The sequence below is a fragment of the Tachypleus tridentatus genome, chromosome 13, assembly GCF_004210375.1.
Source record: "Tachypleus tridentatus isolate NWPU-2018 chromosome 13, ASM421037v1, whole genome shotgun sequence".
NCBI classification, from domain to species: domain Eukaryota; kingdom Metazoa; phylum Arthropoda; class Merostomata; order Xiphosura; family Limulidae; genus Tachypleus; species Tachypleus tridentatus.
In genome coordinates this window covers 26,589,576-26,661,664 of record NC_134837.1, presented here as the reverse complement: position 1 = coordinate 26,661,664, position 72,089 = coordinate 26,589,576, and the positions used below count along the sequence as shown (strand labels likewise).

General features: G+C 35.3%; 1 protein-coding gene across 2 annotated transcripts; it reads left to right on the top strand.

The window, feature by feature from the left end:
* The first annotated feature begins 14,595 nt into the window (after positions 1-14,595).
* On the top strand, positions 14,596-65,662 carry LOC143237394 (uncharacterized). 2 transcript variants are annotated; one of them, XM_076476602.1, is made up of 14 exons: positions 14,596-15,116; positions 31,790-31,868; positions 39,456-39,572; positions 40,120-40,290; positions 45,788-45,841; positions 48,691-48,744; positions 48,899-48,955; positions 50,261-50,416; positions 51,870-51,998; positions 53,014-53,301; positions 55,324-55,389; positions 57,375-57,452; positions 63,776-63,862; positions 64,726-65,662. In XM_076476602.1, exons 1-14 carry the CDS (start codon positions 14,610-14,612, stop codon positions 65,517-65,519), a joined length of 2,637 nt encoding a protein of 878 aa, XP_076332717.1. In that variant the 5' UTR covers positions 14,596-14,609; the 3' UTR covers positions 65,520-65,662. The 2 variants fall into 2 exon arrangements, with proteins under 2 accessions (XP_076332717.1, XP_076332716.1); XM_076476601.1 differs by having other exon boundaries at positions 57,375-57,458.
* Positions 65,663-72,089: the final 6,427 nt, after the last annotated feature.

The following is a 72,089-nucleotide window of genomic DNA, read 5'->3' as shown; positions in this document are numbered from 1 at the left end:
AAGAGATAAATACGATATGATGACATATCAACAATAATTTCTACACTAATACTACATTCATCCATAACAGTACAAAATAAGTATGTTTTTTATGACATTTGAACAATATTTTCTACAACAATACTACATTTATCAATAGCATAGGAGATAATTACTTTTTGACGACATATCAACAATACTTTCCACACCAATACTACATTCATCCATAATAGAACAAAATAACTATGTTTTTATGACATTTGAACAATATTTTTACAACAATACTACATTCATCAATAGCAGTAAGAGATAAGCACGTTTCGATGACATCTCAACAATACCTTATACAACAATACTGCATTTGCCAATAGCAGTTGGAGATAAGTATGTTTTAATGACATCTCAACTATACTTTCTAGAACAATACTACATATACCAATAGCAGTACGGGATAAATAAGTTTGACGATATCTAAACAATACTTTACACAACAATACTACATTCATCCATAACAGTACAAAATAAGTACATTTTTACGACATCTCAACTATACTCTCTACAACAATACTACACATACCAATAGCAGATGAAGATATTATATTCTTCTGCGTCATTTTGAAAAAAAAACAACTTATAATTGTATATTCTGCATATAATTGCAGTAAAGAAGTTCATGTTAAATGGAAGCTAAGTAATAATTTATACCGACACACTTTCACATAAAAAAGTGTGTGTTGAAGATGGAAATAATGGAAACGAAAAAAAAAAAATTCTCACAACATGTATAAGTTTTCATGAGTAATGGAATGCAAAGCGTAGTGTATAATTAATTTTCCTTTTTGGTAGAAAAACGATTTTTCTTTCTAGCTGAAAGGACTCTAATATTCTACATGTTGTTATAGTGAAATATTTAACATTCCTACAGCTAACTGGGAAAGAGGGCTGTCTATTTTTATGAAGTTTTATAAAATTGTGTTAGCTTTCAACTAAAGGAATACGAAAAATTAATTTAGATTGATTTCCATAATTCAACTTTTTTCTGAAAACCTTAATATCGCGTGTATCCAAATGTCATACACACATTCATATATATTTTACGTTTAAGGAGGGCCCGGCATGGCCAAGCGTGTTAAGGCGTTCGACTCGTAATCTGAGGGTCGCGGGTTCAGATCCCAGTCTCACCAAACATGTTCGCCCTCCCAGCCGTGGGGGCGTTATAATATGACGATCAATCCCACTATTCGTTGGTAAAAAAGTAGCCCAAGTTTTATATCTATTTCATAATTTTGTCAAAATATAGTCTTGAAAGACAGTGTACCTCCAAAATCTTTGCAAATAAACTTACACTTGTATGAAGTGTGTTCCTTAAAATGCTATTTGTTAATGTTGTTATTGTTTCTTCTAGCACACAACCGTAAATGTGGTCCAGTGACTACGTTTTATGGTCTTGTGTTTGATAATGTAGTTCTTAAGCATTTCGTACTTGGGAATGGATGAAATAATTATACAATCAAACAAAGAACGGAAAAGAAATGTTATTCTTTTACCAACGACTAGTGGGATTAATTGTCACATTATAACGTTCCCACAGCTGAAAGGAGAAGTTTGCTTGGTCACGGGAAATCAAACTCGCGACCATCAAATTGCGAGTAGAGCTCCTTGGCCAGGTGGTTAAGGCACTCGACTCGTAATCAAAGGGTCTCGGCTTCGAATCCCCGTCACACCAAACATGCTTGCCCTTTCAGCTCTGAGGGCATTATAATGTTACGGTCAATCCCACTATTCGTTGATAAAAGCGTAGCCCAAGAGTTAGCGGTGAGTAGTTATGACTAGCTGCCTTCTCTCTAGTCTTACACTGCTAAATTAGGCATGGCTAGCGCAGACAGCTCTCGAGTAGGTTTGTGCGAAATTCAAAACAAACCAAACAAATCCTTGACCACTAGGTCATGCCGTGCCATTCCATTGTTGTACGTTGTTTTGTAAAGAATCGATTTAAAATACTTTCCATTCATACTCCAATTAAATATGATTGAAAATATTTCATTCATAAACGTTACCATGCATATTGAAAAAGTAAACTTACTACTGGTTAAAAAATGTTTGAAATATCTGTACGGTAAATAGTTTTCAAAAGAAATCAACTTGAGTATCAGCTAAAACTAATTTTACGAGTGCATGTCATTGTCGTAGTAATGGAATATTACTTTTATATGTCATAGTTGGTCGTCTATTCATTATTTTCTATGTTTGTTTGTGTATTGGTTATACATTCAATTTTCTACATATTCACACCAGTGAGAATAAAACGTGACTGGATTTTTTTTTTAAATCCTTAACTTTTAATTTACTGTAAGAATTTTCATTTCAAGTTATTTAAAAGTAAACTTTTACTGTTCTTTTTTAAACTAACAACTTAATCAAACTATATTTATAATCTTTAAGTTCTCAGGCACTTAACCAGAAATCTCTTTTTAGTTGCTTGACACAAGAATATTATGCATAATGATTAACGCCCTAACCATTTCTCAATCTGTAGTTTTAATGAAATGTACACCAGGTGGATCACATCGATTCGGTATAATCAATAGCGAGTACACCAGAGTCCAACTCTAATAAATACAGACGACGGCAAAACATAGAACAAGGAGAAAATGGTCAAATCAACACGCAATACTGTAATTTGTTTCAAGTACTAAATCTTTACTCATTCATTAGTAATAAGAATGATATGTTTGTAATAACCTACCAATATCTGATTAAAACCCTAGTTTATTACTGTAAATAAGGCACATTGTATTACGTTAGCTACAACGTCACGACACACTGTTAAATAATATGCATTCGAGAATATTGTGAGGAAAAGTATTTTTCTAAAGTCTTCGTTGAATTAAAAGGTCTTCGTCCGTTTACGTTCTTAAACACGGCCAGGTGGTTAACGCGTTTGACTCGTAATCTGAGTGCCACGAATCTTCGTCTCACCAAATATGCTCGTCCTTTCAACCGTAGGGAGTTATAAGTTACGGTCAATCCCATTATTCATTGGTAAAAGAGTAGCCCAAGAGTTGGCGGTGGGTGGTGATGACTAGCTGTCTTCCTTCTAGTCTTACACAACTAGATTAGGGACGGCTAGCGCAGATAACCCTTGAGTAACTTTGCATGAAATTAAAAAAAAACAAAGAAACGTTCTTAAAAATCGCTTGAATCTATTATTAAAATGCGTTACTGTAGCTTAACATAACAACCCAAAACATTTACTGTATTTGAGAGAGTACTGTATTTAAAAATAAGTTGATTTACATACAGTATATGTGTTGAATAATTCATATCTTATGTTAGTTTTTTTTTTGTTTTTTCAGTGACGTTACATTGTAAACACGTCTTGTTTCAACCCTGAATATGCCTTATTTTAAATCGTAATTAGTGTTAGGTTCTAAACAGTTTCATTGTTTCAACCTTGAATATTACTTTTTTTAATTAGTAACTGGTGTTATGTTCTAAACATCCTTCCTGTTTGGAATATGAACATAAGTTGTTTTAATTTGAAACTGATACCACGTTTTAGTAAAGTAGTGACACAAACCAAGCTAGTAAGTCTGCCATCTATACACAAACAAATGGCATGTATTTGCTTGCACCCTAACACCTCAGACCTCAACCAGAATGTGTATGTGTATAAATAAACACTATGAACTATGGAGAATGTCCTACGGTAGTCAACATTTAACTTACCCTATTTCTATTTTCTAAAGCGTGTTGGTTAATTACACCAAGCCTAATAGGTCCATTTCAAACAGTCTTGACATGATGATGTTTTATACAATGTTGAATAGTCTATAGGGATTCAAGGTCAAAGTATGAAAGTTTCTGGACTCTTTCTCATACAACCATTATCTTCTCGTGGTCGATGAGATTTGGAGTGTTTAGTGATGAGACCACCTCAAAATATTTATTTATTGGTAGGTGAAAAACAAACTACAAATTATATTTATGAAGAAGCTTTGTTATAATTTTACATTTTTGAAATAAGTTTTATGTTTTTATTTGAAATATATGACTGATGTTAAACTCACGCTGTTTTAATTAACTTTAAACCTTCATCGTCAGGGTATTTCAGCTTGTAAGTCTATATATATGGATGAGCTTTGGACTAAATCCAAGTTATTATTACAGCTATTCCAAATTCTTCGTTTTCGAACATATCTAAGTACTTTAAACCATGACAGAAACTTCACATGTACCTGTTATCGTTTATGAGATTGAGAGAAATGAGCAATCCAAAAGTAATGATGTTATTGTTATTATTATTTTAGTAAATAAACAAAAAATATATAACAGACAAAAATAGTCCGACATGAAATAAAGTTCCACTGGTAATAATTTGAACTATGGTTTCACAGTCGTACCATATATGTTAATATTCTCGTAACTAGTTTTTCATAACTGTAAAGAGGAGTTGTATTACACAACCACTGAACTATAACTTAGCTCCCTTTTTCATTGTAACTCAAACAATCATAGATGTAACTTCAAAGACAAAGCCAAAATTTTCTCATCTTTTTCTAAGTCAATTTACCCAAATTTACATTGCATCTTCACAGTGGTGTTTATATACCTTGGCTCTTTTTGTTGTTGTTGTTTCAACATATTTATTCCCCCCAGTGGGGCAGCGGTAAGTAAATGGACTTACAACGATAAAATCCGGGGCTAGATTTGGATTATCATAAAATATTTTTGTTTCATTATACAGCCCCCCCCAGTGACTCGGCGGTATGTCTGCGGATTTACAACGCTAAAAACCGGGTTTCGATACCCGTGATGGGCAGAGCACAGATAGTCAGTCCATTGTGTAGCTTTGTGCTTAATTCAAAACAACACCAATTCATTATACAGAGAAAAATAGGAAGCTAAAAAATGGAAGCTAGTGTAACATGTCATTATTAATTATTTTATTCTACCTTTATATAAAAGTTAAAAATAAGTACCATTAATAGAAAATAGTTTTCTTTCTAAAGTACGAGTCAGATTTTAAGTCCTCATCGGAAAAAAAGACCCAGGAGCAAAAAATGAATTATTCCACGTAACGTGCCTAACTTGGTAGTTAGATAAAAATGAATCCACGAGCCGAATTGTTTCTTGAGCTTTGGTTATTTACACTTGTCCTACCATGTTTCTAGCCACCAGGTGGCTACAGATAACTCTTTCACTTAGACGGAATGTGTATGTCAACTAAAATCAGCAACTTTTGGAAAACTTAACCTCATTATTTTACCACTAGAGACGCTGGCGTCAAAGAAGTCGTAGAGTAAATAATCTTTGTAAAACTTGACTAAGTCAACAAAACATTGAGCTTGATGTGCTAACTCAAAGCAAACGTTGAGTTTTCAACGTCTCACTAAATAAACACACGGAAACGTTATGAAGGTTTGAATAACCTAAGTGCCGACGTTCAGACCTCTAACCTGAAGCTATTTCACTTGTATCAAAGTCTGCATAACGACGAATGAAATAAAGCTTCTTTGTTCAATATTGTTTACACGTAGTCACTAATGTGGATAATATTAAACTAATTTAATAAGAACGAAATTAATGAGAAGCGATATCATTTATAATTACAAAATTCTTCGCAGGATATGAGCTTTTAATATCAAGGTATATGTCTATATATAAATAAGCAAAAAGAAACTTTTCAAAACAGAAAGTAAATATCGACATGGCTGACATTAATCATTCGAAAACAATATAAACAAGATAGTAGAGATGGCATTGTATCATCCTTACGTAATAGCACAGGTACGTAGTGTAGTAGAATGTTAAAAATAAGGAAAATTATACTCATTTGTGGTTGAATAGTTATATGTTGTTATATATTATTTTTAAGGACTAATATTAGCCATCCTTAAAGTTACTTAATATTTTGTCAAATTACTCTTTACTTATTTTTAAATCATTGTTTCAACAGACATAAAAAAGTTGTATTTATAATCAATTTCTAAATACAATCAGGTTCCAACTGTAATATTTATTGTTTATCTATTATTTGCTGGTAATTCATATTTCACACTGTACGTGGGCCCGGCATGGCCAAGCGTGTTAAGGCGTGCAACTCGTAATCTGAGGGTCACGGGTTCGCATCCTGGTCGCACCAAATATGCTCGCCTTTTCAGCCGTGGGGGCGTTATAATTTGACGATCAATCCCACTATTCGTTGGTAAAAGAGTAGTCCAAGAGTTGTCGGTGGGTGGTGATGACTAGCTGCCTTCCTTCTAGTTTTACACTGCTAAATTAGAGACGGCTAGCACAGATAGCCCTTGAGCAGCTTTGTGCGAAATTCAAAAGCAAACAAACTGTACGTAAGCTTTTCTGGGGAACACCAAATGTCTGTGAAAAAGCTACCTTTAAGGAGACATGATAGCATAGTTCACACTATTATTATGATTTTTTAAAACTGCTCCTTAGTAACACGTATAAAAACGGATACTACGTTTGAAACTATGTCACCTCAGTGAAATTGATTGACATCATTGTTTTGGTTTTTAAGTTATCATACAATAAAAGAAGAACAAGTAATGCACACTTTTTACACTTTTTTTTTAGTGATATTTACACACTTTCCAAAAACTTGTGTGTGTGCGCGCGTATATTCTTATAGCACAGCCACATTGGGGTATCTGCTGTGTCCACAGAGGGGAGTCGAACCGCTGATTTTATCCTTGTAAATCCATATACTTACTGCTGTCCCAACTGGGGACTCAATAACATGTCGTTGTATGGTATTGTAAAGTTCTGGTGACCTATTGAAAAGATTCTTAAAATACCATTTTGATGAACAAATCCAAGCTAACCCTACATTGGCAGTGCTACTGCCTCTCTGATATGATACATTTTCCTCTAACTAGCGTAGTGCCCCTAATTAACGCCCCTCTCTAATCGTCGTCTCTCATTTTTTTATAAAGCTTACCTTGTGTGACAGCAATAGCAAACCTCTGCTGTAATCCAGTTTTATTACCGCAATCTTGATTTGAAAAACATGAAGAAAAAAACACATGCACACATTTAAAATCGACAAATTACACGTGATCCGGAAATGCACAAATACTGTAAATAAAGCTCCCCATTTTGCAATTTCCAAAGCCTTTGAGGGCGTTAATTAAGTGCAATATGGTATACGTGTGTAATTGAGATTGAAGGAACTTATTATGCCTGATTGAATGAGAAACATGATGTGAGGTAAGCTGTTCGTGGCCGAGTGGGTAGCGTGTTCGGTCTATGAATCTGAAGTCTCATTATTTGAGGGCCAATCGCTGCAAAAACGCGCGCCACACTTTTAGAACTGTGAATATGTTATACACATATCCTGTTATTCACTCAGACAAGGACAGCTTGAAAATTAACGTTAGATGCAGTTGATAGCTGTCTTCGTTTAAGTCTAATTGTTGAAAATTCTAGACGTCTATGCATAATTATCCTTTGTGTAGTTTCACAAGAAAATATAAACAGTGACAGTAGTATATGTTGACAGTACAAATAATAAATCAAATAATTTGTTTTCTTGTCCAAGAAGTCGCCTAGGATTTATAATTTTATAAAACTGTCTGCAATAATCAATCACAACTAGTCGTTTCAAATAATAAATCATTCACAGAAAAAAAAATTGTTTTTCTAACCTTAACCAATGTCGCTGCTGCTAAATGGTAAGACATTCTTGGCATTCGACAAACAAGTGACATCAAATAAGATATTTCAAACACTTTGTCTAATTAAATCTTCTGGTAGAGAACGAACTTGACACTTGAATGTTAAAATATTTTAGTCTTCTTGAGTTATTAACAACATACAAAAGAAATTGTTTGTTTTTGAATTTCGTGCAAAGCTACACGAGAGATACCTGCGCTAGCCGTGCCTAGTTTAGCAGTGAAAGACTAGAGGGAAGGCAGCTAGTCATCACCACCCACCGCCAACTCTTGGGCTACTCTTTTACCAACGAATAGTGGGATAGACCGTTACATTATAAGGCCCCCGCGGCTGAAAGAGCAAGCATGTTTGGTGTGACTGGGATTCGAACCCGCGACCCTCGGATTACGAGTCGAGTGCCGATAAAGACATCTGAGTATTGAGATGTAATCTCTTTTTACTCAATCAGAGTAGTCAAAGTGTTAGTTTGAATATCTACAACACTTTGTAACGCTTTCTGAACACTTGGGTTTCACTGCAGAAAGTAATAAAATCCTTTATAGATGAATAACTAAATTCATAGCTTACAATGTTTGTAACCCATAATTCTGATTTAGAAGTATATAAATTATTCTAACGCTAGCAGTCGAGACATGTTAGTTAAAGAGTCAACAACAGCATTTTGTGTCCTTCAACTGCCTGGGTGAAGGTAAATAAGAACACATGAAGAATAGAAAATAAAATATTGCATCATCACCATACTTGATGTTCGTCTCAAGGCTTATAGCATATTGCCACGGTCCACTTACTTTCTGTGGTACAAAGGAATGAAATAATCTACTGGCGTTTTCCCCCCACAATTTTTGGTTTAATGGTAATAAAATCATCTCAAGATATTTAAAGTAAAACTACGAAACCTCAATATTCTAAGAGTTAGATAAATGATCAGTGTTTTTTTTTTATTCTCGAGTTATCAACTCGAAAAGTAATGAATTATCTGAAGGATAGAATGCTACAATCTAAACGGGTTATATGTTATTTTAAAGATTTACAGCGTTTAGCGAGTCCACTCGTGTTTTGCAGTCGAATGTTGTTTTTCATGCTCTCAAAAAGACTACCAAAAGTTTTACAAGTCCAACCAGTAGTTCAAATGTTAACTTCATAAGAGCTAAGATTACGTTTTACTTACCTGAATTAATAAAAGGTTACATAATAAAATGAGCTTAAGAGGCCGGCATAGCCAGGTGGTTAAGACACTCGACTCGTAATCTGAGGGTCGCGGGTTCGAATCACCGTCTCACTAAACATGCTCGCCCTTTCAGCCGTGGGGGCGTTATAATGTGATGGTCAATCCAACTATTCGTTGGTAAAAGAGTAGCCCAAGAGTTTGCGATGGGTGGTAATGACTAGCACCCTTCCCTCTACTCTTACATTGCGAAATTAGGGACGGCTAGTGCAGATAGCCCTCGTGTAGTTTTGCGCAAAATTCAAAACAAACAAACCAAATGCTTAAGTATTTAATTTACATTCTAAAATATCTTTGCTAATAGAATTTCCTAATAGAAGCCGATCAGAAAATTTGTTTGTTTGGAATTTCGCACAAAGCTACTCGAGGGCTATCTGTGCTAGCCGTCCCTAATTTAGCAGTGTAAGACTAGAGGGAAGGCAGCTAGTCATCACCACCCACCGCCAACTCTTGGACTACTCTTTTACCAACGAATAGTGGGATTGACCGTCACATTATAACGCCCTCACGGCTGGGAGGGCGAGCATGTTTAGCGCGACGCGGGCGCGAACCCGCGACCCTCAGATTACGAGTCGCGCGCCTTACGCGCTTGGCCATGCCGGGCCAGATCAGAAAATAACCAACTAATTTCCTTCACGCTAAATAGTCAATAAGTTTACCAAAATGCATACGACAAACAAACAAAAAATATGTAAAACATTAAAGTTTTCTGTAATCTATCAGAACGTCTTTCTTGCTTAAGCTATTCGATGTAAAATGATAAAACTGATTGAAAATAACCACGCGTAATCTCCAAATACTTCACCTGAACGGGTATTTCGAAATCAGATTAGAAAAAAAACTCTATTAAGGACTGTGTTTATGCGTTTGTTATAAATTATAGCTTGCTGAAACACGACAAACATCAAAAGTTTTTTAATTAGTAGACCAGCTCACAAGAATAGTGCAAGGAGCTAAACGCTGAAGCCAAACATTAGTTTCCAAGTGTCTGAAAATCTATTCGCCAATAAGACATGTTCACCGGTGTTTTGTTGGAGAGCTCAGTGGTGAAACCAATATACGAATGGCAGTTGTATTAATAAAGAATTGATGACCTGGGCAACTTTAGAATTTTATTTTTGTAGGAAAAAGATTGAAAACTCTGAATCGACTTGTGAAAATACCGTTAGGCGTAAGATGTTAAATAAGTTTGTTTATTTATAGATTTACAAATTTGTGTCAAGAAAAACACACCTGCAATTAATTTTTACAGTAATTTTTAGTTTTAAAAAAGCGAAATTTGGGGAGACAGAAATGGAAGCTCCTGAATCATTACTAGTTTATAGAAATGTGGCCTTTATGTTCAAAAATAGAGCCAGCACTGAAATGTTGTTCTTCCATTAATTGTTTTGTTTGTTTGTTTGTTTGTTTTGAATTTCGCACAAAGCTACTCGAGGGCTATCTGTGCTAGCCGCCCCTAATTTAGCAGTGTAAGACTAGAGGGAAGGCAGCTAGTCATCACCACCCACCGCCAACTCTTGGGCTACTCTTTTACCAACGAATAGTGGGACTGACCGTCACATTATAACGCCCCCACGGCTGAAAGGGCAAGCATGTTTGGCGCGACAGAGATGCGAACCCGCGACCCTCAGATTACGAGTTGCACGTCTTAACACGCTTGGCCATGCCGGGCCATATTTTACGAAAAGCTACACGAGGGATATCTGCGCTAGCCGTCCCTAATTTAGCAGTGTAAGACAAGAGGGAAGGTAACTAGTCATCACCACCCACCGCCAACTCTTAGGCTACTTTTTTACCAACGAATAGTGGGATTGGCCGTCACATTATAACGCAACAACGGCTAGAAGGGCGAGCATATTTGGTGTAACAGGGATTTAAACCTGCTGCCCTCGGATTACGAGTCGAGTGGTTTAACCACCTGGTCATGCTAGGCCTCTCTCCTATTAATCTAATTGTAGTCTTATATAGATTTGGCAATGTTATATGTATCGTTGCTATCTCAGTTAAGAAAGTCTAGAATAGGTAATTTTCAATAGGCTGTATTAGTTCCATTCTTGGGCCTGAACACATTAATTTTCATATCATAATAACTCAATGAGTAATAAAACAGTGGCTTGTATTTTCACCTTGTAATAAATTCAGTACATAAACACTGAACTATTTCAGAAATTTAGTATTAAAACTTTAGATATTTTTGAACTGTACTTTCGTTATGTTATTGCAAACTCTACCCTGTGTTACTTATCATAATTTATTTCCGACGTGTCTCTGATTTATGTTGCATATGTTAACGTTTTATTATTTCAAATAACCAGAAATTTGAATTTGAATTTAAAAATTAATTAAATACGTTAATACGTATCAAATTTGTAATGTTTGCCAACAAGATTGATACATAAATTTTTTTCTCAATACAAATGCATTTTAATATACAAACAACAATACAATTTAAATACCGATTATTGCAAATAATTATTACAAATAATGGTTTATATACAACAGTTTTATAAACTTGTAACCAATATTGGATCTTATATTTGGTCTAAAAATGAATATTTTATCGACAGTCCAGGTCAACGACAAGCAAATTAATTCTGAGTTGAAATTGTTACACTTAAGCTGGCTAGCTTGAATGGCCTCACGCCGATTACGAGCTTGCTTCTTACCGATGAAAATAGTTAATATCCTCGTAGAAGTACTAACGTCCGAAGTTAATTCGCTGAAGTTGAACAGTTTGTAATATTCCAAATCTATAAGCGTCCCTGGTCCAATTCTGTAATTTTGCGAGTAATAGGTGTTAATCACAATTGTAGCTTCCAAGGATTATAGCATGCTGACTGTAGCTAACTAATAATATAGCTGACTAATAATAATAATTGTCTCTTGGCGCGTCAGTTTTCTTATATCAATCACGCGAGATTCTAGAATGTTTAAGAATGTTCTAACACGCTAGCGTTTTCGTAAAACAAATATTGTTGATTCCTACTCTCAAACATTTTCTACAAATTTCGAGAACAGGCGGATCTTCCGCAATACACATCCAACAATATTCGTCACATGCATAAAAACTCTACTGAAGCAAACGTATTACGGTAACTCCATTACACTCCTTTGCTAATGCTCATTTGTTGTCTCATTATATAATTTGTATATCGTTATGTAAAATACATTTTAATACTAGAAATAGATGACGTCATAACACCAGATGTGTTATTTATCTTTAATTTGAGACTCAGCGTTTCGTTGTACAGATTCTTCAGGAAGATTCTACCAAAAAGCAAACCTTAAATGAACAAACCATCCGAGTTACAAATCCTCATTAAAGCCGACAAATACATTAGCAGAAGGGCCCGGCATAGCCAGATGACTATACGTATACATTAGTAATCTGAGAGTTGCGGGTTCGAATCCCCGTCACACAAAACATACTCGCCCTTTCAGCCATAGGAGTTATAATGTGACGGTTAATCCAACTCTTCATTGGTAAAAGAATATCCCAAGAATTGGCAGTGGGTGATGATGACAAGTTGTTTTCCCTCTAGTTTTCTACTACTAAATTAGGGACGGCTAGTGCAAATAGTCCTCATGTAACTTTGAACAAAATTCAAAACAAACAAAGATTGGTAGAGAAATTCGTTTTGTCGAACAGTTACAACTAGATATTGAACAGAAACAACTGACGAAGACAATTATTGTAATTATTTTAATTTTGTCATCTTATCGTTTTTTGTTTTTTTTTTAGTTAAAGCTTTAACTTTGATAGAACTTTCGTTAACTACAGGTAGACGTCACTTATTTCTACAATGCAGTTCGTTAAACAACAACTCCTTCTACTTAATATTGAAATTAAATATTATGTTAAAATATTGTTTGGTTGTACGTAAACTACAAGATTTGATGAAAAGCGCTACCTCAAAACTTCATCTTCTTTATATAAAATATATATGTATAATAATTGACGATTTTTAACTTAGTCTTTAATTTCCATACATTTGTTGCCTATGCAGTAAAATATATATTTATTTTCAGTAAGTAAATTGTCAAACTCACGCCGTAGAAATATACGTTATAGATTCAATTGAAATTTGTTATTTAAATTATTTGAGCGTACTGTCAGTTGCGGTTTGTGTTTCTATGGAACGCTCCTGAAGAAGCTGTAAAGCGAAACGTTGGGCGTCAAATTAAAGCAAAATAACAAATCTGGTATTATGAGGCCCCTTTATTACTGGCATTAAATTATCATTTCCATTCTGTTACAAGTACGGCCCCCTAGTGACCATTATTTATATTTCGCCTCCAAATGTTGAGTGCAATTTTCAATCCAGTATGTTTTGCAGTTAACATAAATAATGCTCTATGACGTTTTTTAAAATTAATTTTGGAAAGAAATGGGAATATCCGTAACTGGATACCGATGTAAACATCAGAAAAAAACTCGCATATCATCTTAGGTGAAGAAATTAATACTACTACGTTTGTGATCATTGAGAAACATTTTTGATTTGCGCATCTATCACATAATAAGCACGTGGTTACAGTAAACTTTCCAGATGTGGAAAGTTTAACCTTCCCAGCAAAGTAAACCAACCAGTTTACCAAAGTTTTACAAATATTATGTCATTTATTACAATTTTTGTTATCATTTAGAATCGTGGAAGTGAAAAAAAAAAATAAAAAAAAATTTGTGTGTGTGTGTGTGTGTGTGTGTTTCTTATAGCAAAGCCACATCAGGCTATCTGTTGAGCCCACCAAGGGGAATCGAACCCCTGATGTTAGTGTTGTAAAAATAAGAATACGTGAATACGTGTGAAATAAAATACGAATATTTAGAAAAGTTCACATATATCGGTAGATAAAAAATTAGATAAATTAGATAAAAAAACTAGATAATTTAACAAGTAAACGAATAAAATGTGAGTATTACATATTTTGGAACTTCTAGTATCGGAAGTAGGTAAAATATATTATGTAAAAGAGACACTTTATTTATGTTGTTTCATGTACAGTAGGCTCGCCATGGCCGGATGGTTAAGGCACTCGACTCGTAATCCGAGGGTCATGAGTTCGAATCCCCGTCACACCAGACATGCTCTCCCTTTCAGCCGTGGGGGCGTTATAATGTGACGGTCAATCCCATTATTCGTTAGCAAAAGAGTAGCCCAAGAGTTGGTGGTGGGTGGTGATGGCTAGCTGCCTTCCCTCTAGTCTTACACTGCTAAATTAGGGATGGCTAGCACAGATAGCCCTCAAGTAACTTTGTGCGAAATTCAAAACAAACAAACAAACAATCAAAAACAAACCAATCATGCACAGAACAAACCTTCCAACTTACTACGGTGAACTGAAAATAACATATTCAGCGAAGAAAAAAATTCTGTGAAGTTAAGCCACGAACTCCTTGGTATTTGGTTAATTATTGTCGTGACTTACGTTAAACCCATTTACTTAGGTGTAGTATAATTATTTATTATAAACACTGCAGTACTCAGTCAAATTTTCGAATAAAGGAAAAAAAAAAACTTATTATCTTTCCTCCACTGGTATTTAGTGTACAAAGTACATCGTCATCAAATTTATGAACGTTAGACTGAAACGTTATTGGATCGTGAAAAGGGAAGGCGATAAACGTGCAATCCTGATTGGCTGTAAGTTGAAGCGGGCTCACGCGGGTAAGAGTTCGACATGTGCTGCTCCAGAACAAGCGGAAGCAGCGATGGAGTCGAATGCATTTTGTTTGGATCTCCGTGTGAAGGTTTTATACGTGTCAGTAGGTTGTCTGTACATTTTTTGTGGAGTTAATTTGTATTACACGTATATCGTGTCTCAGAACAATCAATGTCTTAAAGCAGCCTCGACGGTGTCAGAAGACAGCCGCAGTCTTGCTAGATACACTGGTATCCCAAAGATCCAAAAATCGACAAACTCTGACGTTTCAGTGAACGCTTTAAATGTGAAACAGCAGAAAGCGGAGCTAATGTATACAATTAACTCTACTCTTACCGCCTCAGAAAAACACCTTAACCTCACAGGTGTGTGGGAGATCGACCAAAGCAATCAACCTTTACACCGAATAAAGCGGAGAGGAAAGCGTCACGGGCGGCGATTGCACGCACGGGAGTCGTCTGAATCGGACACACCAAGCGTCGAGTTTTTCCCAGAACCTCAACCAACCCCGAAGACAAAAGATTATATTTGGCTTACTGCTTACTCTCGAATTCCTGTAAGTGTGGGTTTTTGTCAGTATTTTTTGTTTATTGTGTTTAATCAGGTACAGAGGGCCGCAGCATTTTTTTAAACCTTTTATTAGGATTCTCCTGGAGAAAGTTTGAAATTAGATACTTGTAACATTTATTACAAACATTTAAATTAATTATAATAATTCACATCGTAATCAACTTAGGAATAATAACTGCAGTTAAAAAACAACTGAAAAAATGTTTACTTTCACACGTTAATGTAAATTCAGTTTAATAATAGATCAGAAGGCACGGCGTGGCCAGATGGTTAAGGCACTCCACTCGTAATCTGAGAGTCGCGGGTTCAGATCCCCGTGACATCAAATATGATAGCCCTTTCAGCCTTGGGGCGTTATAATGTGACATTCAATCCCACTATTCATTGATAAAGCGTAAACCAAGAGTTGGTGGTGGGTGGTGATGACTAGCTGCCTTCCCTCTAGTCTTACACTGCTAAATTAGGGACGGTTAGCACAGATAGTTCTCCTGTAGCTTTGCGCGAAATTCAAACAATAAATCAGAATGATTTATATTTTGATTCTATTTTCGAAAATGACATCCATACCCAAAATGCTTCTTTTTTTTTTACACAACAATTATACTATAATTTCTTAGAAATACAGAATTAAATATCTTTCACAGTTTTTACTTCATTAAACACTTCTTTCAACAAGTTAACAGTTACAAACGTAAATCAGATAACGCATCTCCAAATTATGCTTAACGCCAGCATGCATGACAGGATAGTTTCATATGATTGGTCAGATGGATCGACGTCACAGAATCAACATTCATAAAGGTGATATTTTAAAGACATTTCACTTTTTTCGCTCTCCGACACGTTGTAAATAAAAAATAAAACAAAAAACCTCGAACCTATAATAAATCTTTAACAAGAAGGTTGTTCATGTTGTGGTGTTTTAAATTTGTGTTGTTTTAATGAAGACTACAATGACATTGGCTCGAATATGAACTTCGTAGTGAAAAAATGAGAAGTACAATAATATACCAATCACCCAATTCTGATGAGGCCTATCGTTCTATACCTGGGATTTTCAAGTTGGCTGGAATACAACAAAGCGATTAATGTTTGAAAACCACTAATGCAGTGTGAACTGCATTAACTCAGTGAAGTGAAATGTTTAATCTATCTCATTTATGTTTGAGTTTGAAGTACTACATTATTTATCCATTTTAACGACATATATTGTTAACTATTATTAACTATTATATTCTTCAATCAACCTTATTTATCAAAGGAACAACAAGCCAGTCTTCCTGGACCCGGTGCAAATAAAGTGACCACAGTGTCAATGGAAAAAGACTATAATGACACTTGCATATAAAAACCTCAATGTGAAAATATAAACGGATTTAACGATAATACGTCAATCATATGATATCTGCTATATCCAGTGCTGACGAGGACTTTTACACATTTCTATGACTCTTCAGGCAGGCTGAGATATGACAGATTAGAGAATTAGACGTTATTTGTTTTAGCAAACTCCTTGAAATCGACGTTTAGTGTGAACTGGATTACAGCTAAAAATATGAAATGAACAACAATTAATTTACCTGATATCGTTTGTTATTTGTTGGTTTTTGGTTGTTGTTTTTTTTGTAAGCACGTGGAAAACAATATTATCTTTCAACTATACTATTTTTTTTTCCGGTGCCGACGAGGACTTCCGCAAATGCCTAGACTCTTCAATTCGCACTGCTCAAAGTAAAATGTATCTAAGATTGTCTAACTATTGCAACAAACAGTTTGGACGGGGACTTTTTAATTGTGTAAAATCGGCTCCGTCTGACCACACATACGTAGTTACTGTGATAGTGTCACGCATAATTGAACAATAAACAACTGGGAGGGTCAGTATAATCATTAATTACATTTAAATGGTATTTTTCTAATCTAAAAGTGTTTAATGTTACAAATGTATTAGACTTTAGCTATGTGTTAAAGACTTTTGGCGATATATAACCAAATTATTTTTTCCCTCCATAATCTTTCAATTCTATAAAATTATTGTTCTAATGATTGAGGCCCAGCATGGCCAAGCGTGTTAAGACGTGCGACTCGTAATCTGAGGGTCGCGGGTTCGCATCCCGGTCGCGCCAAACATGCTCGCCCTTTCAGCCTTGGGGTCGTTATAATGTTACGGTCAATCCCACTATTGGTTGGTAAAAGAGTAGCCCAAGAGTTGGCGGTGGGTGGTGATGACTAGCTGCCTTCCCTCTAGTCTTACACTGCTAAATTAGGGACGGCTAGCACAGACAGCCCTCGAGTAGCTTTGTGCGAAATTCCAAAAAACAAAACAAACTAATGATTGATTATATTATTGGACGGTTTTTGGTTTTGTTGACACGTAAAAAACAGTGTAAAGTCCAGTCCGCTTGATGATAACGAAATTGATTTATTTCTTCAACTACAAGTTTTACAACGCGCATTGTGTTACTCACTAACAACAGGCACGAATAATGCTGAATAGCCAAGCAGTTGTTTCAAGCGTGGTTGTGTGGTTAGTGTGCTGGGCTGCAGACTTAAAGTTCTAAGGTTCACGTCATGTTACCCCCGAAATAAACTTTTACACTCTGCACTCTAGGGCCATAGTGCATTATAAAAGTTGTCAGTCAGTCGAAATGATAAGATGCCTTCTCTCCAGTTTATCGCCTCAAACGTAAATACGATTTAAGTCAAAACAAACACCTACCTTTGAAAAACAGAGCCTATAACACTGCCCGTTCCCTGATGCATTAAACGAACACTTCCATGGCTAACAATACAATAAAATACCTATTGACAACAACAGCATGAATATTCACTAATTACATTAATTAACTTTAAAGGCTCTAACTATCCAATAACCAAATATTTTGGATGTTTTGGATGTTCTTGTTATTTTTCAATTACCTTATTGTAGAAATAGGGAATGACCTATTTCCTTTTATAAACATTTGCTGGTTTGTCAGAGGAGAAATTTCTGCAGATAGATAATTGAGGAAATCCACTGGTGATTCCATCCTTGATGATGCTCTGAAAGTGTTCTTCACAGGAACCTTGGGTTCTTCATCAGCTTGCCTCACCACTCGCAGTCTTCTCTGTAGTTAATCATTTGGATGTCTTTTCCTGGTGTACCTCCATATAACATCAAGAAGAATTACCTTTAATTTGAGCCCCATGTTTCTCCGGATTCTATCAACCACATCATTGATTCTTTATACTACATCATATGATCCTTGTCAACAACTTTTAACTTGAGATATCATATTCTTTTTGCAGCGTGGATATAACAGCTACCCATACTATTTCACCATAAAGAAATCCATTCTAATCAGTATTTACAACATGGTGATTTTCCGATATAATCACCAGATAATTTAAATCAGTTAAAGTCCTGAATGGCGTCAGTCGTGTTTCTTAAACTCTCTTATCGCTCAGTGTAAGACTCTCCTGGTTCATAGTTCTCAGAGTCCTTGTACACACGGTTCAACGGTACTTTCAGTTCTCTTCAAGATAGAGATGTTGGTATGTCTTCAGCCTCATTTATTAATTTAGAGGCAGCAGTGGAAATATTTTTAATCTCAAAGCGTCTAACACATAACACTGTGAAACTGTATTGATAAAGCAATGTTTACTGTAATTCTAAATGCATTTAATGCATCTTTACTATTTAGTAAACATTAAATGTATATTATTCACAAAGACTAATGTTATGGTATAATATTTCCACTAAAAGGTTTTTTTCTGTGAATTTCCGAAGCACCTATTGGGTCAGTTTCAATGAAACTTGATTTTCATGCTAAGAATGAAAACAACTTCTTTTCATCTTACAGTTTTTATATTTAATTTGAACAACTCATAAAATCCATTAAATAAAGGCCAAATGTTCCTTCTGTATAATTTTATATTATTCGCATCTGGCTTTAATTGTTTTCTAGTTTCTCTTACATGAAACTGATTTATCTCAATGGAAAGAGCTTTGGCAGTTTCAGTCACACCATGCTTAATATGCACGTGGTTGCCTAATTGTAATACATTATAGGATATTTGAGTACTTTGAAAATGTTTATCTTGTGTTTTTTATTTAAAGTTTTCTTCTCTAATCTAATAAATTTCTAATCTTTGCAGTTGAGTTAGTTTTGTAATTAAAAAGTATAAAAAGAACACTTATTGTTTGTATCAAAGAAGAAGCACTCTAAATCCTTTTTGTGTGACGATGTTGATTTTCCACAAAATACTTTATGTGTATTTCTAAAATACATTTTATTACACAAAACGTATATAAGGCTATAAAATATAATATCGCAAAACTGCTGTAATTTGACTACCTTTCAAAGTAAGCTAGAAATAGATGTTAAAAATTTCGCTAACTGCTGGAAGCTAAACACCGCGATTGCAAACAATGAAAGTCAGACAAAATATCTACTTTCGAGTGGCAACGCAAAGAGAATCGTCTTCATCGTTATATTTAACCAAAAAATAATATCAGTAAGAACTGTTAATTTATTTTAACACACTGTCTGAGAAAGAAGGAAAGTGTTTGTAGATATGACATTTCTTTATATCTCAGTAAAACAAAACGATCGGAGATTCCAAGTTTACGCTTTGGGTAGTCAGTGTCTGTAATATATGTTTACAACTGATTGTGCACTAGTAAATCATCTAATGGAAGAAAGAATATCTAAGATGTGCAGTTTGGATCACGTCACGTAGCACGAGCACACGAGCAACTTAAAATCTGAAAAAAAAAATCAGACAAATCCAAATTAAAAGAATAAAGTCTTAAGTAAATATTTAGATTAATAACTATATTTTGATGTTAAACTTATTGTAAAACATTAAAAATAAGGTTGTTTAATTAAATTTTGAATATGACTCTCTGAAAGGTTGTGCTACGTCCACTCTGACCGAGTTTCTAACATTGAGAATGTTATCAATTTGTATCATAGTAAAGGTGCATTATGTGTGACGTTCTCTACTTCTGTTCCTCCTATAATAAAGCTGTATTATGTACCACATACTGTACTTGTGCTGCTGTAATAAAACTGTATTATGTGTGACATGCTGTACTACTTGTGCTGCTGTAATAAAGCTGTATTATGTGTGGCATACTGTATTTCTTGTCCTGCTGTAATGAAGCTGTATTATGTGTGACATACTGTACTTCTTGTCCTTCTATAATGAAGCTGTATTATGTGTGACATACTGTACTTGTGCTGTTATAATAAAGCTGTATTATGTGTGGCATACTGTACCTCTTGTCCCGATATAATAAAGCTGTATTATGTGTGACATACTGTACTTGTCCTGCTGTAATAAAGCTGTATTATGTGTGGCATACTGTACTTCTGTTCCTGCTATAATAAAGCTGTATTATGTGTAGCATACTGTACTTCTGTCCCTGCTATAATAAAGCTATGTAAATCTATTATGTGTGGCATACTGTACTTCTGTTCCTGCTATAATAAAGCTGTATTATGTGTGGCATACTGTACTTCTTGTCCTGCTATAATAAAGCTGTATTATGTGTGACATACTGTACTTCTTGTCCTGCTATAATAAAGCTGTATTATGTGTGGCATACTGTACTTCTTGTCCTGCTATAATAAAGCTGTATTATGTTTGATATACTGTACTTCTTGTCCTGCTATAATAAAGCTGTATTATGTGTGGCATACTGTACTTCTTGTCCTGCTATAATAAAGCTGTATTATGTGTGACATACTCTACTTCTTGTCCTGCTATAATAAAGCTGTATTATGTGTGACATACTCTATTTCTTGTCCTGCTATAATGAAGCTGTATTATGTGTGACATACTGTACCTCTTGTCCTGCTATAATAAAGCTGTATTATGTTTGATATACTGTACTTCTGGTCCTGCTATAGTAAATCTGTATTATGTGTGACATACTGTACCTCTTGTCCTGCTATAATAAAGCTGTATTACGTGCTAGTTTATTTCTACTATCACTAAAATTGCTAGGCGTAATACAACTAGTAAAACTGCCGTTGAATCGTGCGTGTGTGATGTTATTAAATTACCTACGTCATGCTGTCATTTATCCAAGTACTGTTCAGTGTTTATTCAACAGTTGATGTTTGAAACATAAGGTATAAGACACAATGAAAGAAAATCTAACCATCGACTCCATAGAGTGTGTTTGTCTATATCTTTACATGTCTATCACAAAAATGCCGTATAATTCACTTTAAGAACTTATAGTAAGAAAAGGACTTTAAAATGTCTGAAAACAATGTGCAATGTGTTCTTAAAACCTAAAGCTTAACTCATTTTATACACCCGGCAAGATGAACACATACACACACGTCTCTCCGCAGTTACTAGAATATACACATTTGTTCATTTCCTGGTAGTCTGCCTTATCTCTTTATTCTGTCCACTCGGTTCGCTAGTGTAGGTACTTGAAAGAAATGAAGCATCTGCCAGTAGAACATTCAGATAAAGGTTTATTTCAGTTACTGCCTCCGCCAGCAGAATGACGAAGTTTGGGATTCAATATTTACAGGAACTTATACTGGTCCTCAGAATAATGGGCTGAAATGGTCTTCGATCGACAGAACCTGCCTGCACTGTTGGTTGAAAGAAGACGTTATTGATTTCAACCTTAACAATCAAGATGGGCAATATATTAAACCAGCAGTTCGAGTTTCTACACCAATACAACCCACAGGACACGTCACTCAGAGAAACTTGTTGGCCAGGACTCATTTATTTATTTTTTTCAATCATCCACAGACTGGAAAGATGTTTTTCGATTTTCTACATACGCTAGTGCTTGAAAAGTATGGCTTCAATTATACAAGGAAGCTGGAAGCGAGGTGTAATGCAAGCCACGCCAATTTATAAACCGTTAAAAACAACGATAAATCGTAACTATTGCCTTTCAGCGTCAGATTTAATACGCGAAGAACATTTTTTGTGATTGATTATGATATAATTAGCAGTGTCGTGATGGATAGGCTTACAAAAATGTTTACTAGTGCCATGATAAATCTAATAAATATCATATTCTGTGATGGCTCGTGCTATGTTACGCTCAACTTTACGATATAAAACAACGCGATGGTCATATGTCGTGACAAGGAAGTGTAATAAAAGTATAATATCTTGGTAAGCAGTTATTTGAGTACTCTTCTTGGGTTTGTAAGCCCTGCCAGCTGTTTTTCACGTGATGATCAGATCCATAAACGTTTGCTTTTGTAGTCAACCACTACAAATATTTGTTACCTTGGTATTCAACCACGACAAATATTTGTTACCTTGGTAGTCAACCACGACAAATATTTGTTGCCTTGGTAGTCAACTAAGACAGATATTTCTATCTTGGTATTCAACCACCTCAAATATTTGTTGCCTTCGTATTCAACTAAGACAGATAATTCTATCTTGGTATTCAACCACCTCAAATATTTGTTGCCTTCGTAATCAACTATCTTAAATATTTATCGTCTTGATAGTCAACCACTTCAAATATTTGTTGTCTTCGTATTCAACTAAGACAGATAATTCTATCTTGGTATTCAACCACCTCAAATATTTGTTGCCTTCGTAATCAACTATCTTAAATATTTATCGTCTTGGTAGTCAACCATTTCAAATATTTGTTACCTTGATAGTCAACCACCTCAAATATTTGTTGCCTTCGTCATCAACTACCTTAAATATTTATTGCCTTGGTCGTCAACCATCTCAAATATCTGTTGTCTTTGTAGTCAAACACTTCAAATGTTTGTTACCTTGGTAGTCAACCACGACAAATATTTGTTGCCTTGGTCGTCAACTACGACAGATAATTGCTATCTTGGTAATCAACCACCTCAAATATTTGTTGTCTTTGTTGTCAACACCCTCAAATATTTGTTTCCTTGGTAGTAAACCACCTCAAATATTTGGTGGTCGATTCTTCAAGTGTTTATAATTTAGGCAATCATCTGTACAAATGATTAGAGCTTCTCGTGAACTATTCAATACTCTCATAACAGTTTGTTGCTTTGAGGCCAAGCTTGGCCAGATGGTTAGGGCGCTCGACTCCTAATCGTAGGATTAGGATTATTCGCGGGTTTAAATCCCCAAAAATGCTCGCTCTTTCAACCGCGGGGGCATTATAAAGTTACGATTAATCCCACTATTTGTTTATAGAAGAGTAGCCTAAAAGTTGGCTGTGGGTGGTGATAACTAGTTACCTTCCCTCTAGTCTAACGATGCTAAACGGTGGACAGCTAGCCCTCATAGCCTTCGTGTAGCTTTGGCGAAATTCTAAAACAACAAATAAACAAAACTGTCGTTTTTGATTAAAAGTTGTATGAACGTTCTCCATATCCCGGTAAAGGATTCCACCAGGAACCATTTTCATTTGGACAAATCTAAAAAATCAGTTGAACCAACACCTTCACAAAGTTTTCATAAAGTAACGAGAAACAAAAAGAAACAAAGTAGTAAAGCTATCAGTGTGCTTGGCAACTATTTGGATAAATATATTAAATATATTTTAATATATTTAAATTAGTTAATAAAAAAGGAACTATATAAACATATATGTTCTGGTGTGTAATGTGTGAGTTCCCGTCACACCAAACATGCTCGCCCTTTCAGTTATAGGGGTGTTATATAGTGACGGTCAATCCCACTATTCGTTGGTAAAAGAGTAGCCCAAGAGTTGGCGGAGGATGGAGATGACTAGCTGCCTTCCCTCTCGTCTTACACTGCAAAATTAGGGACGGCTAGCACAGATGGCTCTCGTGTAGCTTTGCGCAAAATTAAAAAACAAACAGAACAAACATTATTAGTAGGGTATTACAGCTGGGCTACTGTTACATCATAAGTAGAATATTACAGCTGGACTACTCGAATGTCATTAGTAGAATACTGCCACTGGAGTATTGGCATGTCATTACAAGCTATAGCTCGTTCATGGATTCTACTTTTTTTTGAACACTCATCTTTTTGTTCTGTAAAATCCGTTTCAAGACATTCGAGCGGACACTGCTGGAACATTCCTCCCGTCCTCACGTTAAGATGATCATATTTGAGCACAAAACCACGAGAGTGACAGCAGTACTGAACGTGATGCTCTTATCATCACACTGTTCATCTGTACGACTGCAGAGTCTTCTAGTGGTAAAGTCCGTATACACCCGGTTGAGATTCAGACTTTAAGACTTGGTCACCAACACTGAGTTAATTAGATGTTTCAATTCATCTTAAAATTGAAAATCATTGATTTGAAATTATCTTCACATAGAATGTACTCTTTAAGTTATCCTCAAGACGACTGGTATGGGTATTAGCACTTTAATTTAAAAAAGTACAGAACAATGTTTTGAACTTCTTAGGTCGTTCTCAGGTTAACAATGAGAGAGTTTACAACTGACCGTTGCCGGACATATGTCTTAGGGACGAGAGTGTAAACGGGTACGGCATTGTAGGGGACGTTGCAGTTAGATGTTAGGTTATTAATTAGTATAGGTATAAAGGTTTTCTTTTATATTGGTTTAATTATGGTTTTAGTTGCTGTATAAGTAGGGCTTCTTTGATTTTGCGTTTGTTTATATTTGTTTCCCTACTTAGTATCTGGGTGTTTTCTATGGTTATGTTGTGTTTATTTGAGTTGCAGTGTTGAAAAACATGTTAAGGTGTTTTTTTGTGTTCTTTGAATCTGGTTTCCATTTTTCTGCTTGTTTCTCCAATATAAAAGTTGTGACAATTGTTCCATTGTATTTTATAAATGATGTTGGTGTGTTTGTCAGCGTAGTTTTTACGTCGTATGGACTTTAGTTTTGTATCTGGTTTTTTAAATAGACTTCTTGTTTACTAGAATGTTGTGTTGTAAGTTTTTCCAAATGTTGATTATTTTTTTGCTGATGTCAGGAATATATGGTATTTTGGGGTTTATTGTTGTTTGTTTGTTGTTGATTGTATTGTTGGTCTAGATGTGTGTGTGTATATTTTTTTAACGGTTTTTGGAGGAAAATTTGTTGATGTTGATGAAGTGTTGTTTTATTTTGTTGATTTCACCGTTAATTTTATCAGGTAAACATAGTTTTGTGGTTGTGTTTATTTGGTTTCTTAATGTGTTGAGTTTTTGTTTTGTTTTATATGTTGAGTTCCAGAGAACGTACCTTCGAAATAGATTTCAAAACAAAATTATGCTGTTTAAATGCTAAGTGTGTACACGTTTTTCCGTCAGGCTTCACACACACCAACGTACACGTAAATATGTATGTCTGTATTCTGATTTAAATTGTTTGTAAGTTTCTGTTGTTTTAGTTTTTCACTCCTAAAATAAGTACACGTAGTACATATCACGTTGGAAGTTATTTGCAAGAGACAATTAACTGTGTTCATCCAGCCTTTAGAAGCGTTAGGGCTCGTTCATTACGGACCTTCCTCTTTTGAGTCCACAAAATTAGCACTTCCTTCTTTGTAAACCAGCCGTTGAGTCATCGCATTAGTCTAATTACTATATCGTACTAGCAAGACATAATAAAAGTAATGATAGCATAACTGCTGTATGACTTCAAGACTATAATAAGCATTCTGTATACAACTGTTTATCTGCGGTGATGCGTTTTCTTCTCTGTGTTGTTGTTTTGCTTAATAGAGTTAATAGCATTCTTTACCACGCGCGTCTTGAATGTATAAGGCTATTATTGTTAGACTTTTGTGCTAACATCATTTTACATTTTACTCTAAACAAATATAGTTAGTTACATTTAGCATTGCGAATTAGTCCCAACTTTGTACGCTACCGAAAATATGTGTTCAGTTCTTTCGAATGACTGGTTTCCGATTTACAATGTATAATAAATAAATTTATACAGATATATTGATTATATTCCACAACAGTAAGTTTTGAAGTGAAAAATCTTCTAGCATTTGTTCATTTTGTGTAGCATAATTTCCATATACGAATTTTTTGGATATTGTAAAGTCATTATCGCTTTCAAAGTTGGTGCTTTTACACCCAAAAGTGTGAATTCACACCTCAAAATTTAGACATTTGTTTGAATACATTTCGTACGTTTTAAGGATTATAATTTCTTGGTCATAGCTACTCGAGGGCTATCTGTGCTAGCCGTCCCTAATTTAGCAGTGTAAGACTAGAGGGAAGGCAGCTAGTCATCATAACCCACCGCCAACTCTTGGGCTACTCCCATTATACACCCCACGGCTGGGAGGGCGAGCATGTTTAGCGCGACGCGGGCACAAACCCGCGACCCTCGGGTCACGAGTCGCACGCCTTACGCGCTAGGAAGTTTATGGTAAGTTGAAGTAGCATTTTACATTGTGAAACGTTACGCTACTCTCGCTGTAAATCTTTTCTGTTTTGTAACGAAAGCAAAATTATTTTAATTAATCAGTTCAAGTGAACAAAGATGAATCACAATGTCTATGTTCTCGTCTGATTATTTCGACGTATGTATATATATATATATATATATATATATTTGTGTTTTTTTCTTGTCTACTCGTCTGTTTATTAATGGTTAGTTACCTATCAATCAAAATTACAGTCTGTAATAAAACACTTATGTGAAGAGAGCGTTTAAGTATCGATGAGCAGAGGTGGATTTGGGAGGGACTAGCTCCCATAAATCCCCAACTGATGAGGTATAAGATAAAACAAGAAGAAAATGACAAAAATCTTAATATATCTGTTAACTCATTAGAATAGTCATATCGTAAAGATTGTGAAATCCGTACAGATGTTAATAGACATCGAAAATATTTTTTTGTCTCTGTCTACCTGCTCGTTTAAAAGTGGCGAAACTAAGCCTATTGTCACCAAATTAGAGGTATAGCATTTGGACCCTCGGAAAGTGACATAAAGTGTCAAGTTTAAATATGACCCCTGCTCCCACACGTCATTTCCTGATGTTCTTGCACTGAACTGGTACGTCAGCTTATGGGTAGTAAATAAACAAATTATTTACGTGTGCTGTACTATTGGAATCCGTGTGAAAATTTTTATTACGTCATAAATATACTTAGCTTTATAATGTCTGAAAAAACAAACAAAAATTAATAACTTGAACTTTATTTGAGTGGAATGAGATGGAAAAGATGTCATTCAGACGTTATTCAGAGTAAAAATATGTCAGATATTTTATGAATTCGAGATGACAGGATTGACAGTGGTGAATATAAAACCCGAGGCGATCTCTATCCACTTTGGTAACTTTGATAAAAGCTTGTCACAAACGAAGTATCTCTAGAAATTTCTTATTTTTGAAACCATTTTCCTGGTCTCGAGAGTGTTTGTTCATCTTGGATTTCGATATAGTTATCTTAGAAAGTATTTAACTTGTCCAGTTTTGTTTCGGAAAAGAATAGATTGGTTTGAGCAATTCACTGCGACTTTATACGATGGAATAATTTCTCTTATTTGTAGATCCTTAAAAGTGTGACTGGTTAAAATGATTCTACCACGTCTCACAGTTTACCTGATTAATTAACTACCCCTCAACATGCGAGCGGTTACCTGACTAATTAAATACCCCTCAGCATGTGACTGTTTACTGCACTAATTAACTAGCCTACAACATATGACTGTTTACTGCATTAATTAACTAGTCTACAACATGTGACTGTTTACTTCATTAATTAACTAGCCCTCAACATGTGACTGTTTATTTCACTAGTTAATTAGCCCTCAACATGTGGCTGTTTAGGTCCCTAACCAACAACATGTTACTGTTTACTGCACTAAAAAACTAGCCTACAACATATGAAAGTTTACTTGACTAATAAACTAACATACATATTATAGTTTACTACACTAATTAACTAGTCTACAACATATGGCTGTTTACTGCACTAATTAACTAGCCTACAACGTGTGAATGTTTGGTTGGTTAATTAACTAGCCTACAACATATGGTTGTTTACTGCACTAATTAACTAGCCTACAACATGTGACTGTTTACTGCACTAATTAACTAGTCTACAACATGTGACTGTTTACTTCACTAATTAACTAGCCCTCAACATGTGACTGTTTATTTCACTAGTTAATTAGCCCTCAACATGTGGCTGTTTAGTTCCCTAACCAACAACATGTTACTGTTTACTGCACTAAAAAACTAGCCTACAACATATGAAAGTTTACTTGACTAATGAACTAACATACATATTAGAATTTACTACACTAATTAACTAGTCTACAACATATGGCTGTTTACTGCACTAATTAACTAGCCTACAACGTGTGAATGTTTAGTTGGTTAATTAACTAGTCTACAACATATGGTTGTTTACTGCACTAATTAACTAGCTTACAACGTGTGAATGTTTAGTTGGTTAATTAACTAGCCTACAATGTATGACTGTTTACTACACTAATTAACTAGCTTACAACCTGTGAATATTTACTTGACTAATGAATTAACATACACATTACAGTTTACAATTAACCAGCCAACAACATGCGACTGTTTACCTAACTGATTAACTACTCTACAAATAATTCTAGCTATTAATATACTATACTTCGTATGGAGAAACATTTTATATAACTGTGGCTAAAAAATTAGAACTTCAAAATGGATTTATTAAACTGGAATAAAATAATTACTGATAAATCATTTAAAATCGTAACATCTGCGTCTACGTCTCTGAATTTTCAGGACTTAGCTACATTAATATACAAAATGTGTTCTATTGTTGCATTTTTATACTGTGTAACTTCATACACATAAATTCGGCTGTTAAAAACTTTGTCTCATGAAAGCAGCGTGTGTAGTTATACATTTGTATGATAATAAATGTAGACTTACAGACATCACTCAATACGACATAAGCTACAGACAACAAGGGACAGTTTTGTTCATCAAAGCTTATCATTGCACAGCGACATTGATAAAAATCTGACCCCGTCTTCCTCTGTATTCGGAAGCTCAGACATTCCCCTATTAAATTAATCTAACGTTCCAGCTTCTACTAATGATGATGGCAGTTCAGTCCTTCAGCCAATTACATTGTTTGATAAACGAAACTGCCTTTTACAAGTGTTGGGTTTGAATTCTCTTGCCTTGTTATCTTCAGAGTTCAACACAAATAATTCTAAGGCTTTTATCTTGGGCAGTCTCTCAAGTAACTTTATTAACTTCGGTAATGTCACCCCTATAATACTTGGTTTTTCATAAAAACAAATTTTATTGTAATACAACTGCTGTTTATACTTTTTCTTTGTCGTTTTTTTAATACTATGTTGTTGCGAAACCTTTTATTAAAATATTTACCATATTATTCATTGATCGTTGAAAGCTACTGTATGAAACTAAAGTCTCCATCATATTTGTTGTACACGTACAACTTCGGTTTCTATTTACATTGTTTCCTTTCAAGTATTATAATATCGTGTTACGTATTTATTTATATTTCTAAACACACAAACGTAAACAATCATATTTTCACTCTTCCTGCTTAGCTTTGGTCGCATTTGTACACATTGGAAGAATAAAATGCCTGAAACTGTATAGGCATAAAACACCACTCTTTACAGACATCATCATACAACACTGCCATTTATAAACATTATCATAAAACACTGCCATTTACAGACATCATCATAAAACACTGCCATTTATAGACATCATCATAAAACAGTACCATTTTTAAACATTATCATAAAACACTGCCATTTATAAACATCATCATAAAACACTGCCATTTATAGACATCATCATAAAACAGTACCATTTTTAAACATCATCATAAAACACTACCATTTATAGACATCATCATAAAACACACATTTTTACATCATAAAACACTTATAGACATCATCATAAAACATCATACCATTTTTAAACATCATCATAAAACACTACCATTTATAGACATCATCATAAAACACTACCATTTATAGACATCATCATAAAACACTACATCATTTATAGCATCATCATAACACCATCATAAACATAAAACTAATACATCATCATAAAACAGTACCAATTTTAAACATCATCATAAAACACTACCATTTACAGACATCATCATAAAACACCACCCTTTATAGACATCATCATGTAACACCACCCTTTATAAACATCATCATAAAACACTACCATTTACATCAACATTAAACAAGGTTCATTATAAACATAATATTTGAGTAGAATTAACAATTGTATGTTCGAATAAAACATTAGAGTTACTAAATATTAAGTTGCGATATTAAACAAGCCATATGTCATGAAAGTGAAAGCTTAATTATATAAAGAAATTCAATGATCAATGATTAGAGGTAAGCTTGAATGCTTGTAATGTTAAAATGCAGATTTCAAGATTTGAGAATAGACAGCCTAATAATGAACTTTGTGTTTAAGAACTAACCGTTTTTTTTTATATTTCAATTTCTACATCTACATGTACGTTACTTTCTTTGTGCTTACGTATTCATATCTTTACATACATAGCAGGAGTGTAAACTTTTATATGTGTTAATTTTACACCTTTAAAAACGTGAATTATCATCCTCTCAGCAAATATGGTGTGTTTGGTGGAATCACACCTCGTTTTTATATCATGGAATGAACCTAACTGGTGTTACTTTTCCTGTTTGTTTTTTGTGCAGCTATTTATATATTTATCCATACAGAGAAAAACATACACCAAGTTTAAACTCCAGCTTAGGTATTTAACACATGTGAATGAGTGAATAGAATATTTCATAGACTCCGATAGCTAAGTACTAAGCCTCAGGGCTTACAACACTAAACATAAAGTAGCTGACCGTGTAGTTTTGTGCTTCATAAACCAATAAACCCTAAACTGATAGATTATGTAGCTCGTATAATATAAGATAATATGTAAACAAATATTATTGTTTCCTTGGAAATGCCACGTAAAAATAATTCCGCTCATATATCAATATTCACACCAACATATTACGTGATAAACGTACAGCTACTGTTTTTTGTTTCTTTTTTGTACCGTACCAAAACACTTAGGAAATATCATATGATAATATAAACAGAACAGTGTTATGAACCGTATGCTTAGTACCACATATAATAAAGAACCTACGTGTAGCTAGCTATACGTTGAGTATCATATATAACGTGTAGTCTAGGTATAGGTATACGTTGAATATTATGTAGATATAACATAGAACCTACATACTTTGGGTAACGTGTGTAACGTTCAATACGAACTGGTTAATCAGAAGATTGGTTGTGTGTTCTCTCTCGTGCATCAATTTTCGATTTTTTTTTTTATAAATACAATGCTACACTTGTATTTGTTCTTCGTGTGTGTATGATTGCGCATCGAATCGTGAGTGAGCGATGTTCAATCAGCTAATTAACCTGCATATCACCATGACGTGTTGCTTAGTAAAGTTCTGTGTGGAAAGTAACACCATGACAATTTTCACGCAAAACAAATACACACGACATCACTGAAATACACACGTTGTCTGAAGTGTTTCATCACGTTTGTGAGCCCATTAAACTACTTCAGAGTAGTGTTACGGTCATTTTCACACCGTACAATATAGATATTACTGTCTTTTGTTTAAAAAAAATCACGAAATTTATTTTTTTATATATTTAAAGTAATAACCTTTCAAAAATTTTAAAATCGTTTACAAAAAAAAAGGTTTTATTACTTCGTTCACAGGTGCCAGTTTTGAGAGACTACTGTCAGTCAACAAAAGAACATTGTCCTCCTGGGGATCCTGGACCCCCTGGAATTCCTGGTTAGTAATATCAAACCATTCATGTTACTTTATAAAAATTACTTCTTAGTTTTGAAGAAGTCTCTTTTACTCGGCAATTACCATCTCGTGCATGTTGTTTAACTACATTATATCTCATTCGTACATTACCTCATTGTCAGTTTATTGTTGTTCTTTAATATTTCTTTCATTCAAAATGGCCTTAAACGTATTCGAAATTACTTTTAAATAATATATTTTCTTAAAAATTGTGTTCGTTATTAAAGCACTATTCTTTCAGTATTAAAACTTAATCTTTAAACTTAACTTTAATTTTATAAGACGATATAATAATATATTATGTATGACAAGTTTCCCGATAGCACAACGTTAAGTCTACGAATTTATAATGCCACATTCAGGGATTCGATTCCCCTCGGTGGCCACAGTAAATAGATTGATGTGGCTTTACTGTAAGAAAACACAGACCTATCTACAACAGTTATTACTTGTAGAAAATACCCTATTTTTAACCATCGTGTCTCACTAATGAACTGATAGATTGTCTAGTTTTTATATTATCTGGTATCGCTTATACTGCTCCCCGCTAGTACAGCGGTAAGTCTACGGATTTACAACGCTAAAATCAGGGGTTCGATTCCCCTCGGTGGTCTCAGGAGATAGTCTGATGTGGCTTTGCTGTAAGAAAAACACACACATCGCTTGTACTTAAACCCATTTTCAAAGTAAGGTAAATCTTCAGTCTATAAAGGAAGAGTTATACTGTTTTAGTTATTTGAAGGTTCTTGTTTTAAACACGTGAATATACTGTTTTAAACATGTGAATATGTTGTTGTAAGCACTCGAATATACTGTTTTAGTTATTTGGAGGCTCTTATTTTAAACAAGTGAATACGCTGTTTTAAACACGTAAGTATACTGTTTGAACCACGTAAATGTACTGTTTTAAACACGTGAATATGTTGTAAAAGAGAAAACGTCGCCCACCTCGAGGAAAGGAATATATAATCAACGTTATTATTACACGTTAGTTGATAGTAGGAACTGAGGATAATCTATACTTTAACAGTAAATATAATTTAGAAAGGAACAAGAACGAATATCTGCTGAAATATGTACATTTTCCATAAAGCTGAATAAAAGCTAGTTTAGAAATAACATTTTTCCTGAATCTTTAATATCGTTTGTTCCACTGGCTGACGATTCAACGGCGATTGTGTTACTAAATATTGTATTCCACGATGTTTCAGCTTACGTTCTCTGATGAATGACACTGTGAACAACGAAACCGAAGCTTTTTATTGTTCATGCTATATAACCTTATTAACATACATAGACTTAGGTAGTAAATTATCTAAGCTACAGGAATATTTTTCGAATCACTATGTCGTACTGATTGTCTATAGTTCCTGGATGTGCCCTGATTCCATAATGATCCAGAACATCAACTCCAAACACTATCTAGAGATGCATCAAAAACAAAAGCGAAGATTAGTTGCTGCAAGTTTATAGTGGGTCATTTCACCTAGAGGCCCGGCATGGCCAGGTGGGTTAAGGCGTTCGACTCGTAATTTGAGGGTCGCGGATTCGAGTCCCCGTCGTACCAAACATGCTCGCCCTTTCAGCCGTAGGGGCGTTATAATGTTATGATCAATCCCGCTATTCGTTGGTAAAAGAGTAGCCCAAGATTTGGCGGTGGGTGGTAATAACTAGCTGTCTTCCCACTAGTCTTACACTGCTAAATTAGGGACTGCTAGTGCAGATAGATAGTCCTTGTGTAGCTTTGCAGGAAATTAAAAAAAAACAAAAAACATTTAATCTAGAAGAAAAACATTGACACACTAAGAAAATATCCAACTGCGAATGTCAAAAAGAAAGTAATCGAATGTACAAAAAGTGATCTATGAAAGTATAACCCTAACAATATATTTGTAAAACAAACTAAGCCTAACCTTTCAAAATCATTACTGTTATTTAAAGGAAATTAAACTGTAAGCAACACTGTAGATACGAGCGATAATAATACTTTACAAATTATAACTGTAGAAATCACTCAACTTGATAAGATATACAATCATTATTTGATTCCAGCGAACCGTAGTCTGGGATCAGTGATTTTAGCTGCACAAAATGTATCGTGAAATTACTTGTATATACTGTAAAAGCAAGCTATGCTTGTGTACCGTGATATCACTCGTAGATATTGTAAATTTAAGCTATCTATGACTGTGTACCGTGACATTACTGGTAGACACTGTAAAAGCTATCATTTATTTTGTAGCGTGGCATTACTTGGATATACTGTAAAAGTTATCTGTGATTATGTACCGTGACATTACTGGTAGACATTTCAAAATGTGTCTGTGATTTTGTACCCTAATATCATTCGTAAATATTGTAAAAGATATCTGTGATTTTTAGTGACATCACTTGTATATATTGTAAAGCTAGCTGTAATTTTGTACCGTGACAACACTCGTAGACATTGTAAAAAATATCAGTGATTGTTTACCGTGGCATCACTTCTATACACTGTAAATGCTCACCATGTATCATGAACGTGTTTTACATGTTAAATTTGTTATTGAATACTGAAGGAATACTTAAAGTAGAATTATATGGGCTTTACAAATGATGATTTTTTTGTTTTTTACCGTTTAGTTGCAATATTGTACTGAATTTTATTTAATGTAAATAAATTTCAATAGCAATACAAGAGTATCTTTTAAGCCAACTCGTTGCGTTAAAGTATGCACTGATATAAGTTGTTAAAATCGTTTTCCATATTTTGATTCATGAATTGAATTTAATCAGATTATAAACTTATTTGTGTGAAATATTTCAGTTTCTCGATATTTAGGAATTAGAACCGATATTATAGTCTTTAAGATTTTAGTGTAAACAAAATAAAATCAATAAGCCCCTAGTGACATTCAGTGCACTTGGTTCACGTCAGAAAGTTAACTAATGGGCGCTAAAATCCATTAGGTGACCAACCTCACATTTAGCTCGTAAAGTATAACACTTATATAGCATTAAATTATTTGTTCCAGGCTCGTTAATTAAATTATTCGTGGACTCTAGGTAATTATCGTTTATATCTAAGTGACCATGGATGAATGGAACAAGCAAACAGCGCCACTGCGGTTAACATGAGAAATATCAGTGAAGAGAAGCACTTGTGCTTTGTGCATATGAGCAGTTTTTCTTGAATTGGTTGAATATCTAAGTATATATTAGAACGGTCAGTCCTTGTAAAATTCTACGTACACAAATGCGATTCTTTTTTTTCAGCAATACTCCCACCACCTCCCATGAAGCTTAGATCACACTATCCTTTCTTTACAGCCACTTCACTCATGCATCTGCAATCTGCTTGATGGTTCAAATAGCTGTGAATGTCGATCGTTATTTCTGAAAGTAAAATCTATATCACAAAGCGCCCTTTGCTCCTTCGATAACAGCTTCTCTGGTTGAGACATTTAGCTTCCTGGGAGAAAAATCGTTTTACGATTTTAAATTCGGTATTCCTTGTCGTCAAGGGATTTTAATAGTCGAGTCTGTGGAACCTATAAGTTATAAATCGTTTTGGTACTTTCCTGGATGTGTGTTGTCATTTTTTACTTCTAGGAGATGTTCATATTTAGCTGGTAAATGGTGTTATCGATTGTAATGAAGCCAAGCAAGTAGTTTCAGTACCTCTGCAATTGTCAGACGCTGAACGGTTACGCTTGCATTGCGTATATTTTAAAATAGCAATTTAAAAACGTTCACGTTAAACTTTACCTTTAATAGCAGTGGATTCTATAAAATGAAAATAGTGTTTTAAATGGGCTTAAGTTTTGAATTGTTTTTATGTGACATGAATTTCGAAAGAACAATATTTTATGAGCACATGTTGAGAACTCACAACGTTTTACGTTTTCCTTTTGGCATTGAGAAAAACCTTTACATCTTGTACTAAAAATCTCCTCCAGCAACAGCTATAAGTAACTTTTAGACCATCTGTTACACGATATACCGTGTGCGATTTGTTAGGTAAAATTAGGGTTGTACTATTTCCAAACGAAGATATGTTTCAGCTACTATAAAATAATTTTCGCTTAAATAGGAATATAATTCTCATGTAGTTAAATTAAAATCTTACCATAATATATTTTAACAGTGTTTTATTGTTTTCAAAAAAATGAATGCCCCCCCAATAGCACAGTAGTATATCTGCGAATTCGCACCGATAGAAACCGAGTTTTCGAAACCCGTAATGAGAAAACATAGATAGCACATTGTATAGCTTTGTTCTTAATTCCAGTCAACATGGTAAGGTGGGACATCTATCCATAATTCGAGGGTTGCGGGTTCGAATCCCAGTCACACCAAAACATGCTCGCCCTTTCAGCCGTGGGAGCGTTATAATGTGACAGTCAATCCTACTATTCGTTGGTAAAAGAGTAGCCCAAGTGTTGGCAGTGGATAGTGATGAGACTAACTGCCTTCCCTCTAGTCTTACACTGCTAAATTAAGGACGGCTAGTGCAGATAGCCCTCGTGTAGCTTTGCGCGAGGCGCGGCATGGCCAAGCGTGTTAAGGCGTTCGACTCGTAATCCGAGGGTCGCGGGTTCGAATCCCGGTCGTACCAAAACATGCTCGCCTTTTCAGCTGTGGGGGCGTTATAATGTGACGGTCAATCCCACTATTCGTTGGTAAAAGAATAGCTAGCCAAAGAGTTGGCGGTGGCTGGTGATGACTAGTTGCCTTCCCTCTAGTCTTACACTGCTAAGTTAGGGACGGCTAGCGCAGATAGCCCTCAAGTAGCTTTGCGCGAAATTCAAATCAAACCAATTCCACTCAACGTCAACTAAAATCAACTCGCGCAATATAATATTTTGGTGGTCAGTGCTCGTTATTTTCTATCACATATCATAGTGTTATAGAATGTGGTAACGCTTAGAAAAGGCCTCTGATAAAATAAGTGACACAAACGTACGAATAACAAAACACTTTTATTCGTATAATAAATATCGAATGTTTCCACACGGCTGTTCGATCGTTACTTAACATCATAATGTTGTAACTCAGACTGAATGCTAGGGCAGCGAGAAAGATTTATCATGACTGCAGGAAATAGAAGAGGTAACATCATCTATGTATCCAACATTTTATGACATACCTGAGTCTTAGTTTGTTAGCCCATAATTCTAAAATTAGATAAGTATATTCAAGTCCTTAGTACCAGTATGACTACTCTTCAGAAGTTTATAATATAACTTATACATATTAAAACACTTATGTAACCTTTGTCTAAAGAATACGATTATTTCAAGTTTACAGCAATCCTACATTTGACTTCAATGATATAAATAACTACATACAAGAAACATGCACAAAAATTTACATGGCATATTTAATGAGAGATATATTTATCAACAATCATGAAATGTTTAGATATGGTAGTGATCTCTTATATTTTCACAGTCCTAAAGGCGTTCTGTTGGATTTATATCAATACTTCATCAAGTTGTTTTACTTGTTCCAGAACAATCCCGAAAATTAGGTCAGAAAGATGTATAGTCTGGTTGCGCCAACAAAAGGTTGTACAACTAGTTTTTTGAAACTTCAATGTATCCTCAAACAATGGTTCGAACATTACAAGCAAATAAGATGTATATGTCCGTTCATTCTGACACATCTCTTCACCAATAATATGTGTACATTCTTTCGTTGTGATGTCTCTCTTCACCAATAATATGTGTATATCCATTTATTATGACACCTCCCTTCACCAGTAATACGTGTATATCCATTCGTTGTGACACCTTCCTTCACCAATAACATTTGTATATCCATTCGTCGTGACATCTTCCTTCATCACTAAATCACACGGCTTCACAAGCCGACTGGGTTTACAATAACACTAAGACTCAGCTATTTTGTGTTTATAAAATACATTTTAGAACTCTAAAACCTCGAGTTCGATTCCACGCGGTTAAAATAGCAGATAGCCCATTGTGGCTTTGCTTTAAAACAAACAAAATTTAATTATAGTTATTTAAGTGCCCATGCATGACTAGTTGGTTAGAGAGCTTAACTCCCAATCTGAGGGGCGTGGGTTCGAAACCTCAACCCGCCAAACATCTTTATCCTTCAGCCGTGAGGGCACTATAATGTTACGAGCAATTTCACTATTCATTGGTAAAGAAATAACGCAAGTGTTGACGATGGATGGTCATGACTAGCTGTCTTTCCTCAAGTCTTACACTGTTAAATTAGGGGCGGGTAGCGCAGATAGCCCTCGTGTAGTGTTGCGCGAAATTCTAAATAAGCCAAACCAATTCTTTTTAATAGCCAGTTGTTCATTACGTTCCCAAATACTTATTTTATTTTCGTAACAAAAACGTTTCCAGTTATTCTGTAATATAGCAACATTATCACCATAAATACAGTAGTAATAACATAGCAACATTATAATTATAGATAAAATAATGATAATATATCATCATTATCACTATTCTATCTATGGTGAAGCTAAATTAATTTTCACTTGTTCCTAACCGTATTTCATTCAACCTAAAATTTTATTATTTTTATCTTCCAGCCTATACCTTCACTTTATCATCGGTTCGTGTTCTACGACTAAAATTTTGTTTTGTCGTTTATCTCAACTAAGCTATCATTTTACCTTATGGGCTCATTTCCAAGAACAGCCTTCTTATTCTGTAGTTTCTTACAGCATTAATATCCAAGTTGTGTTCGTATCTCGAAATATCAAAGCAATTTCCCTAAGAAGTGGTGTCTTACAAGGTTTAAGAATAAAAATCCGTATATTATCTGAGAGCACTGTAAAGTTTGGAATCACGGCACACCGAACACTTCATACTTATATTGACTTTTTGGTTTTCTTTTTAACTTTGAGCAAGAAAGAAATTTAATAAACTTTCCGTTATCCTAGCTTACATTTAGGGTATTTCTTCCCACAGAATTGCAAAATTGATTGAACTTCTCAATATTGGAAACATTTCGTGCTTCAATAGACTGGAAAAAACAAGGAAAGGAAGGAAGGGTATCATAGAGCTTAGAGCCATCTGTATAAAGATGGAAGCTACAGTTTCCTTTGACAAATCCCATATGCTATGTAACTCTCAGTTTTATCGACTCTTGGACGTATGGTGATCACTTTCATTTCTCGTCGGATCACTTAGATTCTTAAATATTGCTTTAGTATTCATTCTTTTGTACATGAGCACTTGACTCTAAGCTAGTAATTATGTGATTTAATTATTAATAATCACTTAAACCTACTTATAATACAACTTATGAATATGATCCAATAGAATCGAGTGGGTTTTACATAAAAAAAGTCACAGATAGTGAAACCTTTAAAGATTTGAGTTGTTATTGTTAAGCTGAAAGTTACGCAGTAGGCTATCTGTACCAAGAGTATCGAAACCAGATTTTTAAAGTCGTAAACCTGCTGAGCCACTAGCTGCCATTTTTATATATAGACTACCACTGTGGAATGAGTAATTTTGAAAATCTTAAATTATCGTCAATAATCAGAAATTATTTTAATGTTAAAGTATGTAACTCATGTTTTAATTTCTTTGCTACCAGGTTCCCCAGGACATAAAGGACAAAAAGGAGACACTGGTGAACGCGGCTTTTCTGGACAACCAGGTCCTCCAGGACCTCGAGGTCTAACAGGTGCTCATGGACCCGTCGGTCCAAAAGGTTCGATTTTCACCAGTATAGAGTTAATAATATTCAATGAAGTAAAGTGAGTTGTAATGAAAAGTAATAAACAATAATAATAACGTATAAACAGCAGCTGTAACACCTGGCAGGTGTATATTTATATATCCTTTGGGTCACTAGACAAAGAGTGCTGTAATTTATTAATTTACAGTGGATTAAATACATACGTTGTATTTAGATATGATACTTTTTACATGTATTTTCATTTATATGTAACATAACACTGAATACCATTAAAACTATACATTTGATAATTATAGCTTTACAGGAAAATATTGTACAATATATTTTGAATAGATGATAAGAAGTCAAATTTCATAGTAAAATAAAATTGATTTTTTAACAAGTAAAATTTCAATCTCAAACTTTAAATCAATTTAGGAGACATTTTAAACGTCAAGTTGACAACATCAAGAAACTCTTTTCTTTTTTCATAACATTAGGATGATGTTTTTTATAAATGTACCCCAAACATATTCATCAAGTAAACTCGAAGCCTTTCAGTAATATATAAGTTGTCCAGGTGATCCAGGCCTAGCTGGAACTCCCGGCCTTGATGGACGCGATGGACTTCCTGGAGAACCAGGGCTAGATGGTGTTCCTGGTCGTGATGGCATTGATGGAATTCCTGGGAATGACGGAGTTCCAGGTATTCCTGGAACGCCAGGAAGGCCTGGACTTAATGGCACAAACGGTAAGATATAATTATCAACTTTATATCGAAAAAATTTTATAATACCTTCAATACTTCAGCCACTTTACAGTACTTTTAACAAGACTTATAACTCAAAACTAAATAACTTAGCGAAAATTTTGGTAGTGTTATGGAGCAATTATATCATATAATTAAATGAATTATTTATAAAAAATAACAGCCCTTAGTGACTAAGCTAAAAATCTGCAGTTTTACGACTCTAAAATTCGAGTTTCGATTTCCCTTTGTGGGCAAAGCACAGACAATTCATTGTTGCTTTAAGCTTAATAACAGCCAAACGAAATCTTGCTAAAATCCATTTCACTTGGATGAACAAGCTGAAGAGAAATCGAAACGTAATATTTACCCAACTTTATTACTTCGATGTAAAATGGTCATTACAGAGCCAGAAAACTCCTGTTAAATATGAGGAAAAACACTGGTTGTGAACCCAGTCAGTTGTGTAACATAACAATATTACTGATAAAGTTTTTGAATAATATTATCCTGGGCTTACCCATCGCATTTTCTCCACAATGAAATTGAAGAGCCTCAAAAATGCCTAAGATTTTGGTTTAAACTGTATTTTATATCTGTGAACTGCGTTATATCACGTAACGTAAATATCATTTCAACTAGTACCTTAGATATTGTATATTAACTGTTAGGATGTACTCTGCTGTAAAACAAAAAAACAACATTTGCGTTGACGTATGTCAGGCAAAAATGCTTCAACAACATTGTCAGTCGTCTTCTAATAGCTATTACTCACAGTATTCTAAAAAGGGTCATATTTCAAAATAAATTAATAATTATCTACAGATGGTCAAGTACAATCCGTGAAGAAGTACACTATTAGTCAAAGACCGAAACAGATAAGAAAGGTTTCTAAACGAGTGTCTTTACTGAGTAAATAACCTTACAGTAAAATAGCCATTGAATAAATTCTCGCGCGCCTTTCTTTAACGTGCTTTGTTTTGACACATGTTTATTGAATTGGATTTGGTGTCAATTTCAGGGCTATGTACACCGTCTGCATTTCCAAAACTCTTATGGATTATTTAGTGAAACGATTTACGTCAGATAACTTTAAAACTGAAAGAAAAGCTTGCATATTAGCGTAGACGTTATAAGTTCTAGTTTTGAAAGGACTGCTTGTTCCTTTTCCCTCGAATAGGAAAACGGTTCGATTTCTTTGGCATTAAGATAGAAACGTTGTCCCACTCAAGAGACAAGTCAGAAAAACTAATAGTACACTCTTAAAGCAAGCTTAAAGTTTCACGTGAGCAGGATTATTTGTAATTAAGCACAAAGTTGCACAATGGACTATCTGTGCTCTGCCCACCACGGGTATCGAAACCCGGATTCCAGTATTTTTATTTTGAAGCTGACCTTAAGATACCGTCAAGCTTTCTCTTGTCAACGACTGTACTACACCTTTTACACTTTAATACACTAAATACACAGAAGACATAACAAATAGTTGCGTACGCAAAACAATGCGATTCACAACAGTCTACTCTGAGTACGTGCTTTTATAAGAGAGTTCAACCTTTAACCAGTGGCTCAGTGATAAGTGTGAGAGCTAAAAAACCTGGTTTCTATATCCTCTGTGAGATGAGCACAGATAGCCCCTTGATTAGGATTGGGCTTCACAACAAACAAGGTGTTTAAATACCTGAGATACGAACCTTGGATCTCCTTGGTGAAGCCAGGACAGTTAAATTTATATTCATACACAAAGAGTGGTCCTCTCACTCCAGGAATTCTACCCTTACAATCGAAAACTAAAAATATACATGTAGTTGAGAATATTGAAGTGAAAATGAGGCCCGGCATGGCCAAGCGTGTTAAAGCGTGCGACTCGTAATCTGAGGGTCGCGGGTTCGCATCCCCGTCGTGCCAAACATGCTCGCCCTTTCAGCCGTAGGGGCATTATAATGTAATGGTCAATCCTACTATTCGTTGGTAAAATAGTAGCCCAAGAGTTGGCGGTGGGTGGTGATGACTAGCTGCCTTCCCTCTAGTCTTACACTGCTAAATTAGGGGACGGCTAGCACAGATAACCCTCGAGTAGCTTTGTGCGAAATTCACAAAACAAACAATTGAAGTAAAAATGCACGTTAAACGAATTTTAGAATATGCTGTACCTATTACCTTCTGTAATATTTACCCACACTTATGTCAGGTATATTTTCAGACGTCGTTATATCAGTTTTACTTCTGAGTTTGAAAGTGGTTATAACTTGACATTTTCGATTAATCTAGTTTATGAAATTTAAATAGACGAAGTGCAGGTTTGGTTTCAGTTCTCTTAGAGAAAAGTCACAGTTCTGCTGTGTCCACCGCGAGTAAATGAACCATAGATTTTAGAGTTGCATGTCCCTGAGATAACCATTGTACCATCAAGGATTTGTTTTGGTTTGCTAGAGTAGAGTCATCTTGGACTGTTTGCTGTGTTCACCGAGGGGAATCGACTCTCGAATTTTATCGCTGAAAGTTCTTAGTCTTAGCGCTGTCCCACTGAGGGATCCCAAAAGGGGGGCAGGTGTGAGATTTACCACAATGAACGTTTTAGGGTTTGTATACACACTGATAGCTTTGTTCTTACCCTATTTAAATAAAATATCTTGAAATGTTTTGCTTGTCAAGATTATAAGTAACAAAGATTTTTTTACGTACTGAAAGCTAATAAGTCTGGATATTACTTTAAGTTAAAATGAATCCACAAACAGTACATGTAATAAAAACATTCGAAATTCGCTCGTTAATTTGCGATGAACGAGAAACCTGCTTGAAGTAAAAATGTATTTCAAGACGGCTGATAGGGGTATTAAAACTTTTATTAAAATAAAATAAAGAACAGCAACAAAGTTTTAATACACATACCAACCGTCTTGAGATACATTCGCTCGATAAGTTTACCCCCCCCCCTATTGTACCAAATTTGACAACAAGAACAACAAAATAAAACCTCTGATATCTAATGATATTTAGTGCATTAAGTATAGCTGATGACGAATTGTAATTGTACGCAAGAGAAAGTTTATTCACTATTAAACTGAGACTACCTTTAAACCAACAAGGGTTGGCCTATCTTTCACACACCAAACTGTGAGTTGTGCAAAATTCATTTTTTATTAAATTTGTTTGTTCAGTTTCTCTAACCTGTGTGTCTTTGGTTGTAACTTCCGTATACCAAATTATTTATTATCACATATTAATCACTTCACATATATGACTAACCACATACAAGGACAGGGCACTGCCAGTTAGTTAGATTGGAAGATCCAAGGTTCGAATCTATGATACTCCGTTGAATGCGCCATGCACTTTCAGCAATGAGCACGTTATAAAAGTGAAGCCAGTTCTGCTGTTTGTTTGTGAGTAGCCATGTGGTCAAGGGGTTCTTGCAGACTTGATACCCTCTTTCTGGTCAGCAATGTTCAATTGAAGACAACTATATTTGGCCTTGGGGTCTGACAACTAGCAGGTTCGGCCATATACTGACTGAATAAGGTTTTGCTGAGATTGCGAATATTCAATAAAAAATCAGATTATTTTACAGGTAAAGTTCCAAGGTTTTCCCGCATAGTTACATTAAATATCCTCCTTATCTCATTCAAAACAGACGCGATTACAAATATACAGACAAAAAAGTAAAGTTTATTATACTTTTTTGCATGGATCCCATTTGAACTGTATTCAATGAAAGTTATTCCAGAAAACTGAAGCCAGAAGCTCATTAAATCATCACACGTAAGTTCAAGCTTCTTTGCTGGTATATTTTTGTGAGAAGAAATACAAGCTTTTTCCTCTCTTTGAAAGCTTATTTTAAACAGAAATCCTGTTTTTTCGTGTTATAATAGCACTAATATAACATATTTCTTAACCTTTTATTTTTAAGAAACCATAAAATATTTGAAAATATTTGCAATTTCATTTTCATTCTTGTTGCTAATCTTATAAAGAATGTTAACCTTTGTTGAACAAAATATACTAATACGTCTTATGAAAACGTGTGCAGCTTAAAATGACACACTAATTCAAGTATAAAAAATATGTTACACGAAACACACATGAAAAAATCCAAATACCAGTACACTTTCAAGCATAAAAACACGTAATCAAAACACACGTATGAAAAACTAGATATTAGTACATTTTCTAGTAAAAATAACGTTACCGTAACAAGTGGAGTAAACCAAATACTAGTACATTTTCAAGTATAAAAACACGTTACCGAAACACAATTTTAAGTATATAAAAATGTGAAAATATAAAGAAGAGGACCAAAACTCCCTAAAAACGAAGTATTAATATGTTTATTCAAGTATGAATATTAGTTCTCAAAATACTTCAAGAACAAATAAACATTTTTATTGTAACGACAAAACATCAATACAAGAACCTCTGATGTTAAAACAGAATAAAACACTTTCTAACACCAAAATGAGAAATTAACACGCATTTCGATCATTAAGACGGGAAAAAAACAACTATACAATTTCAGCTTATAAACGATATAGTAAAACCCATTATCCATGTCAGGGCTATTATACGAAGAGAGTGTGAGACACGAACATTCAGTGCATACATCAGAAGAGACAGGGTGTTTCGAAATCTGTCGTGTTATTTGTACAAAGTGCGTTCATCATAAAGAGTGTCACATTTTCTATACTTCCTGTGTACCGAAGTAAGATGAAATAACAAGACACAAAACTTCAGTTTAATGAATTTTGAAGACTTTTTTACTTACTTTCTTACACATATCTTATGGTGCGACGCATTGACCCTTCATTTCCTCTAAGTTGGATTCGATTAGAGAAACTTAAAACGTGCAATTTATTTTTCAACACTTTTATGTCACTTAGCGATTTGTCACACATTTATGAAGAGATTCTCTAAGACTGGTGATTTATTTTTGTATTATTAATCTTGTGTAGGAATTAATAAATACGCCTTGCACGTGAACCTCGTGCAAGTAACCATTAACTTGTGTGAAAGTATCGATTTTGTTTTTCCCTCTAGCAACACCGTTCGTGGTAAATTAACGTATATCGCTAGAGAAGCGCTTCGTTTGGGGATTAGAAATGGCCTATTTATCTTTAATGACGTTACAATAAACTATCTATTTTCACAGTCTTCTCTTTCTGTCGATCTTTCGCGCATGTCATCTATCTCTCCTGTACTGCTATCCGTAGCGTGCCAGAGATAAGTGGACTATTTAAGGTAGGAAAACTAAAGATAACTAAAACTCAGAACACTAAATAATGACTGTGGTGTGTTTTAAGAAGAAATCCGTGTTGTATGTGAGTAAAAAAAAATGATTCTTATGTTGACCAACAACCTTATATTGTGTTACCGTAGACGGTTCTCCTCTCGCTTTATTATAGTGCCTTCCTATGATATTTTATTTTTAAGGCGAGGTCTAAATACATAAGCATTTTTTTATAGAAACTAATACTGAAAAAGTTTCTTTTCTTATATTTTCTAGGTATTCCAGGGACTCCAGGACCACGCGGACCGATGGGCCCCGTAGGACCAGCAGGTGTCACTAAGACTTAGTCCTTAATGCATAGAGTACTTGATATATTTAACTGAAAAGATCGAAAACGAGTAGAATCAGTACAACTGAACTGTAAATTAACTTTATTTGTTTTTAATACTCGTAATAAACTTATCAAAACTTACAACACAACAAAAATGCTCACCTGAGGAAACTCCTTCAAATCTCGGGACAGCTGTGGTGAAAATAAAACTCACATTCGAGAGCAACTAAATCAACAGCAACGACAACAGTTTCTTAAGTTTTCTTTCATTTCAACTGACGACAGTTTCATGTTCGAAATTATACGCGTCAGTATTTCACCCACTTCAGACACATTAACGTCAAACACTATACGAGTCAAATAAACGTTTATTTATAACGTATCGCCTCTGTAAGAGAGAATTAAAACATGTTTTGTAGAAAGTATAAACTGCAGCATTTGTTGTCCAGTTTGAAGGGGGAGGGACAGTTCTCGGTTGTCTTTTGTTGTTCAGTTTGAAGGGGAGGGAGAGTTCTCGGCTGTTTTTTGTTGTTCAGTTTGAAGGGGGAGGGACAGTTCTCGGCTGTCTTTTGTTGTTCAGTTTGAAGGGGCAGGGACAGTTCTCGGTTGTTTTTTGTTGTTCAGTTTGAAGGGGGAGAAACAGTTCTCAGCTGTCTTTTGTTGTTTAGTTTGAAGGGGAGGGACAGTTCTCGGCTGTCTTTTGTTGTTCAGTTTGATGGGGGAGGGACAGTTCTCGGCTGTCTTTTGTTGTTCAGTTTGAAGGGGGAGGAACAGTTCTCGGTTGTTTTTTGTTGTTCAGTTTGAAGGGGGAGGAACAGTTCTCGGTTGTCTTTTGTTGTTCAGTTTGAAGGGGGAGGAACAGTTCTCGGTTTTTTTTGCTGTTCAGTTTGAAGGGGAGGGACAGTTCTCGGTTGTTTTTGTTGTTCAGTTTGAAGGGGAGGGACAGTTCTCGGTTGTTTTTGTTGTTCAGTTTGAAGGGGGATGGACAGTTCTCGGTTGTTTTTTGTTGTTCAGTTTGAAGGGGAGGAACAGTTCTCAGCTGTCTTTTGTTGTTCAGTTTGAAGGGGAGGGACAGTTCTCGGTTGTTTTTGTTGTTCAGTTTGAAGGGGGAGGGACAGTTCTCGGTTGTTTTTTGTTGTTCAGTTTGAAGGGGAGGAACAGTTCTTTTGTTGTTCAGTTTGAAGGGGGAGGGACAGTTCTCGGTTGTTTTTTGTTGTTCAGTTTGAAGGGGAAGGACAGTTCTCGGTTGTTTTTGTTGTTCAGTTTGAAGGGGAGGAACAGTTGTTTGGCTGTTTTTACTTCATAGAAATTCAAGATAAACACCTTTACACTACTGGTTGTTCGTCAGCAGTAACTGTTTTCTTTAGCTGGTCATCTTCTGTCTGTGTTACTTGTAACCGGCAGCGTATCTCTACGTCATTTGTCGATGTTTCTTATCAACACATAAAAATTAAACCTCTATTGTCAGACCTTGGTTTTGAAACTATCTACACATGTGTGCTGTCTACATTGTCCATGGCTGGCACTCCCATCCTTATCTAAATCTTCTCTCTTCATGGTTAAGCACTGGTTATCTCCCTTGTTCTGAAACTAATCTATATGCGTATGTCGACGATACCATCATTATCTAAATCTTATCTCTACACTGATAAACCCTGATTATCTCACCCGTTCCGAAACTAATCTATATGAGTGTGTCGAATGTTTCATCGATATCTTCTCTGTGCCTAAATCTCTCTTGGTTATCTCATCTGTTCTGAAACGTATGAGTACATGAATAGATCTTGGTTATCTCACCTACTTCTAAATTAATCCATATGGATACACACTATTATCCCATCATTATATAAAACATATCTGTACACGGATAGACCTTGGTTGGCTCAGCTGTTCTGAAACTTATATGTACATAGAAATACCTTGGATATCTCACTTGTTCTGAAACCTATTTGTGCATGAATAGGCATTGGTTATTTCACCTGTTCTGAAACTTATCTGTACATGGATACACTTTGGTTGACTCAACTGTTGTAAAACCTATCTGTACATGGATAGACTTTGGTTGACTCACCTGTCGTAAAACCTATTTAAATTGATATACCTTGGTTATAAGTCTCTTTCACGTGTTGCATACCTACGATTAATTTTTTTCATTAAGAAAAGGTTTGATTAGTATGAAAACCTTGCACGATGCTGATGGTCTAGAAAAAAGAAATAATGTCCAAAACGAAAACACCATAAGCAACAGAGATGCGTTTCCAATCACAAACAGGGCTTGATATCTGTTGTAAACAGTTGCTAACGAACCCAATGTATGTGACGATTATGAACATGGCTATTAGACTAGTATGTTACCAACAGCACGCTTGCTTATCAACATATTTCACGATTAGAAATATTTCAATCACCAACAGGAATTGTAGGCTTACTGGCTGCCTATAGAGATGGCAGGCTTGACGATCTGTAACAGGTTTAATGCGTTTTGATTATCCCAATTATCAGATAAACTAAACTTTGACTATTACCGACAGGACCACTAGATTATACTCTCGATGAGAGGCGTGTGTATGTAACTAAAAAGGGTCATTTACTAGAATAATTCAAAATAAGCACAAAAAATCACACTTAGTCGGAGAGTAGAAGGAACACCTCACTGTTTAAACAATGTTTGGTAATAATGTTGGTTGTGTACGTCAACAACTGTTGTAAAAGTTTGACTTAGAACTAGATTTTCCTTCAAATCTTGTGAAATGTTAAACTTTATTACATATATACCTTAATGAATAAGTTAATTTAACAAATTAGGATTTTAATTAAAGTATAATACATGTTAAATATTTTTTTCTAGGATTACCTGGACCACGAGGACGGAAGGGGGTGTCTGGAACTCCCGGAATACCTGGTAACCTAATTTATTTTCGTTGATCAAAGTATCTCTAACTTCAAGAATTATCGATATTGTTTTGGATCAATGTGGTATATAGATTTATCTGAGCGAGCAAAAAAATTGTTAAACTGTTGATAAAATCATGTTCCTTTTTCTTCTATTATTGCAGGAATACCAGGAATCAAAGCTTGGAACATCAATGGAACAGAAGCCACAAAACTGCTAAGTATGTTATATGTATAAAAGAACTGTGATATTATATAGTTAAATAAATACATAAATCACAATGACCGGTATAAATAAATCACATTTATTATGTTTTTATTTGTCAGTAGTGTGGTTAGGAAGACAAAATTGTCTAAAACGGTACATAAAATGAATGTTAAGATACTTTGACTGATCTTTATCTGTTAGAACATAGATAAGTGATGGATAGTGCATTATACATCAGTGGTTTATAACAGCGTTTAGACTAACGATTAACAGTAGTTTATGAGCTAATGGTTGACAGAAATTATAGTTAACTTGTTGGTAACAGCTTATAAAATAGTACTTCGGGGAAACTTTAAAATATTTAATGTTATAACGATGATGGAAGGCATTTTAGTAGTACTTATACCCTTTGTTCTCACGGTTTCTATGGTTATTAAAATTATTCTGTGTTAGCAGGTGGAAACAACAGCCTGGTTGCTGGTAGAAGGATAGCCTAGTTAGTAGTAACTGTCCATTTCAACCTTTTGATTTCTCCACTCATTTTAATGGCAGTTTTGAAACATAATCACTTCAAATGATCCCCCGGTAGGACAGCGGTAAGTCTTTGGATTTACGGCACTAAAATCAAGGGTTCGATTCCCTTTGGAAGAGGCCCGGCATCGCCAGATGGGTTAAGGCATTCGACTTGTAAGTTGAGGGTCGCAGGCCCTGTCACACCAAACATGTTTGCCCTTTCAGCCGTTGGAGCGTTTTAATGTGACAGTCAATTCGGTTACTCTCTGGTGAAAGAGTAACTCAAGAGTTGGCGGTGGGTGGTGATGACTAGTTACCTTTCCTCTAGTCTTACACTGCTAAATTAGGGACGGCTAGCGCAGATAGCCTTCGAGTAGCTTTGCGCGACATTTACAAAACAAAACAAACAAACAAACCCTTCGGGGGACACAACAGATAGCCACACACATCAAAAACACATACATATCCAATGACACCACTTCATACTAGTATGTATGTATCATACTGTTTTTGAGTCAATCCACATCTGTGTTGCAAAGAGTTGTCTTTTATACCAGTTTACTTCACCGTTTTCATGATTATTTCCTTTGCTGTGTGTTGACAGCTGGAAATAACAGCTCTGTAGTTGTTAAATATATGTTGTAATCAGCAGTAGAATACCCGATAGAGACTGAGGTTAGAATAAGGACTAATATTTGAACAACAATATTTAAACCGATGATAAATGTGTATGTTAACAGTTTATGTTCTGTTGATCATAAGAGGCGTCAATAACTTCAGTTAATCTGAAACTCGTCACTCTCAGTACCTCCTGCAATGGTAGACACGGAGCAGCAGACAACCATGGTGGTGGAAGAAGGCGAGAACATTCGTCTCAAGTGTACAGCCTACGGTAAACCTCAGCCCACCATGACATGGAGAAGAGAAGACAGTAGTCCGATTTTAATAGGTTCTTGGTATTGTGAGTATTGAAAATTCGTCTGTTTCTCTGTTTCCCAATGTTTTAAGAAACACTTTCTTATGCTGTTGTTTTCCTGTGGGTCAGCAGTAAGTGTAAAATCCAGGGTTCTATTCCCAACAGTGGACACAGCCAATGTGTCCCTGCTCTAAATGAACAAACAGACCTTAAGTACTCACTGCATGTGTGTCTTCTTAATAAAATAGCGCAATCACAATCACACGAGGTTTATCACAATATTTTAAAAATCTGTTTTGTTTGTTTCTTGAAGAGGAAGATTGCAAATTAAACTAGCTTTCCGTGCTTCAGAAAGCAAGAAAAAACATTTTGATTCGTAAAGAAAGATTCCTTTAGATTTCACATTTAGGTTAACAAGTCATTCGAAACAAATCTGCCTCCAATTAATTGTTTACACATAAATTAGTCCTACACGGAACTCCACGTGAAACAAAGAAAATTAAATCATAGTTTATTTTGGTGCTAATAAACACTTCCACTATGATGGGACTATCAAACAGCGATTCTCTTTTATATGTAGGTTGTAAGAAAAATATTATGTGTTTTATTCTGTTGAAAAATAGTGCATGAATACATCTGTGTATTTGAATAGTTTGTCGAGCATTTTAAATGTATTTTCGAGACCGTACAATGTAACTAGTAGCCACTGACCATTCTTCACTTAATTAATGTTTTTATGTAACAAGTAAAAAGTTAAAAATTTATTACGTAACTTCGGTGTATTGCTATTAACCACATAGGTACACAACGAACTACCTATGCTGTGCCCACCACGGTTATTGAAACCCGATTTTTAGTGTTGTAAGCACGCTTATTTTATAATTTCAAAAAGGAGTTATTCAGAAAACTGTAAAACCGAAAGTTTAAGGATTCATTTTCTTCTAGAATTACCTGAAAACAGCTTGAAAGAAAAACCTAATACCTTTACAAAAAACTTGTACATGTAACTGTTTTATATTTGGAACTTAACAAGAATATTAAAATAATTTTACAGTTTCAAAATACGTACACTGAGTTGTTGTTCTGAAAATCTCTATTTTATATTTTATTTATTTTTGTTGCTTTGTTGTGTTCTAGTTTTATCAGCACAAACAATATATTTATTTTTATTCACATGAATAGTAATATGTAGATGTCACTCGTCATCAGGGGTGTAGCCATGGCAGGAAGGGATATCAAACAACCACCTAAGAGGTACACTCACTTCTGATTTTTATAAAAGTAAAATTTGGCTTTCATAACTTTTTAATACCTTCGTTTTACAAGTTTCGTTTAGGTTAAAGTAAATCTCTTAACTTTGTGTAGAAGAAACGAACCACATTTTTTGGAAAAAAATGCCCCCCTCAACTCCCTACTGCTGGCTGCGCCCCCTCAGCATATATGTGTTGTACATGTATAAACGATCTCGACTAAAATTTATTTAACTAATCGATTTCAGTGGCGACTGTTGACGGGGACCGTCTTAACATCAGCCAAGTTACTCGGTATCACATGGGTACTTATCTTTGTATTGCATCTAATGGAGTTCCGCCCCCTGCTTATAAACGGATTGTACTAGAAGTTAATTGTGAGTATTTGAACTATTTTAATGATCGCCGCTGCATTGGTTACACTCTTCATTAATTTCATTCATCTGTATTGTACACTGTTGAAGTGTCGTGAAATCTTAAACCTGTAATATTATAGTATGGAACTATTATTATTTCAAGAATAGAGAACGAAATTTGAAGATGTAATAATAATAATACAGCAAATAATAACAAATTAGAATAAAACAAACCAAAGTTTTTGGTTCATAAAATTTTGCGAATATTTCACAGGATCCAATAGAATTTCTTGTTGTATCTGAAAAGCAATTTACATAAATTTTGTTGTTCTTTCTAAATCTGTTTCAGTTAGAGACAGCTGAATTCTAATTGTATGGGTTATTACAGCTTTTGTTCTTTTTGAGACGTAGATTGAAACAATTGTGTGTATGATCTTACTTGAGCAAAGTACACCTGTTAGGTAGTTTGGTAAATTTCAAATTTGCGTGGTTGCAATTGTTTCATATTAATGATTTAGTTGGCCTACAGTAGCCCTTAGAAACTGAGTCTACTCGTATGCCCAGCATTTCGTTTTCCAACGATTTTCTCGTTTTCTCTTGTAAATAACGCCCTGTCTTTAAACAAAAGTATACATTAATTAAAATTTGAATATTCTTTGCACAACTTTCAGCAGAGAAAGTTTTTGCTATTTATCTTTTAGCCCCTTTGTAATTACATTTTAGAAGAGCGATTAGTTAAACTTAATTTTTGAAATCAATTTTCGATAAAAGTTGTCTACGATAGGCTTAGTGGTGTCGATATTTTCATTAATAATAGGAAGTAGTCCAAATCCATATTATTTATTCATGAAATTATTACACAATTTAAAATATCCGTGTTCTTTCTACCAGTTGATTATTTTCATAATTTAGTAAAAATAGATTAATGTCGTAGATACATACTTATTTTATTCTAAATAAATATAATTAAATTTGTATTTAATGTTTCCCTTCTATACATGAAGCATAATTACACTTCATTTATTTGTATTCGTAGTCCCTCCGTTAATTAAAATCAAAAATCAGATGGTTGGTACAAGAAACGGCAGTCATGCAGTCCTCGAGTGCTTTGTTGAAGCCTTCCCAGAAGCCATCAACTACTGGCTGCATGGTGATGAGAAGCTAATTGAAAATAAAGGGAAATACCATATAAAGGAATATAGTTCAAGTTTCCGCCACCATATGGAGCTCAATATCTCTTCCATAGAAGGAAGTGATTATGGAATTTACAAATGTGTGAGCAAGAATGAGAAAGGAGAAACAAAGGGAGTATTCACAGTGTTTGGTAATTTGAAAAATTATAAAAAATCTAAATTTATTATACGTACAAGGCTTAAACTTGTACATCTTTTTTAGCTTTCCTGTTTTTGCGCGTGATCCCGGTATAACCATTCAGTGATGTCGAGAAAATCCACTTGTAGAGAAATATATATGCAAAAACAGCTCGTTTGGGTTGAGAAAATATTTTGCATAGAAGAGCGAACAACGTTTCGACGATGACCGAAAACGTTGTTCGCTCTTCTACGTAAAATATTTTCTCAACCCAAACGAGCTGTTTTTGCATATATAGGTATAACCATTGCTGTTGTTTTTCTAAAGGTTCCAAGTTGACGCAGTTATGTTTCCAGTTTAACATCGGTTTCACAGGCCTCCGAATTTAAACTTTACAAACGTTGTTTCGTTTTTAATAACGGACGTTCTGTAAATCTGCTTCACAGATTTCGAAAATAATAGTCATATTTTTCTATCACGTCAGGAATTTTTATAAATAGAGAATAAAAAATAACTCTTACGTAGATCAAATTATTATTTCATTTACCATAATAAACATTTTTTATTGTTATGTTTGTTAACAAAAAATGCAAGCCTGGAAAAAAATAGGAGAACATCAACGTCAAATGCACATTTATCCTCATCATCCTCATTTCTTTCCTGAAATCTAAGTCTTTTACTCTCAAAACACCGTGTTGTAGTCCTAATTTTATGTATTTTATGAAAAGTCTGTACGTGATTGAGAAAAACGAATAGCATTTTAGAACATTAAACATTTCAATATAATAAAACCACCACAGATCTTTGTTATTCCCAATTGGTCAACAGCTATAACTGTGTTTTTGTGTCTCAAAGTGACTAGTTTGTACATTTAAGGACAAGGTTTACCTGAGTAATCGTTCATGTTCAAACTTGGCTTCGTTAGTCCTAATGTATTTTGTATTTGAAGCCAGGTTTATATCCCTTAAATAGTATTTTTTGCGGATCTTGTAACTTTTGGTAAAGTTTGTAGACTTAACTAATTTCTAATTTAGCTGAAAACTTTTAACTTTTGTAAAATTTAATTTTTGCTTGATCTAAAGTTTTAGGTTTTGTTTATTTAGTTCTGTTTTAGTTTAGCTCTCAAAGCGCTAATAATGAGCAGATAAGATAATTTACTAAAAGGTTTTAGCACATATTTCTTACCAGTTGTACACACATCTTACTGTACTTGTCATTGGGTTTATATGTTTGTTACTATGGATAAACATCGTTGTCATTGAGCACGTTCTGGGTGTGACTTCCTTTATCAACGTTATCGGTTAGAGAATGAAAAGACACATTTCACATTTCCAGTTTGCACTTGACGAAGAAAGGTCTACCTTTCCAAATTGCTCTAGTTATAATGTTTTGTATCATTTTTTATCAAGTCTTCTTGGACCTACGTGTGTTTTCGGACATCATGAATCCACATTTAGTTATTCTTCAAACCAGTGTTTAACACATGGAATCCTGTCTGACGATATGATGTCTTCTGCTATTCAGAACGTTACAACGTTAAACATGACATCCAACAGCACCATCGTAGTTGTGAGAGGGGTTGCTTTCTGGTAATTGTAACTGAATGTTTTCAACTTAACATAAGCCATCCACGAGTATTTTGTCAATCAGAACTTGTATGTACTTCTCAAAGTTACCGACTATTTCTCATTTTAGGAACTATATTGAACGTTCGTCAGGACGTAATTGGTTACCTGAAAACATACCACAAATACGTCCTCCGCTGGTACAGAAGTAAATCTACGGATTTACAACGCAAAAAACAGGGGTTCGATTCCCCTTGGTTGATTCAGCAGATAGCCTAATGTGGTTTTGAAATAAGAAAGCCACATACGCACAAGACTCAAACACTTTATTCGCAGATAGCCTAGTTGTTTTGCGCCATAAAACACCAAACCCAATGCACAAATATAGATATTGTTCGAGTAAAATTTATAGACAACTTAGTGTAATAATATTTATTTCTCCTTTAAAATGTCTATAATGCTCTTTCCAGAAATTGGCCCAACCTCTCCAAAAAGACAACCTGCGAAAGAAACTCAATATGCAGTTTACGGGAAAGGTATTGTGTATTATATAGTAGATTCTTACTACATTTTAATAAAAATTAAATTACTTGCCACAATGCTCCAAATAAGTTGTATAAACACGCTGAGCTCGTATTTATGTGTTACTTTTAGTTGGCTCTAAAAAGAAAGTAGGAATAACAGTCACCAAAAGTCAGTGGTTTAGAATGTAGGCCCAGCATAGTCAGGTAGTTAAGGGGTTCGACCTTCAATTTGAGGGTCGCGGATTCGAATCTCCGTTTTGCCAAATATGCTTACATCTTCAGCTGCGGAAGCATTATATAATGTGACGGTCAATCCTACTATTCGTTGGTAAAAGAGTATCCCAAAAGTTAGCGGTGGATGGTGATGACTAGCTGTCTTCCCTTTAGTATTACACTGCTAAATTAGGGGCAGCTAGCACAGATAAACCTCGTGTAGTTTTGGGTGAAATTCAAAAAACAAACAATCTTTAGTGAGACCGGACCACAACTTCAGTATTTTTTTGTGAGTGATTAAAATAAAAGCATTTAAGTGTAGTGTAAAATAAACTTAAATTGCATATATATAGTATTTTCTAGTATTAAACTTGTACGAGTAAAATGTTGTTTTTGAATTTATTAAAATAATTGTGTTTGAAACGATAACATACTTATGTTCAAGAAAAATGCATCTGTAAATCTCTTTTATGGGATAGAGGTACTAACAATATAAATTACAGATGATAAGTCAGTTGTATTATTAGGCTCAAATATACCAGTTGGTTAAATAACTTTATCTGAAAAGTAGCTGGTAATTTCAAAATAAATTATTAAAATTTAGCTGGAGTTCGTTTTTTTTTGTTGTTGTTTTTTTGGAATTTCGTGCAAAGCTATTGCTGTTCAAATATTAGTCCTTATTCTAACCTCAGTCTCTATTACAACATATTTTTAACAACTACAGAGCTGTTACTTCCAGCTACCAACACACACAGCAAAGGAAATAATTATGGAAACGGTGAAGTAAACAGGTATAAAAGACAACTCTTTGCAACACAGATGTGGATTGACTCAAAAACAGTATGATGCATACTAGTATGAAGTGGTGTCATTGGATATGTATGTGTTTTTGATGTTTGTGGCTACCTGTTGTGTCCCCCGAAGGGTTTGTTTTGTTTTGTAATTTCGCCGTCCCTAATTTAGCAGTGTAAGACAAGAGGGAAGACAGCTAGTAATCATCACCCACCGCCAACTCTTGGGCTACTCTTTTACCAACAAATCGTAGGATTGACCGTCACATTATAACGCCCTCACGGCTGAAAGGGCGAGCATGTTTCGTGCGACGGGGACTCGAACCCGCGGATAACGAGTCGAGTGCCTTAACCACCTGGCCATGCCGGGTCCAGCTGCAGTTCCAACACGAAGCATGTATCAAATAGAATAGTGGTAAAAAACAAGTCATAGAAATAAGTGATAACAAAATCTACGTTTTTATCTTTTTGATTTCAATTATAAATGCATTAAATTGTCAGAGTTTATTATTAGATTATTAATGGTAATTCAAATGTCTTATTCCTTGATTATAATTTTTTTCCACGCACGTTGTGCTTATATATTAAGAGTGAAGACATGAAATCCATATGTTTTTGTGTGTTTTATTTTAATACTGTGAAACGTGAACTTTTTATTACTTATATATCTAAGTAGTTTTGGTTAATGGTGGTGATTGAGTTACCGAAACTAGTCGAATATAACTGATAAATATTTTATTTTTCAGCGATTGCCAAAAAAGTCGGATTTTTGTTGTCTTTTTTTCACTCTTATTAGATTTATTCAGAGGTTTAATTCTGAGAAACTTTATGAAATACAAAAATATATATTTATCATCACTTCCTTTATACGGTAACTAGTTCAAGAACCAAAATCAAGCATATCATAAGATCCAATTATGCAGTGGTTGTAGTATGGTTTTTAGTTATGAAACGTTAACATGTTAAAGTCTAGGGTATTTTGGCTTTTCACAGCACCTCCACCACGGGTTATAGAGCAAGAATGTCCACCGTGTCCAGATTGTCCAGATCAACCTATTTGTCCAGTCACAGGTGAAAGTACGATTCCAATAGTTATTAAAGTATCACTTTCGTGTTGTAACGAAATACCTATCCGTATTTTTTATTGATTATTTGTAAATTCTATAGAGCAAGAATAATAGTTACAAAATAAGTCAGAAACTATGATTGTGTCTTTTGCCAACATTACCAAGTGGATCAGTCGGGAATTTCTGATACTGATAACGTCTGCACTGGAGACTACGGTGGGGACTACTGATACTGATAACGTCTGCACTAGAGAGTACGGTGAGGTCTTCTGATACTGATAATGTCTGCACTAGACACCAGGGTGGGGACTTCTGATACTGATAACGTCTGCACTAGACACCAGGGTGGGGACTTCTGATACTGATAACGTCTGCACTAGAGACTACGGTGGGGTCTTCTGATACTGATAACGTCTGCACTAGAGACTACGGTGGAGTCTTCTGATACTGATAACGTCTGCACTAGACAACACGGTGGGAACTTCTGATACTGATAACGTCTGCACTAGACACCACGGTGGGGACTTATGATACTGATAACGTCTGCACTAGACACCACGGTGGGGACTTCTGATACTCATAACGTCTGCACTAGACACCACGGTGGGGACTTCTGATACTCATAACGTCTGCACTAGAGACTACGATGGGGACTTCTGATACTGATAACGTCTGCACTAGACACCAGGGTGGGGACTTCTGATACTGATAACGTCTGCACTAGAGACTACGGTGGGGTCTTCTGATACTGATAACGTCTGCACTAGAGACTACGGTGGAGTCTTCTGATACTGATAACGTCTGCACTAGACAACACGGTGGGAACTTCTGATACTGATAACGTCTGCACTAGACACCACGGTGGGGACTTATGATACTGATAACGTCTGCACTAGACACCACGGTGGGGACTTATGATACTGATAACGTCTGCACTAGACACCACGGTGGGGACTTCTGATACTCATAACGTCTGCACTAGACACCACGGTGGGGACTTCTGATACTCATAACGTCTGCACTAGAGACTACGATGGGGTCTTCTGATACTGATAACGTCTGCACTAGAGACTACGGTGGAGTCTTATGATACTGATAACGTCTGCACTAGAGACTACGGTGGAGTCTTATGATACTGATAACGTCTGCACTAGACACCACGGTGGGGACTTCTGATACTCATAACGTCTGCACTAGACACCACGGTGGGGACTTCTGATACTCATAACGTCTGCACTAGACACCACGGTGGGGACTTCTGATACTCATAACGTCTGCACTAGACACCACGGTGGGGACTTCTGATACTCATAACGTCTGCACTAGAGACTACGATGGGGACTTCTGATACTGGTAACGTCTGCACTAGACACCACGGTGGGGACTTATGATACTGATAACGTCTGCACTAGACACCACGGTGGGGACTTATGATACTGATAACGTCTGCACTAGACACCACGGTGGGGACTTCTGATACTCATAACGTCTGCACTAGACACCACGGTGGGTCTTCTGACATTGTTAATACATAAACAATAGAGACTACGGTTGGGACTACTGACGTTGTTAATGTCCACACTAGAGATCACGGTGAAAACTTCTGACGCTGTTAGTATATAAGTATGTACAATAGAGACCACAGTGGAGATTTCACACAGTATTAACATGCATGGTAGAGACCACAGTCGTCAGTTCACGCAGTGTTGACATGCATGGTAGAGACCACAGTCGTCAGTTCACGCAGTGTTGAAATGCATGGTAGAGACCACAGTCGTCAGTTCACGCAGTGTTGAAATGCATGGTAGAGACCACAGTCGTCAGTTCACACAGTGTTGACATGCATGGTAGAGACCACAGTCGATAGTTCACACAGTGTTGACATGCATGGTAGAGACCACAGTCGATAGTTCACACAGTGTTGACATGCATGGTAGAGACCACAGTCGATAGTTCACACAGTGTTGACATGCATGGTAGAGACCACAGTCGTCAGTTCACACAGTGTTGACATGCATGGTAGAGACCACAGTCGTCAGTTCACACAGTGTTGACATGCATGGTAGAGACCACAGTCGACAGTTCACACAGTGTTGACATGCATGGTAGAGACCACAGTCGACAGTTCACACAGTGTTGACATGCATGGTAGAGACCACAGTCGACAGTTCACACAGTGTTGACATGCATGGTAGAGACCACAGTCGACAGTTCACACAGTGTTGACATGCATGGTAGAGACCACAGTCGATAGTTCACACAGTGTTGGCATGCATGGTAGAGACCACAGTCGATAGTTCACAAGTGTTAACATGTACAGTAAATATTTTGGCAGAAACAATAATTGTTATTATTTGTGTCATCTTTAACTTATACAGAAACTTCAGCTATTTTTTATAACGTAAATATATCTCGGTATATATAAAGAGGGAGACATTTGATCCAATACGTGATATACAACACATACAGCAGTTCTTATGACTAAATTAAGCAAGTAACCTGATTCTGAACAGATTTAATGTGCCCTATTATGACTGTCTGATGGAAACTGAGAATTATCCATCTTCGTACGAACAGATACTCAAATACTTGTGTTGATGTTAGTTTACAAGAGTCTCCAAAGACACTAGTTTAGATTCATGTGATCAGATATTCAAATATTTCTGTTGATGTTGATTTAGAAGAGATCTAGAGACATTACTCCAGATTCATGTGATCAGATATCCAAATATTTGTGTTGATGTTGGTTTACAAGAGTCTCCAGAGAGATTACTCCAGATTCATGTGATCAGATATCCAAATATTTGTGTTGATGTTGGTTTACAAGAGTCTCCAGAGACATTACTCCAGATTCATGTGATCAGATATCCAAATATTTGTGTTGATGTTGATTTAGAAGAGATCTAGAGACATTACTCCAGATTCATGTGATCAGATATCCAAATATTTGTGTTGATGTTGGTTTACAAGAGTCTTCAGAGACATTACTCCAGATTCATGTGATCAGATATCCAAATATTTGTGTTGATGTTGGTTTCCAAGAGTCTCCAGAGACATTACTCCAGATTCATGTGATCAGATATCCAAATATTTGTGTTGATGTTGGTTTACAAGAGTCTTCAGAGACATTACTCCAGATTCATGTGATCAGATATCCAAATATTTGTGTTGATGTTGGTTTCCAAGAGTCTCCAGAGACATTACCCAGATTCATGTGATCAGATATCCAAATATTTGTGTTGATGTTGGTTTACAAGAGTCTCCAGAGACATTACTCCAGATTCATGTGATCAGATATCCAAATATTTGTGTTGATGTTGGTTTACAAGAGTCTCCAGAGACATTACTCCAGATTCATGTGATCAGATATCCAAATATTTGTGTTGATGTTGGTTTACAAGAGTCTTCAGAGACATTACTCCAGATTCATGTGATCAGACATCCAAATATTTGTGTTGATGTTGGTTTACAAGAGTCTCCAGAGACATTACTCCAGATTCATGTGATCAGACATCCAAATATTTGTGTTGATGTTGGTTTACAAGAGTCTCCAGAGACATTACTCCAGATTCATGTGATCAGATATCCAAATATTTGTGTTGATGTTGATTTAGAAGAGATCCAGAGACATTACTCCAGATTCATGTGATAAAATATCCAAATATTTATGTTGATGTTGGTTCACAAGAGTCTCCAAAGACACTAGTTTAGATGCATGTGATCAGATATCCAAATATTTATGTTGATGTTGGTTCACAAGAGTCTCCAAAGACACTAGTTTAGATGCATGTGATCAGATATTCAAATATTTGTGTTGATGTCGGTTTACAAGAGTCTCCAAAGACACTAGTTTAGATGCATCTGATCAGATATTCAAATATTTGTGTTGATGTCGGTTTACAAGAGTCTCCAAAGACACTAGTTTAGATTCATGTGATCAGATATTCAAATATTTGTGTTGATGTTGGTTTACAAGAATCTCCAGAGACATTACTCCAGATTCATGTGATGAGATATCCAAATATTTGTGTTGATGTTGGTTTACAAGAGTCTCCAGAGATACTAGTTCATATTCATGTGATCAGATATTCAAATATTTGTGTTGATGTTGGTTTACAAGATGTTGGTTATCCAGAGATACTACTCTAGTTTCGTACTACTTAATATTGATGTTGATCTTAGTATACCAAACTCTGCTTATTTATTGATAGTAGATAGATTTTTGAACCTAAATTTTATCTCTGTTTGACATTTCATTCGTTCTGGTTGTTAAGTACAGATATACTATTAATAGGTATAGGAAATCCTAAGACTGCTATAACTCTAACTCTTTTGCTTTACCAAAACAGTAACCAAAATTCATGTAGAAATTCAACTTCCAGAGCTTTCTAGATGTGATTTTCCATATGTATCTTCTTATTTTTTCTAACTGAAGGTAAAATTTTTGAAAAGCAATTTGTTTAACATAATTAAAAACATTTTTATATATACTCTTCAAAAAAAGAAACGCAAAAGGCAAAATTTGAGACAAATTGTTAACAAGTTTATTCCGGGTAGTTCTGTATGACATGTGTGAAACTTTGCACATTCACTACTGAACATCCAAAGTCTGCAAAGGCGAAGTCCACGTTCACTAGTTGAAGTTTATTGTCACTCAACGTCAATAACGAGTATGCCCCCCGTGAGCATCAATAACTGCTTGGCATCTCCTGCCCATGGAAGCGAAGAGATGACGAATCACATCCTGTGGAATGGCTGTCCACTCAGCCAAACCCGATGTGCCCGAGTCCACTGCAGCCGTGCTTGACGATGTTGGGTGAGGATGACGCCTCTGACTGGACATCGAGGTCGCATTCCTGCATCTCGTAGACGATTGCGTACGGTCTGATCGGAAATCCTACGCAGCCCTGGTATGGTTGAGGCAGTAGACGTCGCAGTGGTGGTCCTATCCCGAAGGTGACGTAACCGGATGTAGCGATCTTGTGCGGGCGTGGTCACACGAGGTCTGCCAGATTGTGGACGGTCACGAGTTGATCCATGTTGTTGGTGACGATTCCATAACCTTGTGGTGGTTCTTGTGTGGACATTCACAGCTCTGGCAACATCTGATCGAGATTCGCCTGCTTCCAAGCGACCAATGGCGTTGTTGCGTTGTGCTTCAGTCAGTCTTGGCGTAACTGCATTGCGTGTCGGTAGCTTAACACTGAGCTATGGAAACCGAGAACCCGTCACTTTTATAGGGATTTTGCACGTGTTGCACTTGCAGAACATGCAGATCTCTCAAACAAATTTATTGGACACGAATGCGTTTTGGCGAAAAATCCGATATTTTCCTCCGTTTTCAAAGTGCACAACTTTTATTGTCATTTTGATCTGACAATCAGTGACTTAACACGTGTAACATCACATACTCTGAGCTTGTAACGTTATTACATATATTTCTCTTTAAAATAAAAAAAATATATCTTTTGCGTTTCTTGTTTTGAAGAGTATATTTTATTTTCTGCTCAATTGCCCCCTCAGTGGCTCAGCGGTATGTCTGCGGACTTACAACGTTAAAATCGGGTTTCGATACCCGTGGTGGGCAGAGCACACATAGCCCATTGAGTAGCTTTGTGCTTAATTTCAAACAACAAATTTCTGCTCAATTATTTAAGCCTTAAATTTCGAACACTCAACATAAAATTTACGCTTTCGGTTATTAATAACTCATTCAGTCGATTTCATTGAAGTTATTCAGATATGATATAGAATGTGAAAATCGTAATTTTTAAACCCTCGTTGAAGCTGTAAAATCTTATATTCAGGTTTTGAAATATTCCAACTGAGGTGACCTGAAATTATTCCTGTGTTCTTAATTTCTAAGCTGAATAATATTATTATAATTTAATAGAATAGTTGAAGACAAACGATAATGTCTAATCTTGCTTAATTTACAGTGAAGTAAAATACAACATTATTACCTTTTAGCGACAGTAAATGAAAAGGTAATTTAAAAACAATGAAACAGGAATATTGATAATTGTATCTCAGCAATAGTTTACCCTTGTTTTGTTGTTTTTAGCAAATATTTTACTGATTTCAAAGGTTGAATTATTACTTGATACAGTTTTAATTTTTACGTTTTATAAATGAGTGTTAATTTAATGGGATTATGTGAAGTAGCCTAAGACCTTTAAATTTTTAATACTCATACCAGTCGTCTTTTAAAATATATTTTTAATTCTTGTGTATTTCACATCACCATGAACAACTCTACTCATTCGAGTTTTTTCAGAGATTTAATTTAGTTACTTATGCATGTTAATGGCTAAAAATTATTTTCAGCTGGCAAGCCAAGACCAGTCACTGTTATAAGCATTGGAGGGTCTTCGAACGTCACCTACTGGCAGAAATTAAAACCTAGAAACAAAGGTAATGTAATTTTTGTTTCTCTAATATAGTCGTTGTCTTGTAGCAAAGTTAACAATTTCACTCTCAAATTAAATACGATGGAAAACGAAAAATGTTTACCTTTAAGTTTTTCTAGCTAATAAACCTAAATTATGGCCCTTGTATATGTAATAATTACAATGTAATAATAATTTATTTAATAAGGTTTTACTTTGCAGAGTGTATTTTGTAAAATCTAAAAAAATGTATGTTTGAAATACTCCAGAAGTAAGTAAGTAATCGCATATTTTTTGTTAAATAATTCAATTTTCATTAAACGGAAAGTAAAATAAATTTGCACTCGCATAAAAAATTTAGATAAAATATTTTTCATGTTTTAATACAGTTCTTCGAACTCCTAAAACTTTTCAAGCTGTCTCGCATTTAAGCTTATTATATTCTTACGTGATGTTTAAATGTCTAGAAGCAATTTAAAGTTTTTATTACTCTGCTAAAATATTTATTAGAAAGTGTTTCGTCGCTGTTTTAAGGTTTTGTAAAGTAAACGCTCCACAGAACTTTAAGCCCATGATAAAGACTTCAAACTTAAATGTGGACGAATATATATATATATATATGTCCTTTTCATTTAGTACTTTACTCTCACGGTTTAATCAAACTTTATTTCGTCAGAAAAGTTTTTTTTTTTTATTCTATCTTTATTATCTACAGTAAGAGATTGAAATGGATAAACTATTGGTAGATGGTGTATTTAAGAGAAACGTATCTGCAATACTTCTTACTGTTGTTGGTCTTTTTTTTTTTTTTTAGTCATGGTTAGTCTCAACAAAATTATAAAATTAAGAACTAAAGTTGAAGTATTCCCCTGGTGGAATGTTTTCCAGACTGTCTTCTGAGTCAGGTGGGAAAGCCAGTATTCCAACGCTACACTAAAGCTGCTTGGGGAAATTGGATGAAAGACCCTTTACCCCCTCGCCCTGAAGACGAGGATAAACACTGGATGACTTTAGACAGTGAAAAGACAACTCTTTATGAATACAGGGACAAGGTCGCCTTCCGGAAGCATAACTACAGCAAGAAGTACACACTTCCCTACAGATTCATGGGAAACAGTCAAGTCATATTCAATGGCTCTTTCTACTATAACCAAGAAGGCACACAAAACCTGGTTCGGTTTGATTTATTTACGGAGGCCACGGCTGCAGCTGAGATCGTAGACGCTGCTTACAAAGGTGCTAGACGGCTCTATACAAGTAATCACAGCTACATGGACATAGCTGTAGATGAGAACGGTATGTGGGTGATTTTTGCGGGAAATAATACAAACAACACTCTTGTTATGAAGTTTCATCCGTATACTCTACGCACAGAGAAAATGTGGAATATCACCTTGCGTCACCGCAACGTTGGGGCTATGTTTATTATTTGCGGCGTTCTATACGCTGTAGACAGCGTAGACGAAAGACACACGCAGATATCCTACGCTTTTGACTTATATCGCAACAAGGGTATTGAAGTTAAGCTGGAATTCAATAACCCTTTCAGTCAAACAAAAATGGTGAGCTATAACCCCCGCTACGAGGCGCTATATACGTGGGACAAGGGAAACCAGCTTATCTATCCAGTGAGATTTGCTACCATTGACGATGACAGTACAGAAACTGACAAAAAGGGGTAACAAATAGGACGTCAAAATACAATGTTTAAATTTCATGTTGCCGTCATCTCTTGTACCACAAACGTGTCGTTATAGAAAGTAGTGTAATTACCGCTTCACATGCTTGTAAAATGTACATTATATAAAAACTGCTCAAAAAGGAATGCGATTGCGTTTATTTTTGTTTACTTTCATACCTCTATCTAGGTATACTGAGGTATTGAATAAATAATCGTATAAAATTTAGCTGGTAAAACTTCTTAAACCTAATAACATAGTCACGATTAGTTACAAATATTTTATTATCTTCTGAGTTAATTTTCTAAGGATTGCTAATCACAGATGTGTAAAAATAGCATTTCAAACGGACCTTTCATCTGTCACAAGAGGACTAATTACGAAGGTGATGAGGATAAAACATATACATTCAATTGTGATTTTATCGCCAAACTTAAGCCTAAAACGTTTTAATAATTATCTAAGGGCGTTTTACAATGGCTCGTTAAATATCTTCTATTATATGCTAAAGCCACTTTACAAACACGTTTTTCTTACGTAGATTTCGTCTGACTGATGCATCCTGGTATTGAATGAAAGGTCTCCTGGGTAATAATCTGTAGTTGTCATAAGACAGGTTGAAAGTGATACGTTTGCACTTTTGGGATCAAAAATTAAAAAATAGCTGAATGAACAAGTAGTTAGATTATTGTTTCATAAGTAGTGTGCGTCACATGATAAGGGCAATTTCAATGTTGAGTTACACATCAAAACACCGGAAAAGTCAGCGAAGGGCATCTATCGCTAGACCTTCCACTAATCAAGACAGCGTGTAACGTGGATTATTACACATTCCTCGTTGTGGGAACCACACTTTCTTTGTACAGATGTTATAAGAACTAGGTTTCAGATGCTCTGTAATAAGTTAGTATAAACCATCCATGGCTGATCCCACGTAATCTTGTTCACGTCGAGAACAAGCATATGGATAAATAATGTGGATTAACACATACCACTGTGGTTTGGATGTAAAATGAAAAACATTTTTGTTGGCAATAGGCAAGTGAATATTTATGGTCTAGCATGGCCTGGTGGTTAGGACGCTCGATTACCAATTTGCGGATCCCGGGCTCGAGTCCTCGTCACCTAACACGCCCTACTTTTAGAGTTTTGGTCAGAATTAACCATCCACGTATAAACATTATTGGCCTCTACAAAACACCCTAACCGAAAATTAGTTTGCCATTAAATTGGTTTATCTTTCTATCCTAAAGGTTTCTAACAATGAGCACCGAATGTAGCGTAACCGGTAAGAATATTAACTGCTCAAAAATTAAAATTTTTAAGAACAGCATCTGCTTGACGAGGTATCGTAAGAGAAAGCGAAGTGGCATTGAGTTGGGCACATTACACTACTGAAAACTTTATTTGTTTTTATTTCGTGCGAAGGGATATCTACGCTAGCCGTCCCTACTTTAATTGCTACATTATGGACGGCTAGCACAGATATCCCTCTTGTAGCTTTGCACGAAATTCAAAACGTACAATCACTTAGTAAAAGGATAATTCAGTATTTTAATACTTGTGATCTCTACGCGTGACAGCGACGGTTAAACACTTAAACTCATGAACGCGTTTGGAAGGAATCGTACTGTCATGACAGGATGGAGTTAGACAGGAAACATGATATATTCGTGAAGAGTGCAAAATGCTCTTATTTTAGCTGGGGATTTATTTCGAAAGCATTTTTTTTCTGTGTACAAAAGTTAATGCACACGTATGCACAAGTAACACAAAAAAGAATTAAGTACGTTACATATTATTGCCCAATATTGAGTTTCAACTTTGTTACACAAAGCCTAACTTCAGTTTGCATTACATTTCCCAACAAGTGTTTACAAAGAAACATCTTGCCAATCTTTGTATGTAGTTTCAAATGTTCATTTTATACCAGCATCGCCTCGAGCTCGCCCTCTGATCCCACGCGCGTTGAATGCCTTACAGAGATTTGTTGTTTACATGGAGTTAAAGGCCGATTTCAGATGTTTCTATTGAGATGTTTTGATCAATTTTCCTCTGTTGTTTTTCCTCTATCGTAAATAATCTCGCGCATATACGATTTTTTCTCATTTTTCACGTTTAAAATATGAAAGCAGCCTCATTTTGAGAGCAGAACGTTTGACTTGATTGGTTGGATTTGAATTTTCATGCAAAGCAGCATGAGGTTATCTTCGCTAGCTGTTCCTAATTTAGCAGTGTAAGACTAGAGGAAAGGCAGCTGGTCATCACCACCCATCGCCAACTCTTGGACTACTCTTTTACCAACGAATAGTGGGATTGACCGTAACATTATAACACCCCCACGACTGAAAGGTGGGTGTATATGTGGTGTGATGGGGGATTCGAACCCGTGATCCTTAAAGTACGAGTCGACCGCCCTAACCACCTAGCCTGCCTTCCAGTGACACAACGGTATATCTGCTGACTTACAACGCTAGAATCCAGGTTTCTATACCCGTATGGTAGAAAAGCACAGATTGTCTATTGTGTTGCTTTGTACTTACTTTCAAACAAACCAAACCACGTGGCCATGCCACGCGAGTGCAGAGCGTCCTAACCGACGGAGCATAACGTACCTTTACTAAACGTACGTTCTATACACCTAAAAATTATTGCTCCTAATCAACATACATATATATCCTTTCAATTAAGATTATATATTTTAACCCAACCGGTTTGCTAGCCTCTTCAACAGCGGCGTACAATAGAATATACAGTATATGAAATGTTATTAATTTTTTTTTCTTTCCGGGAAACCAGAATCATGAAGAAATCTGTAAAATAAGTAAAGCAAAATATGATTTTTAGTAAAAATTCTAGAGCTTATGTACACATTTTACCTGCGAAACTAAAGTTCTCAAAAACTCCTTTGTTTTGGTTTCTTAGTATGACACTTTGCCACTGTTTAACTCCATGAGAAGTGCTACGTTTCTCCTCATCTTTTCTTCCCATCTCGTTAAAAAGAGTTTGTTGAATTACCTGTGCTAGCCTCTCCTAATTTAAAAGTGATAGATTACAGAGAAGGCAGTTAGTCAATACGACCCACCGCCAATTCTTGAGCCACTCTTCTATCGACGAAACGTGAGATTGACCCTCACCGGCCTAAGGAGCGTTAATATCCAATAAAGGAATTCAAATCCGCATCATGAATGTTGTGAGTCAGGACTACAAATTATGCATTAATATATGTATCAATAGGTGTCTCACCAATTTCGTTGGTCAGTAATAGAATGGTGGTCATTCACTTGCAGGCAACAAGGAGCATAAAGAATTATGTACTGGTCTTGTGCACTAAAACTCCCAAGACCTACAAACGGCCATTTTAACGTTTATGTGAACCACTAGAGTGACTTATCTCCAGGTTTAATGTCGACGCTTATTTGTCATCACTTTGATTTTGAGACGTTGCTTTCAGAAAGTATCTTGACTCTGCCAAGTAAAGGCTTTTGTAATTTATGTTCTCTTTGTACCAAATCCCCTGTATATTGGTTGACAAACACATCAGTAAATTCACAAATACACCAAACTGTTCTTTCCTATTTGAAAATTGACCAAAAGACAAACATTCCAAAACTGTCTACATCTTTGTTTAGGACCTGTAAAACTATCTTTGTACCAAATCCTATGTAAATTGGTCAAACTGTGATCAAGTAATTGCCTCAAAATCCTAAATTATGTTTTTTAAGAGTTGCCCCTCCCCATAGAAAACTCAAAACGAGTAAATCAGGGTTAATATGTCAACGTGTTGGAATTATGATATTTTATATTTTCTCCAAGTTTCATATTGATAACTGTATAAACACTCAGAGCTCTAAAATATTCATGTTTTTAATTGTTTAAAACTACCTAACTGCTGGAAATTAAACGACGTAGGTGAAATTATTGCTTTTTAGCAGAAATTATATCGTTAAACCTCGAACCAATAATCTGTATTTGACGTCGTCAGTTAGAGTTGACCTTTTTCATGGATGTTGTTTTTCCCTTTTGGCATCAATCGTATTCCATTAACCGTGTTCGACTGTTCTTATATTGAAGATAAATTATTAATGTTTTACAGTTTTCATGTGTATTTTAGGTAAATTTAAAACTATTAGTTGAAATTAAGCTCAACTGTGTGGATATCTGAGTGATACTTATGTACAATTTATATGGTTTTGACTGTGACGTTTAATAGGTGGTGGCAATGCAAGAGGCCGGATTAGTGCAGTTTTTCAATGTATTCTTAGCAGTGTATAGAAATATTCCAGTTTCGTTAATCATTTATTTTAGTCATAGAGAATATACCGTCATATTCACTATTTTAACATTTTCTTTCCGAAAATTTCTAAATCTGTTAAAATCGTTTTATTATCAGTCAATAACCGTCTTTGCGATCATATCCATCAATGGAAGACTTCAAAAGGTGAGACCTTAACTAGTACAATTATTAATTTTTATTAAGAAAATAGACATTGAGTTGGAATACAGAACGTTTTTTGTACGTTTATTATTCATACAATTTTTTGTGTGGACTTAAACACAAAGCTACACAATATGATATCTGTGCTCTGCCCACCACGAGTATCAAAACCCAGTTTCAAGCGTTGCGAGTCCTCAGACATATCACAGACAAACATAAACATTTTTGGACCGAAACAAAATAATTTCTGAGGTCGAATTACAAAAAACTTATTGTCAATACAAATGTGAGCGATTTGGCAAGAAACATGTCATTTTCAAGAGACATATGTGAATAATAATCAGTGATGATGAGAAAACCCACTTGTAAAGAAAAATATATATGTAAAGGAGCGAACACTCAGCTGAGCAACGCGCTTCAAACATGTGATCAGCTATCGGTCAGTTACCTCTTTCTTTCTTTTTGAACCTGACGATGACCGAAGAAGATCGAAACGTTGTTCGCTCCTCAATTGGCGCTTTCGTAATGGTCGAAAAGAGAAAGAAAAAGCCCAACAAAAAGGTTTATTTTGTTTATTTGTTGAATTTCGTGAGAAGTTACACAAGGACTTTTTGCTCCAGCCGACAGTTCCTTAATTTTCAAATGATGTGTTCCTTATTATTACTATTTCTTTATGTTTCAGCTCACACTTACACATCATAGTTCAATTACAAATACGCTAATTTTCAGTAAAATGGTTACGAACGATTTCTTTTCTGTGTAAAACAAACATTTATTGTTCATTCTTTCTTATTTCTTTTCAGTAATTCAGTATAATCATTTTGTTACTACTTATTCATTCAAATATTTAATTTAGAGACTTATTCAAGGTTGCATCTTCTGACGGAAAGTTTCGAAACAGTGATCTCCGTGGGTATATTTGTTATATTATTCAGTTGAATATTTTGTTTTTGAATTTCACGCAAAGCTACACTACGGCTATCTGCGCTAGCCGTTCCTAATTCATAAGCGTAAGACTGGAGGGAGGCAGCTAATTATCACCACCCACCACCAACTCTTTTACCAACCAACAGTGGGATTGATCTAACTTTATAACGTCCCCACGACTGAAAGAGCGAGCATGATTGTTGTGAAAATATGAAAAAAACGTAAACTACAAAAAACAAATAAGGTGTTGTGATTTGATTTCCAGCATGACCAGGTGGTTAGGGCACTCGACTCGCAATCCGAATGTCAAGGGTTCGAATCCACGTTACACCAAACATGCTCGCCCTTTCATCTGTGTGGGCGTTATAATTTACGCTCAATCCCACTGTGCGTTGGTAAAAGAGTAGCCCAAGAGTTGGCGGTGGGTGGTGATGATTAGCTACTTTCCCTTTAGTCTTACACTGCTAAACTGAGAACGGTTAGCGCAGATAGCCGTCGTGTAGCTTCGCGCGAAATTTAAAACAAACAGACAGGATTTGATGACGAAATAAATGCAATGGTGAAAAACAACAACACAAATTTTGTTACAGCTGCTACAGAAAATAGGTCTTCAATGGCTAGAAACCGGTTTTCGATAATCGTTGTGGGCACAGCACAAACAGCCCATTGTGTAACTGTGCTTAACAGCAAACAAAAGAACAGCTGCTTGTGTCAAAGTATTTCTGCCTGTTCTCTTCCTATAGAACAACCACCTATATATAACCATATATAAGACAGAAACTTAAAGAAACTAAAAAAGCAGTATAAAACTCTGTCTTATCAACGATTTATTTATAACGATTTCGTTAAATTTTTCCCGTTATTCACTAACCTGGACAAGAGGAAATTCTGTAAGATTAACCTTGTTATAGTGGTGAACTGTACAATATTATTTTGTTGTTTTTTTAGTTGCCTTTTATTCGCCATAGTGAACATGTTTCAGGTTTTAAGAATACGTATTACTGATATTACTGACTTATTCGTTGTAATTATTCACCATACAAAAAATTAGTATGAAGCCTGATGTATTATCTGAAATGGAATCCCATTAAACCGATATGACTCAGTGACAAGTACTTAATTAAACGGGGCCCGGCATGGCCTAGCGCGTTAAGGCGTGCGCTTCCTAATCTGCGGGTCGCGGGTTTGCGCCCGAGTCGCGCCAAACA

Bases quoted from the DNA above. Each gene is read 5' to 3' on its own strand.
- LOC143237394 (XM_076476601.1), top strand. From the start codon at position 14,610: ATGGAGTCGAATGCATTTTGTTTGGATCTCCGTGTGAAGGTTTTATAC. The intron at 45,842-48,690 runs GTGTCACTAAGA...ATTTTTTTCTAG, and splicing joins GGGCCCCGTAGGACCAGCAG to GATTACCTGGACCACGAGGA. The intron at 55,390-57,374 runs GTATTGTGTATT...GGCTTTTCACAG, and splicing joins ATATGCAGTTTACGGGAAAG to CACCTCCACCACGGGTTATA.